The following is a 61,845-nucleotide window of genomic DNA, read 5'->3' on the forward strand; positions in this document are numbered from 1 at the left end:
ACGTGTCTCACTCCTACTCCACGTGTCTCACTCCTACTCCTACACCACGTGTCTCACCCCTACTCCTACACCACGTGTCTCACTCCTACTCCACGTGTCTCACTCCTACTCCTACTCCACGTGTCTCACTCCTACACCACGTGTCTCACTCCTACTCCACGTGTCTCACTCCTACTCCTACACCACGTGTCTCACTCCTACACCACGTGTCTCACTCCTACTCCTACACCACGTGTCTCACTCCTACACCACGTGTCTCACTCCTACTCCTACTCCACGTGTCTCACTCCTACTCCACGTGTCTCACTCCTACACCACGTGTCTCACGCCTACTCCACGTGTCTCACTCTTACTCCTACTCCACGTGTCTCACTCCTACTCCATGTGTCTCACTCCTACTCCATGTGTCTCACTCCTACACCACTTGTCTCACTCCTACTCCACGTGTCTCACTCTTACTCCTACTCCACGTGTCTCACTCCTACTCCACGTGTCTCACTCCTACTCCTACACCACGTGTCTCACTCCTACACCACGTGTCTCACTCCTACTCCACGTGTCTCACTCCTACTCCTACACCACGTGTCTCACTCCTACACCACGTGTCTCACTCCTACTCCTACACCACGTGTCTAACTCCTACTCCACGTGTCTCACTCCTACTCCACGTGTCTCACTCCTACACCACTTGTCTCACTCCTACTCCACGTGTCTCACTCTTACTCCTACTCCACGTGTCTCACTCCTACTCCACGTGTCTCACTCCTACTCCTACACCACGTGTCTCACTCCTACACCACGTGTCTCACTCCTACTCCACGTGTCTCACTCCTACTCCTACACCACGTGTCTCACTCCTACACCACGTGTCTCACTCCTACTCCTACACCACGTGTCTCACTCCTACTCCACGTGTCTCACTCCTACTCCACGTGTCTCACTCCTACTCCTACACCACGTGTCTCACTCCTACACCACGTTTCTCACTCCTACTCCTACACCACGTGTCTAACTCCTACTCCACGTGTCTCACTCCTACTCCACGTGTCTCACTCCTACACCACTTGTCTCACTCCTACTCCACGTGTTTCACTCTTACTCCTACTCCACGTGTCTCACTCCTACTCCACGTGTCTCACTCCTACTCCTACACCACGTGTCTCACTCCTACACCACGTGTCTCACTCCTACTCCACGTGTCTCACTCCTACTCCTACACCACGTGTCTCACTCCTACACCACGTGTCTCACTCCTACTCCTACACCACGTGTCTCACTCCTACACCACGTGTCTCACTCCTACTCCTACACCACGTGTCTAACTCCTACTCCACGTGTCTCACTCCTACTCCACGTGTCTCACTCCTACTCCTACACCACGTGTCTCACTCCTACACCACGTGTCTCACTCCTACTCCACGTGTCTCACTCCTACTCCTACACCACGTGTCTCACTCCTACACCACGTGTCTCACTCCTACTCCTACACCACGTGTCTAACTCCTACTCCACGTGTCTCACTCCTACTCCACGTGTCTCACTCCTACACCACTTGTCTCACTCCTACTCCACGTGTCTCACTCTTACTCCTACTCCACGTGTCTCACTCCTACTCCACGTGTCTCACTCCTACTCCTACACCACGTGTCTCACTCCTACACCACGTGTCTCACTCCTACTCCACGTGTCTCACTCCTACTCCTACACCACGTGTCTCACTCCTACACCACGTGTCTCACTCCTACTCCTACACCACGTGTCTCACTCCTACTCCACGTGTCTCACTCCTACTCCACGTGTCTCACTCCTACTCCTACACCACGTGTCTCACTCCTACACCACGTTTCTCACTCCTACTCCTACACCACGTGTCTAACTCCTACTCCACGTGTCTCACTCCTACTCCACGTGTCTCACTCCTACACCACTTGTCTCACTCCTACTCCACGTGTTTCACTCTTACTCCTACTCCACGTGTCTCACTCCTACTCCACGTGTCTCACTCCTACTCCTACACCACGTGTCTCACTCCTACACCACGTGTCTCACTCCTACTCCACGTGTCTCACTCCTACTCCTACACCACGTGTCTCACTCCTACACCACGTGTCTCACTCCTACTCCTACACCACGTGTCTCACTCCTACTCCACGTGTCTCACTCCTACTCCACGTGTCTCACTCCTACTCCTACACCACGTGTCTCACTCCTACACCACGTGTCTCACTCCTACTCCTACACCACGTGTCTAACTCCTACTCCACGTGTCTCACTCCTACTCCACGTGTCTCACTCCTACACCACGTGTCTCACTCCTATACCACGTGTCTCACTCCTACTCCCTGTGTCTCTCTCCTGCTCCCTGTGTCTCTCTCCTGCTCCCTGTGTCTCCCCGCTCGTCTACCGAGTGTCTTTCTCTAGACAACAAATATAGTGCCCTCTGGTGAACACGTTCACACTGCAACTAACAAAGACATCTATTTATGAGAAAATAAGATGTTTAATGACAAAACACTAATTTTAAGATCTACCCTTATAAGACAACCAAATGAGCATTATGATAGACAGATCGGATAAAGCAGTGGACAGACAGACATGCAGACAGGACTAACAGATGGACAGATACTTGTTGTATATGTGGGTGTGTGAAAATTGATGAAAAATAATTAAAATAAAATGAAATTCGAAATTTGCATAATTAATCCGAAATTATGCTAATTCATGTAATTATGCATGTAACTATGCTAATTAGAGAGGTAATCGTATAAATTTATACGAGTGGGTGTGGTTGTGTTAATGATAGCCTTTATGATAATCAAGCCCGGCCTCGTTGACGAGGAGGGGTTATCAATCAGGATAACGCAATCAATCGTGTGCAGTTACGCTAGTGTCAATTCGGCCTCGTTGTCTAACTTCGTATTATTGATCAGCATAATACAATGATTCTCGCTTTAACACTCCCCGAGTGTTCATATTTTAGGTCCCAAGTTCATATCATTCGCTTTAAAGTTTAATGAGAGTGGATTGGTGTGTTTATAGTTTAGGTTCCCGAGTTCATATCTCGTCGCAGGATACAGATCTTATGCAAAAATTTCAGGAAAGAATCACACGACCACTTCTGTATTAATCAATTTATTTCTAATTAAACCTTAACTATATTATGTATGTGAACTCTCAATCTCGGAACTTCAACACGGTATCCACACGGTATCAAGACAGTATCATCAACGACTGTACGATTTCACTTTGATAACACATGGACCCCGCATAAAGCGATGGTTGTTAGTGAGAGAGAGAGTCAGCACATGCCAACGCTATGCTACACAAAAGCTTATACATTATAATATGAACGATCATTATGCTTGAAATGGTCAGCACATTATCACGGGCGATTGATTAACATCCAACGGTATTCATATAAAAAGACAATCAAACAGTTATTATTTCCAAAGGCATAAATGTAACAACAGATCCACCGGACAGAATATAAGATTACCGAAATGGCTTAGTGTGAGGGTATGCGGCGGAACGTGTTATCTCACGGGAGATTAATTAATTAATTCGTGAATAAGATTGTATGATCAGAAAATCGGTTTAGCACGATTCCTCCCCGGGAGCGTAGCTCCGTGGCGAAGGTGCCAAGGGTTAATTCGTATTGATGGATCGGTTGGTAACTTATGCGATTAGAAGTACAGTCCAAAACAAAATATTAAAGAGGAAAATTATGAATATACTTATAAATGTCAGACTGTTATCACACGATCGATGCTTCCACAGCCAGATGGTTCACGGACTTGAGTGTTCGCCTCTGGTTAAGGACCCGTGTATGTTTGAGTGATATGAATTGTTTTGAATAGTCAGTGTTTGGAATTAATTCTTTGCGTTGCCATACGCTGAAGTTGGCATCGCTTGTAGGAGAAGTAGCCTCGCTCCCTTTAGAGCGGTGAGGTGTGTGGGAGTGCATCATACGAATCGCCGCCCTCCTCCACGCAGCAGCCAGCCTCTGTCCACGGGGGAGAGTTGCTTGATCGCTCTCAGTTCTGCTCAGTGGACACCTCTCTCCACTGCTGGATGAGCTGCGCGATCACGCTCGTGCTGGTTCGCTGACAGCAGTTTCTCTCCGCTGTTGGATGAGCTGCATCGGCACGCTCCCTCTCTCTGGGTGGAGAACTCGAACGTGCTCGTTGCTGGTTTGCTGAAAGCAGGTTTTTCTCCACTGCTGGATGCTCTTGCTCTGGTTTGCAGAAGCTCTTGCTTGGTGCGTCGGTCGCTCTGCAGCTGGACTCAATGTAGAATAATCTTTCAGCAATACTCTGTCTTTCAGCTCTTGGAAATCACATTAGGTGACGCCTCACTACCCTGCGAGTCTTGCCAACGTCAGTGGGTAGCGACGGGGCCACTTTGGCTTCTGCTCGCCGCCCCCTGCTCTGCAGCTCGCCGGCTGGCGACCTGTTGCTCTCGTTCCCGATTGGAACGGCTCCTGAGCCGACCCACTGGTCGAACTCCCCGCGTTCCGACCTCCTCCGAGTCGAACTCCCCGAGTTCCGACCCCCTGGTCGAACTCCCCGAGTTCCGACCCCTCCGAGTCAAACTGTCTCCCGAGAGTCGACCCACTGGTCGAACTCTGGTGAGCCGACCCCCCCCCCCGGTCGAACTCTGGTGAGCCGACCCACTCCTGTCGAACTGTCTCCCGAGAGTCGACCCCCCGGTCGAACTCTGGTGAGCCGACCCCCCCCCCCCAGTCGAACTCTTCCGAGTTGACCCCCCCCGGGTCGAACTGAGGTTTCAATGCTCAGGACCCTCTTTTTATGCCCAAAAATCCCTTCACTCGGATCCTGCCCACAAGGCGGGGTTTCTTTCGATTTTTGCTGTGTCAGGATTTGTCCGTATGTATCTGTGTCGGTGTGTGTGTCCGTACGTGTGTCAGTGTGTGTCCTTGTGCATCACCCACGGTATATTCCGTTGTCATACTCCTACCATAAAACCCACAAGTAAAACAATCAAATGTTATAAATTGTCTCGAAGGCGCCTCTCTGTCTGGGTGCACAACCTGGAGGGAGGGGCGATATTCCCTCCGACTTTCACCGACACACAAAGAAATGGTTAAAAAGTTTTAAGTTAACATTTCATTTCATCAGAGTTCCATAGTTATGATTCTGTATTAATCCAAGGTCTGAGTCAGCTTCTCGTTGTGGTGTTTGACTCGTGTTTCCCCAAGCGTATACACACTCCTACCCCGCGCTGCAGGGATACAAAGACGGCCGGGATTTCCCTTTCTCTCCGACCCTGGGTTTAACATCGCCCTTTGCTTACGTTGCAGTTTTGCTGTTCGCTTGCATTTCTTTTCCTCTCTACTCTTACTTTAACCCGGCTTATTATTTGCGTATGGGTGGATTAGAGCATTCATGTTGACTTAGGAAAACCTGATTGTTAGGCTTCGGGTCAAGTCGTATAGAAATTATTCAAATATGTAAATACATTTCATATTAAATTAATAGACGGGTGATGGTTACATTGACGTAGCTTGTGGCAGGGTTCAATTGAAGTTGGTGTGAAGATCAATAACTTTAGCCTACCCTGTCGTTGAATTCCGATTTTAAGTTACTTTAATAGTAATGTAGAACCAATCAGCTTTTTGACTGAACTATATCTAGGCTAACGCAAACTCCCAGTGACCCTGGCTTGGTGTGTTTACGTCAGCCCCTGGCAATTCGCTGTGCTCTGCTCTCTATCTGCTCCCTCTGACCCTGGGAGGGCTCTGAATGTCAAAATCGTGTTAGTGGGTCAAGGTAAATATGACCTCCACATGCCATGCTGAGGCCTGGTTTGGTGTTTTTATTCATTATTAAAATTAAAAGAAACAATAGAAATATGTATCTATATGTATTGAAAAATTACTTGTTAATATTAAGATGGAAAGGGGGGCATATACAACATACTCGTTCAGACAGATCGACACATAGACGTATGCTTTAAATGACAGATACATGGACAGATTGACACACAGACAGACAGACTGAAAAACAGACAGACAGGCCTATGAAGACCTCAGTCAACCAGATGGACAACACGAACAAATGCATGAACGGACACGTACACTGACAGACGGACAGAGCCACGTACAGATGCATTTATGGATGGATGGACAAACGGATTGACAGAGTGAAGGTGATTTCACCACAGCGCATGTGCCAGGCTAGGTGCACTTCGAGGCGATCACATTAAGTGTGGAAGGTTCTCTGGCAGAACATGAGACAGATCCAGGTGGTATAAGATGACTGACTGAAATGACTGCCAGATGCACCAACTATGCTCCCCACTGTGTCACCTTGCTACGTTTTAGTCGCCGGGCGCTCCGCTCGTTGTTGTGAGCGTCGCTCCTCTGCCCTTCGCCGTGGCTGGAGGGCGACTTCCTCCAACTGCCCAGTAGCATCATGCACGAGCCTCCACCACAGAGGCCGATCTTGACACAGCTGGTAGCAGTCATCGGCAAGTCGACTCAGCTCCACGTCCTCCCGTACCACGTCACTCCTCTTGCCGTTAAACAGAAGCTGCTTAGGTATGTGGTGGCTGGGCATGCGGGCTACATGACCCAACCGATGGGAGCCTCGCCTGCTGGAGCAGCTCACTAACAGGACTGTGTCCAGGTCTGTCAAGGATCTGTGAGCTCCTCACACAATCCAGTCTGGTTAAACCCAGGATGGATCGTAGGCAGGGTCAGGCTGAATGTCTTAAACCGTCACAGATGTCCAATTAGAGGGGTCCACATTTCGCAAGCATAGAGAAGGAAGGGCATTACTGCGGCTGAGAAGAGGCGGAGCTTCGCGTGGAGCGTCAGGTGGGGTAGCTACCACACATGCTACCCAACTGATTCGAAGGGAGACCTCCGCTGTCAAATCGGAGCTGGTAATAAGGACACTGCGCAGGTACAAAGACACAGATTCCCCGTATCGCCTTTAACAGACTGTAGAGGCAAGTGCTGTTAGCGAGTAACACCTATTAAGGCCGGAACGGTACACAAGGGGGTGTGGGTGTCCAGCACCACGCCCGACTGCCTTTGTCTCCCCAGTGGCGATGTTTACACACCACACCAGGTACCGGTTCAGATAATCATCACCGGTGTTCATGGCTGTGAGCGGGAATCGAACTCGGGTCGCCGGGTCTGTAAGCTCAGCACACTAACCATTACACTCCCTCTCCCTATTACACACACACGCACGGACACACGCACGCACAAACACACGCACACACGCGCTACCACTCAGCGGAGCGCACGCGCCCCCACGGCATTCCTGCCGCTCCCCCTCGCGCAGCCCCTGCAGGCCAACAAGGCCGCGAGCTCGGCGCGGAAGGCCGCGCTCGCCAGGCAGTACAGGAAGCAGTTGACAGCCGAGTTGGCCAGGTGCATCATGATGGCAACGTCGGCCGCCACATTGAGCGGCCGTGTGAAGTCGTTGCGGTCCCGCGCCCACTCGGGCCCCATCGTGCGGAGGAGGCAGTAGGTGACGAAGCGTGGCAGCGAGAGACCCACGAAGGCCAGCGACACGGCCAGGAGGATGGCCACGGAGCGGCGCGTCTTGGCCCGCAGGGGGCCCTGGGGCCCCGAGAACGCCTGGGAGCGCAGACGCCACACCACTGTGCCATTCAGGATCAGCACCAAGGCAAAGGGCACGGCGCCCGAGGCCAGCGTGTGGGCCCACACGATGGCCTCCGCATAGGGGCTCACGTTGTGGTGGCAGCGCTGAGACTGCCTCGCTTCTGGCGGCGGCGGTGGTGGCCATGATGATAAGGATGATGACGTCGACCGTGTCGGGAGAGAAGATTCCAACATGTTCTTCCTGCCTCTTGCTACGACCTCTGGCGTTCCGTCGTTCCAGACTTGTGTGATGTTGCCCCAGACCTCTGTGATGTTCTGGACCTCCGCGATGCCCTTTTGGACCTTTGTGACATTGTTTCCAACCTCCACGATATTCCTCGTCCCCGAGGCGTTGCGGACCTTCGCGACGCCATTCCAGACCTCCCCGACGTTGAGGTTTCCCCGGATTTCCGGTGCATCGTTCCAGGCCTCCGTGGCGCCACCTTTTCTCACCTCTGTGACGTTCTGGACCTCGGTGACGTCACTCCAGACCTCCGTCACATTGTGAACCTCCGCAACGTCTCGGAAGGCGGCGACAAAAGTCAAGTCGTTCCCCGCCTCCGCGACATTGTCGTCGCGCACCGCCGTGACATCACGCACCGCCGTGACATCACGCACCGCCGTGACGTCGCGCACCGCCGTGACGTCACGCACCGCTGTGACATCACGCACCGCCGTGACGTTCTGGACCTCGGTGACGTTGAGCCAGAACCCCGGCACGGCGAAGGCGTAGGAAGCGGCGAACACGGCCAGCGTCACGTAGAGCGCCGCCCGCGAGCGGCTCCGAGTCGTGGCTCCACCGCAGATGCCACCGGCGCCGCCACCGCCCCTACTCGCCGCCGCCGTGGGCCTGGGACCCGACCCCGCAGGCCGGGCCACGGAGAGGAAGCGCTCGATGGTGAAGGCCACGATAATCCAGATGGAGGAGAACATGGCACCGAACTCGAGCACCGTGACGAGGCCGCACCACGGGTAGGCGCCCCAGAAGGGCTCGGGCTGCAGCCACAGCAGCGTGAGGTCCACCACACCCAACCAGGCGAGAGTCAGGCTGTCGGCCACCGACAGGGCCACGAGGTACGTGCGCGTCACCTTGGACAGGCCGCAGGAGCGCCGGGCGAGGGTAAGCGTGGTGAGCAGGTTGGCTGGGGAGAAGAAGGGCGGGTGGGGGGGGGGAGGTGCGGGTTGAGTGGGAGTGAGATGGTCCGCGTTCTCTCCACATACACGAGGATCATGCCCTCCCCTTAGCCCCGCCTCCCTCACATCTTTTTCCCCCACAGCACCTCCCCTAGGTACCCAGAACCCCGCCTTCCCATTGGCCATTTCCCGCGGGAACAGAGCCCACCAATTAACCCCGTTTTTTTATTTTGTTTGCGACGATTTTTACGTTTTGCACGGCGCCAGGTTTGAGAAAATGGCCGGTCACGGAATAGGTTCTGAAACCTGATTTATGACTGAGTTTCTCCCAGTTTAACACATAGGCTTTCGCGACCAATATTATTCATAATAAAGGTTTTTGGGTTAGATCGCGTTTATTAAATAATACACATTACATTTTGATTTAAAGAATTACTAATCTACAACTCATTACTAATCATAACCAATGACTGATTACTAATCGACTATATAATTACAATACCCCCCCCCCTCCGCCTCTAATCACTGCACCTGATATGAGTTAAGTGATGATGTCACCCTGCTGCTCTATATAAAACCGGGAGCAAGCGAGGGCTTTACCATTCTGGTGAATTGCCCGATGATGCTGGATGTATTTACCAGCGAAACGTCGTACTCAAACTGTAAATGTGGATTAACTCTTCAACACACCGGTGGGCTGAAGTAGTGAATTATTTGTCTTTTGTCAACGTGACACTTTTTTTGCTGATTGGCCGTGTCGGGTGGTGGAGGGTTACGACACATTTATAAATAAACGCGATCTAACCCAAAAACCTTTATTATGAGTTTCTCCCGTTGGATTAGATCGTCATCGTATGGGCGTCATGCCGATTTGTAACTATAACCCTCCACTACCCGGCTACAAGACCAGTCAAATCACGTTGTCACGTCGTGGGCAAATATATATTACAGTAAACCCTTGTAAATGTTACATGCATGGGGCTCTGGCCTTATCCAATATTCCGAATTATGTACAATTGTACTCCCCAGTTCCTCCCCTCCCAAATGTTTTTTTAATTTGTTTTCCAAAAATAGTTTTCCAAAAAAGTAACACTTACCATAAGTAACCAGCACTACAAGTGAAGGAGGATGTGGTAGGTTCCATGTGGTAGGTGACAGAGGTTGTGGAGTGGGGCTTACTGCACTTAGTATGCACTTAACCTCCAAGGTTAAGGCACGCTTCCTAATCTTCTCCCGGCCTTTCTTGATGTCGTTAAAGGTGCTCGATGTTATGTCAAACTCTTCACACACCATACGCATTGGCACACCTGCATCAATTCTACCAAATCTTTGGCTTTGTCTCGCAGACTAAGGGATTTATACTTCACTCCCTTTCTATTACTTCTTGATGTAGGTGTAGACTGCAATTCTGAGAGGGTTGGCTTGGACAGAGTGCACAAACAAGGTAAGGTCCAAGCAACAGGTCTGCACTGACGCTCACCACGTGCCCCGCCACCAGACCGAGTCATTGTTTTGGTTGTGGCGTGCGGCATCACTCCGCGTTTATGTCGAAATTGGACCATTCGGTATGGAAATTCGGCTCACGGCGAATGACTAATTCTCTATATATCCCGAAAGCGGAGCCATGCCAAATTATCCCCAATTACGAATGATCAAATACTGAAATAACGAGGTTTTACTGTATATATATGGCTATCACTCATTCCCCATTCATTCATCATTCAATCCATCATCATTTACTGTCATTGATTTTGCTTTCACCCAATTCACGCACCACAGATTTTCCCCCATTGCTTCCTCTAATCTATTTAATTCGCCTCATCTCCACCATTACGTTCATATGTTGTAACATTGTTAATTCTTTGTAAAGCACCTTAGATAAGGAGCTACATAAATTCCTTTTAGAAAAGATCTAAACTAAGAACTAAACTGCAGTAGATTTTCCATTATCCGTGCTTGATGGGAAGGACAGCTGCGGATAATTAAAAATCACGAAAAAAAATATCCATTTTCCACGGATCTCTATGCCAAAGATCACTAAAATAGGCATGAATTATAAGTTAAGCCCAACTGACGATTGTATTGTTACTCTTTAGATTTATAACCAATCGTAAAGATCGACCGATCGATGCGCGTGCTCAGCGATAACACTTTCCTGCTCCCGTGCAGCAGACTCGGGCCACTAAGTGGACAGCAGCAGAGCCTCACCAATTAACATCAATCATCAATCAAACTCTGCCCACTGTTGTAAAGATATGCAACTACTGTACTGTAGAAGCGATCACATGGATTTCGTATTAACCGGAGGAACATATTTGTTTGGTTTAAGCACGTGACTTGTAATAAAGATTTCCAACATTAACAATGTACAACAGTTTTTAGATTATTAATTTGGGCTTAAGGGAAAATCCGGTTATTGCTTCATGCCAAAAATCTCAGGTGCCAGGATAATCCACAAATCGGATAAACCGCATGCGGATAATCAAGAGTCTACTGTATTTTCTATACTAAACCATTTTTATTTTATTTCACCAGGTAAGGCCCACTGAGCTATGTAGCTCTTTTTTCAGAAGCGACCTGGCCACAAATGATAGCTCAACGAAGTGGCTTCTCATCATCACGTGGAAATTTATAGCCGCCAAATACTCTAAACGCACGATTCAAAATATTGGTTTGGTTCAAAAGCAAAACCGGAGTCGTGTTTTCCTATAACAAGGCAGTAGTAGTTGCTTTCTTGAAGAACACCACGTTTAGAAAAATCGCTTTATAGTAATTAATCTATAATATAGGGAAACTAAAGCACAGTCCACGATAACACGTGAGATGCGTACGCAGGCTGAACGAAATCTGAGGCAGGTGGATGTCATCTAGAAGCATCCAGCAGTATCCCAATGCCTTGTGTGATGCTACGCCGTCCGACCCCTTATTCCTACTCGCGCGACGTAGTTCCGTTCCCTCTATCACATCATATCCAATTCGCATCCGCGTTATAAAAAAAAATGTGCTCCCTAATAAATTAATCGCTTTATATCTAATTCGTGTTCTAAAAACTACACGCAGCGTTACAAGAGAACGGACTGTAGTTATAAATTGGCATAATACCTACACGACAATGTAACCCAATAGGAAACGAATTATGAATTTAGATGTTAGTCGTGAAAACCTACAGATAAATACAAATTCTTAAACCTCTCCTAATGAGGAATAAAAATCACACCCACGATGGGCGTCTCTACGTATCCTTATAAGTCTATGTATCCTTGTGGGTCTATAGGGGTTTACTATATGGTCTAATAGTGTGAGTTGCATGACCACGATCGCACCACTGCGACTGTGCCTTTAATTTCCCATTAATGAAGGACACCTGTGCATCGGCCTGTCAATGTCGTGATGCGGCTGATGGTTCCACCAGTGAATTTCAAAGCCAGGAGGAGGTGTGGAGGTGCGACAATGTTTGGGTCTCGAATGAGGTGTTTATTATTCTGGACGTCCGCCGCGTTGTTCCACTCTGTACAGCTAAGCAGTAGCGTTATTCCTGATATTTGAGGATGGTAATAACAGCAGCAGCAGCGTTCCTGCGGATCTGGCTGAGATTCTAGGATGGTGACAGCAGCAACAGCGTTACTGCAGATCTAGTTGAGACTCTAGGATAGTGATAGCAGCAGCAGCGTTCCTCCGGATCTGGCTGAGATTCTAGGACGGTGAAGAAGCAGCACAATCCTCACCGGGAATGCCGATTGCGCACACGCACGGGTAGTAGATTCTCTGCACCACGGCAAACGGGTGGCCCAGCGTAGCCTCAGTCATAGTGGAGACGCTGATGGGGATAATGAGGAGCAGGAGGAGCTGGAGGAGGTGGTGGTGGGCGACCTGCAGACAGAACGAGACGGTGACGAGGCCCGTCGTAACGAACTGGCTACATCATCAGACTGACATCGCCAATTATAATTCAAGTGTCAAGTGCATTCATTCCCCAACCCTAATCATGTTCACGGGGTCGTTGGGTTTAAGGTCTTATGGCCCATTCTAATGTGTATAGGCTGCCCGATACATTGCGTTTTTTTGTGATACAACTGTGTGAATGAGGCTGTATGAAATTGCATTGTGATAAAAGTACAGCGACGAAGCAAACCGAGGTCAGGGCCAGTATTTACCCACGTCGTATCAATAGTTCAATGTTAATGTGCAACTTTAGTGAGGGACTACTGTGTGTTGTTGTCTTGGTGTGGTCTGGGACTGTTGTTGTTGCTGTTGTTTTGCTGCCTTGCCCAAGCTTGCATTTAGTGTTGAAAAACATGCATTAATGTATGTACTTATGCAATTTGTACTGATATACTTTATATATACTGGTTCATGAAGCTTGTCTTCTTAACCTGATTATCTTTTTACAATTTTTATCTACGATCAGACACTAACAACTAATCCAAACATTGGTGTTTTTCCACCCAAAAAATTGTTGACGACTTGATTCAACTTCTCATATTTAAAGACGTACCCATCGGAAAACGGTCAATTTAAAATTTGTTCTATTATTAGAAAGAACTGAAATCTATTAATTCTAGATTTGAAGCTTTCGTGACTGCAAGGATTCATACTCTTTGTTTTTTTAGGTAAAGTGACGTAGGTAAAAAAATCTATAAAATAAATGAAAACAACTAAATTAAATCACGACGTTTTGGGCGCAACACAAGCTTCCGTCATCAGGTGGGGACAAACACAGCGAAGACAGTTGCTGAGATATGTCTCAGCAACACAGCGATGGCAACACAGCGAAGGTAGTTGCTGAGATATGTCAAAGAGATCGCTCTAACACGATGACGGACGCTTGTGTTGCACCCGAAACGTCGTGATTTAATTTAGTTGTTTGCATTTATTTGAGTGATTTTTTTTTACCTACGTGACTTTACCGAAAAAACCAAAGAGCGTAAAATATATTAACTTAATACTCTATGAGGGGAAGCTTCTATCTTTTACCGTTTTACAATTGTTCAGATTTGAACATCATAAAAGGCGTATTTTTTCGTTGAAAACCGATTTAACGCGAAATACCTCAAGAACAATGGTTCTCGCTTTAATTGCATTTGCCGTCGAACGCTCTATCAAACGGAAAAAAAACGCAATCTTACATTTTGAACGGTTTCTGAATGATACGCACACACCTGTTTATGGGGCACGAAAAATCGAGAGTTGGGGGGCCTTAAAATGAAAAATTTCGGATTTTCGGATTGTCCCGGATGTTTGTGTCCCAAAAGCTACATTTGAACCTCATGGCGGGACCCCGGGGTTCCCAATAAGCGGAAGTCAAAATCGTAAAGAACTTATTTATTATTCTTAGTTTTTTCGGTAAAGTCACGTTGAAGGGAAACAACAAAATAATTAAATATATATAAAACAATAAAAAATTCTCACGACGTTTCGACCATAACTCAAACGGTCCGATTGACGACCGTTTGAGTTATGGTCGAGTTATGGTCGAAACGTCGTGAGAATTTTTTATTGTTTTATATATATTTAATTATTTTGTTGTTTCCCTTCAACGTGACTTTACCGAAAAAACTAAGAATATGAATTACTGCAGTCACGAAAGCTTTAAATCAAAACGTAATTATTTTTAGCGACTCCGTCCCACCACGCACGTAAACGCCGCGACCCTCCTGGCGCGGATCGTTCTGTTGTCGTGTCCAAGCGCAGCAGTGAGAATGAATGCGCACAAGAGCTGAACAAGCGAATGCGCTGCATGCTCGGGTATGGGCAGGGTCATAACAAGTCTTATCTTATAAGGACTTAAGTCCTTATTTGTCATAACGGTATGCATAATACAGTGAAACTGCTCTCTTATCTTCATTATTATTTGTGACCTACCAATGTCTGTAGCCAGGATCAATCGATGACAATCCTATTACCTGCAGATATTTAACAGACGAGATGCGTTGCACCGTTAATTCCTCCTGTTTGATAATACTTCTCTTGTCCGTATGCATCTGTGCAGATAGGTGTTTTTTTGCGGTTAAGCCATAGTCCAATATGAACAGCGCATTGAAAACGCGTCCTATTTTATGTGCTGTTTGCAAAGTGTGTTCACAAATCCACACTGAGAAACACGATGATTGACAGAGGGGTGTAAATTATTGTGTAAATTATTTTTTCGATAGTGTATTTAAATAGAGGTACTGCAGGTAAGTAGTTTTACGTTTTAAAGGCATAGTTTAACAAGACAACACTTACATCATTAGACCTCCTTTGCCAGTACCAAAATGTAATAATAGCGTTTTCCCATTTTTTCTGGCAACAAAAACTGTAACCTTTTTACAAGGATTCATGTCTGCATTAACCACAATACCTGCAGTCAAAATGCAAACAAAAAACATACTATGATAATATATGCATTGTCCTTGAAACTGATTGGTCCACACCAAGGGACGGCTTTCTTTTGAGCCTCGACCCAGTTGGTGCTCGACCAGATGACGCCAAGGACAGTGCATATATTATCATAGTATGTTTTTTGTTTGCATTTTGACTGCAGGTATTGTGGTTAATGCAGACATGAATCCTTGTAAAAAGGTTTCAGTTTTGTTGCCAGAAAAAAGGGGAAAACCCCTATTATTATTAAGACAACACTTGCCACCATCCTTCAAACCCATTGGTGAAAAAGAGCAAAGATTTTGTTTACATTATAATGTAATGTTTACATTATATATTATGTATTATAATGTTTACATTATATTATATGTAATGTTTATAATGTTTATGCGAGAGCCGGGGGCTTATGGGACCCCGGGGTCCCGCCATAAGGTTCATTTGTTTAAAATGTCAGCTTCCTACCGTGTCTGAAAATACCCTACATAATTTTGAGACATACATATATACATACAGAAGAAAGTCTTTATTTTATTAGATCTTAGTGACTTGCTTACTTTGGATCTACTTTGCACTCCTATCGTTATTTTGCAGTTTGTTGTTGTAACTTTCTGACCCTGTGCCCTTACTGGACATATGTAAAAACGAGCTTCAGATCTCATCGGAATTCTCCTCCAGTTTAAATAAATATTCTAATTAATCCAGATCAGTATCCATCGAGACCATTCCTCGTTAGAACCAGTCTTCATTGGGAGCAGTTAACTAACCTACTAAAAGCCTAACGATTAAAACCAACAAGATTATCACTAGTTCGACTTCCCTAATCGAACCAACTAAACGTCCCTCCCTAAAACTCTCCGCTGCAAGACCTCCCAGATTCTATGGTCTTCCCAAGATCCATAAAGAAGGTACCTCACTACGACCCATCGTGTCCACGATCAACTCCCCTACCTACAAGCTAGCCCGTTTTCTGTCGGATACTCTGCTCCTCTTCACTGGCAAGACCACCTCAGCAGTACTTAACTCAACCCAATTGGTTTCTATGGTCAAAGACATTGTACTATCTCCTGACGATATCCTTGTCAGCTTTGACGTTGTTTCTCTGTTCACCAAGATCCCAGTACCTGATACCATAACAATAATTGAAGATTTGGTCCAACATGGACTGAACCCTGCTGTACCTGCGCTGGTTAGGCACTGCCTCACCAACACTTACTTTACCTGGAATGGCACCTTCTACTAACAAAATGAGGGTACCCCTATGGGTTCCCCCTTGTCACCAGTGATAGCCAATGTGATAGCCAATGTTTTCATGGAGAAATTTGAATCAGACGCCATCCAGACACCCACCCTTCGTCCTTCCCTGTGGAAGAGATATGTGGATGACACTTTCGTTATTTGGCCACATGGCCTCCCAGCTTTGAACCATTTCCTAGACCACATCAATTCCAGACGTCCATCCATCAAATTCACCATAGAAGTGGAGAAAGATGGCAAGCTGCCATTCTTGGATGTTCTGTTTGAGAGAACTGATGGCTCTTTGGGACATTCTGTTTACAAGAAGTCTACCCACACAGATTCGTACTTGAAGCCTGATTCCCACCACCACCCGGCTCAAAAGAACTCTCTCATCAAAACATTATACCATAGAGCTCATTGCATTTCTGACCAACACCACCTGACCAGTGAATTAAAACATGTACATCTAGCCCTCAAGATGAACGGTTACTCTGACCGTATCATCCGCCAAACTCTTTCTCCTACCATACAGAAACAACCACTTGACACTCCGATCAACATCATCACACTGCCATACATAGCAGGCGTCACCAAAAAGATTTCCACAATTCTAAACAAACACAAGATCCAGGTTCGGTTCAATACAGTACACAAAATCCGTGATCTGATCCCATCCGTAAAGGATGTCATTCCTGACTTACAGTACCCCGGTGTTTACAAATTGAGTTGTATCTGCGGTGACTGCTATATCGGGGAGACGAAACGACATATTTCTGACCGAATTCGCGAGCACAAATTAGATTTGAAACACGGCAGAACGAATTCTTCGGCCGTGGCTGATCATTGTCTCAACACAGCGGGTTCTCATGACATTGTTTTCTCCGATACCAAAGTGCCCTGCAAACCTCCCGGTTATTACCAAAGATTTGTCCATGAAGCCATCCGGATATACAAACATAGACACAACTTCAACCGAGAGGATGGTTTTAAATTAAGCAACCACTGGAAAGATGTCATAAACCAAGTCAAAACTTCAGCTACCTTATAAGCACACAACCTTTTTTTAAACCATTTTTTCATTGCCCCCGTGCAGTGAACCACCGCTTCCCCCGAACCCTCAACACAACAAAAGACGGAATAACTTAGCCCCGTCGTGGCTCCCTGCTTGGCTCCTCCCCCCCACCTTAACCTTAGCCCCGCACGCCGTCGTGGCTCCCTGCTTGGCTCCTCCCCCCCACCTTAACCTTAGCCCCGCACGCCGTCGTGGCTCCTTGCTTGGCTCCTCCCCCCCCCCCCCCACCTTAACCTTAGCCCCGCACGCCGTCGTGGCTCCTTGCTTGGCTCCTCCCCCCCACCTTAACCTTAGCCCCGCACCCCATCAATGTCCCCTGCTTGGCTCCTCCCCCCCCACCTTAACCTGTATATAAGCTCGAGGGTCTCAGAGCTCCCCACTTGATGCAGCGATCTTGCTGTGACTGTTCCACCTGAAGACGGAAGCTTGTGTTGCCTCAGAAACGTCGTGATTTGATTTAGTTGTTTTCTTTTATTTTGATTTTGTTTTACCTACGTGACTTTATCGAAAAAACCAAAGAGTGCATAATAAGCCGTTAACTTTATAACCAGTTTTAATTGTAAGCAGTTAATTTCATCTATCAATCTTAATTAGAACCAGTTAACTGTATGAACAGTCTTAATTATAACCAATCAATTATGTGACCAGTCTTAAGTATGACCAGTTTATGTGATATATCAGTCTTAATTAGGACCAGTTAACTTCATAACCAGTCTTAAAAATATATTTTGAAAAACTGCTTTTATTTTACGAGGAAAGGTCCACTGAGCTTTACAGCTTTTTTTCAAAAGCGACCTGGCCACAAATGATAGCCCAACTAAGTGGCTTCTCATCATCACGTGGACAATTTCTATCAGCAGCCAAATGCTCTAAGCGCGTGTTTAGAACCGCAGGACCCGGAGAAAAATCCATGCGACCACAAGGAGAACGTGCAAACTCCAAATGTACAAGTGTAAGGATCGGGGTAGAATCCACGACCTCCTGCATACCAAGTGAGGTAGTTAATATCAATCCACCGCGGCGTCTTAATGAGGACCAATTAACTATATAACCAGCCTTAATGAGGACCAGTTAATTCCATAACTAGTATTAATGAGGACCGGTTAACTTCATAACTGGTCTTAATTCATACCAGTAAACTCTACAACCATTCTTAGTTAGGATCATCATCCTCGTCATTGTACAAATCACAACTCTGGACGAGTGATTTGTTAAAGAGATTGGGAGAGATGGAGGAAGACGTTGAGAAACAGGGTGAGGAGGAGGTGAGGTACAGACTAAGGATGAGGGTGAGTGAGGATGAGGGTGAGTGAGGAACAAAGTGAGTAGGAGGGTGAGGAGTGAGGATGAGGGTGAGTGACAGAGGCAGCCGCGTAAGAGAGTAGGTGGTGAGTGAGGAGGGTGAGTAAGTGACATCGGAGAAACAGAATGGAGGAGGAGCAGGGTGAGGAAGAGGAAAAACGTTATTGAGGAACAGGGTGAGTGGGTGACAGTGTGAAGAGGAGGGGTCTAGGAGGAGTACAGTGGATGAATAATAAAAATGTTATAATAAACTCCGTTTTATACAGAGGTAAAAATATACATATAAAATAAAACACCGACACACCAGTAAAACCCCAATCACAATACAATAAAAACCGAAGATAAACCAATATGGAAACGTAAGCAACTCACATTGGCGCTCAGGGAAGCTCCTGCTATAAAAACTGGTTTCAATATATATCACATTATCCATAAAATAGAACCAGTCAGAGACAAACGTCCGTGTTTAGGCGTAATTTAAAAGAACCGACCGAGTTAGAGTTCTCTGATGTGGAGGGAGAGACGACTGCCGATAGTAGCGAGGAAGTCACCTGTCTGAAGTGTGGTCTTTGTGTTGACTCGTTCTGGGCTCCTCCTAAATAAGGCAAAACCTGGATGGCAGGGCGGCCCTCACACACACACACACTGGCCTAATGAGAACAGGCTCGAAAAGTTAACCGGTCCTAAGGTAACAGTCGATTCTAAAGTTAATTGGTTCTAAATGTTGACCGTTTCTTAAGTTAGCTACGGCAAATTAGGGCGAGTTCCAAAGAGGGCCGAGCCCCATCGAGACTGGTCTCAATAAATAGCGGCCCTAACACTGGTACCGTGGTGAGTAGCGGCCAGGATGGACCATGAAGGGACTTGCCTTTCATAAAAGTAAACACAAATCACTAAATGAGCAGTAGCGCTGGTCAACAACCCATCAAAGTGAGTACTGGGCACTAGCCGGTCTGGATGAGTAATGGTCAATACCCAAATGGAACTGGTACCACTCTAAACGAGTACTGGTCTTTGACTGGTCCAAGCCAGCACTGAACAGGGATGAGTACTGGTCACTGACCAGTTCTGAATGAGTACTGGTCAGTGACCAGCTCTGAATGAGTACTGCTCAGTGACCAGTTCTGAATGAGTACTGCTCAGTGACCAGTTCTGAATGAGTACTGTCAGTGACCAGTTCTGAATGAGTACTGGTCAGTGACCAGTTCTGAATGAGTACTGGTCAGTGACCAGTTCTAAATGAGTACCGGTCAGTGACCAGTTCTGAATGAGTACTGGTCAATGACCAGGATGACCGGTGCTAATTAAAAACCAATTCTAACAATGACCCGGTCCTGCTCGAGACTGATGTGAATGCCGGAACAAAGGAGGCCGGTCCAAGAGCGTACCAGTCGCAGGGACTCTCGGAAGCCAACAGGCGCAGCGGCGGTGGTGGCAACAGTGGTGGCTTCAGCGGTGCGTCCGCGCATGAGTGAAGTGGCCGCGTGGGTGGCCTTGGGGCTAAGGTCCAGCCAGACCCCCCCCCACACACCACAATTGCTTCGCCAACCTCAGAGCATCCTCTGTGTCAACAGGAGCGCACCTCCACCTGCCCCGCTATTAACCACCTCCCACCGCTAAATTGCACGGCGCCGTGAAACTACCTTGGCTTTTGTTTTCGTGGCGGTGGTGGAAGGGGAGGGCCCAGGGGCTGGAGGGTGGTGCGAGATCGAGGAGCGTGCGACGGTTTTGTTCGTCGTGGGCAGCAGCGGCGAACGTCTGAACCGGGCCCCTGGGTCTCCCCTAAGTTGACTCGGACTCAAATAAGTACCTGGTGTGGTGGGTAAATGTCGGGACTTAGGAAAGAAAGGCAGCCAGGCGAGGTAACACCACCCCCTTTTGCGCCGTGCCGGCCTTCGTAGATGCTCGCTAACAGCGGAACTTGCCCCTAGGTTATACGGGTGATCTTTGCCTTCATTGAGTGTGCATTCAAGAAGTCATGGAAATGAGTGAACTTGCCAAAGAAGAGACTGGATCACAGTGTGAGGAGCTCACAGATGCTTCAATGATCTGGACACAGTCCCATCATCAGTGAACTCCTCCAGCAGGCGAGGCCATTATGTCTGGGTCACGTATTCCGCATGCCCAGCCACCACATGACCAGCAGCTTCTGTTTGGCCAGATAGAGGAGGTTAAAAAGGTGCGCATAGGCTAGACAACGAGTACCAGCAGTATCCAAATTGGCCTCTGTGGATGGCTATAATGATGGTGAAGATGATCATTATTATGGCTATAATGATGATGGTTATCATTAATGATGGTTGTCATGATGATGGTGGTGATGACTATTACAATGGCTATAATGATGATAATTAATTATGGTTATCATGATGGTGATGGTTATTATAATGGCTGTGACAATGGTGATCATTAATGATTGCTATAATGATGGCGATGACGATGATCATTATTGTGATGGCTATGACGGTGCTGGTTATTGTGGTTGGTGACGCGTGGGAGACCGCTGGGCCACGCTCGGGCTTCATAAATGGGTCCGTAAACCACTCCGTTATGACCCGGTCCAGCTGTCCCTCCGTGCGCATGAAGCAAACAAGACTTGCGGCGCCGGGGAGGAGATTCAGCACTCTGAGCGCTCCCCGCCGTTCGTCGTGGCCTCGGTGGGCTATGGGTGCGACCGGGGATCAATCGACAGGAGTTTATGTACTTGTGCAATTTTTACAGTCTGTTCTCGTGTAACGCCGCGTGTTCTCATAACGCGTGATTGGATATATAAAGCGATCAATGTATTATAGGGAAAACATTTTTATAAGACGGATGGAAATTGGATAGTACGCGATCGAGCGAGCGAAACTACGTAGCAGCGCGAGCAGGAATAAGTGAATAGATGTTCGTATGGCTGCCTCGACGTAGCGTTACCACGCAAGGCATTGGGATGCTGCTGGATGCTTCTAGATGCTACCCAGGTGCCTTAATCTTTGTTCAGCCTGCGTTACGCATCACACGTGTTATCGCGGACTGTGCTTTACCTTATATATTATTTATTACAAGGCGATTATTTCATAAAGCGGTGTTCTTCAGGAACGTACCTACTACCGCCACGTTATCAGAGAACACAGACTGTACTTCTATTCTTTATTTATATTTATTTTTAGCGACTTTCTTACTTTTTTTATCTTGCTCTCGTGTTTTGTATCGATTGTTGTCGTTGTAACTCGCTGACCCCAAGCTCCAACTGGTCATCTGTGAAACGAGGGCTTCACAGCCCATCAGCTTCCTCCTCCAGTGTAAATAAACATTCTGATTCTGAATGTGTTCTTATGCTACAGCCGGTACAAGTCTATAAAAGAAATAACGTTCATAAAATCGTATCCCCAGAGCAACTACAATGAACGTTTTGTATTGTTGGTGTTATCATCGAGAGGCTGGGGAGGTGGTGGAATGCGTACGCATAAGTACATTAAATTCCTGGTTCCAATTAAGATGTATACATGAAAGTAAATGGTCCCAATTAAGCTTTGTTATGAAGTTAACTGGTTCTAATTAAGCTTGGTTATTAATTTTGATTTAAAGCTTTCGTGACTGCAGGGATTCATATTGGTTATAAAGTTAACTGGTTCTAATTAAGCCCGGTTATAAAGTTCACTGGTTCTAATTAAGCCTGGTTATGAAGTTAACTGGTTCTAATTAAACTTGGTTATAAAGTTAACTGGTCCTAATTAAGTCTGGTTATAAAGTTAACTGGTCCTGATTAAGTCTGGTTATAAAGTTAACTGTTTCTAATTAAACTTGGTTGTAAAGTTAACTGGTCTTAATTCAGACTGATTTTAACGAGGAATGGTTTCGATGGGTACTAGTCGGGATTAATCCGAATATTTGTTTAGAGATGGAGGAATCCGCAAGCTTCAATTACAAACAATACAAAGCACACAATAGGAGTGCAAAGTAGAGAAAAGGTAAGCAAGTCACTAATATATATTTAAAGCATATTAGTACAAATTTCATAAGTACACTTTACCATTTTTCAACACCAAATGCAATCTTGGGTAAGGCAGCAAAACAACAGCAACAGTCCCACACCACACCAAGACAACAACAACACACATTAGTCTTCTCACTGAAGTTGCACATTAACATTGAACTCTCGATACCTGAATCAAACATATCAATGGACACCGGTGTACGGCAGCAAGAGCAATTTATGTGAACGCCGTCGCAGGAGGGGCACTCGTTTGGCGCAAGGGTCCTTCGCTGACTATGCGTGACGAATGAATGAACGATCAAAAGGCACGGATCTAATTTGCAAATGAGATTGTAACACTTATGTTGCCTCGGAGGCGTCCATCCTTCACTGCAAGTGACATTCCTTTTGCTGTCCGTCTTCGGGATGCGCACAGCGAGCATACCACCGCCCCTTTCCTCACCCTCCACAGCTCCTGCGTCTTACAAACTGAATACCGAGGCTTAAGGCCAATGAATAACTTCACAGTTTATGAAAGGGGCCTTTGTGTCGATGCCTCGCTGTGCGTGGTGAACGCTGTAAAGAGGGATTCGGTTGTAAACTGAATTGTTACCGAATTATACTCTTTGTTTTTTTCGGTAAAGTCACGGAGGTATAAAATAAATTAAATCACGTGACGTTTCGGGCGCAACACAAGCGTCCGTCATCAGGTGGGACAACCACAGCAAAAAAACAATTGCTGAAGTGGGCAAAAGGGCTGCCGTGACAAGAGGCTATATAGGTGCAGACTAAGGTGTGTTGTTATTATGTCCGGGCTTGATTCTCATTCTCTCAAGTTGCACGCAATTAAGAGGTCTTGTGTAGAATCTCCCCACTCACTCCAACGCACTGCAGCCAGTTCCACCATGTGATATTAACGATGCTGCTGGGGCCTACGTCAAAAAGATGACGGACTGGGCCCCCTCCACCTAGCTATTGGGAGGGTTGTTAAATCGGCCTCCCGTGTGGCCTGCAAGAGGCCACTCGTCCCGCTGGGTTCTCGCCACCTTCACGATTCTGATGATTACGATGTTGACGATGGCTGGCACGGAGTTGTATAAGGCCGTTCTACCCACCCGACCACCCACGTCAAGTCAAATCAGTTTTATTTTTACTCACATACACAGTGCCGTGCTTCTGGCACAACTCTGTCAACGTTCTACGATTATTCTGATGATGATGATGGCTGATGTGGAGCTGTAGAAGGCCGTTCTACCCACCCATGTCAAGTCAATTTGATTTTTTCTTACAGTGTCGCATTTCTGGCAGAAATCTGTCACCGTTCCACAATGTCTCAAGAGTATAAAAGTCACCGGGACAGCTCGTTTACCGACGAGTCCAGCTCGATCTCAGGTCGCCATAACCCTGGACTGACGTCGTTTGGAGCCAGGATCTCAGCAGGGCTGCCTTGGTGTCTTGAAGCCTCCACCCACGTCTGGAGTTCGTACTTGTTGACAACTCTCTCTCTCGAGAGAGAGAGAGAGAAAGAAAGAGAGCAGGGTAATTGGAGTCTCAGTCGCAAGAGTTGGTGACCTGCGTCATCACAGTGACACAAAGACGAGAGCAATAATGAAAGCAAATAGGAATCGGAGCAAAAAACAAACTTTTTATTACTATTTTAATTTTACCAGGCAAAGCCCACTGAGCTCTCAGCTCTTGTATAGAAGCGACCTGGCCGCAAATCATAGCTCAATGAAGTGGCTTATCATGTGGACATTTAGAGCAGCCAAATACTCTAAACGCGTGATGTTGATTCTAAATGTGGAGAAAAAAAACCCAAGGACGCGGAGAAAAATCCACACGACCACATCCAGTGCTGCATTGGCTTCTGGTTGTCTAACGAATACATTACAAGGTCGCACTTATTACACACAGAGTGCGTGCCAGTAATGAACAAAAATACTTTACTAAAGCATCATGAAAACCACTCGCAGCAGCAGCAGCAGCTTTGGGCTAGCCATCGAACAAAGACGGTCACCACATCGCGCGCTTTCAAATGCGCTTCTACAACCGTCCGGAACGCTCTTCCTTCCGATATTAGGAAGCCACTGGAGCTATGCACTTTTACTTTTAGATTGAACACTGATTTCTTTAAGACTTATTTTTTCTGTTTAATGTGTTGTCTTTCTCCTACACCTACGATTAGCGTGGTTGGCTACGTACGGTGCGAAAGAAGTTCAACGTGCAAACTTCAAATATATAGGCGTCAGGGTCAGGATCAGGATCAAACCCAGGCGAGAGAGATAACATCTCACCAAAAAGAAATGGGAGCAAAAACAACTCCATTACAGAATACGTTTTTTTATCGTAAATAACACATCGTTCCATGAACAAATGTTGGTTCAGACAAATGACTTTTCAAAACCGTTCGGAGTGCTGAGCTACAGAGGCGTCAATGCAGATTGAATGAGCTCAGTGTGGTGTGGTCAGTGACGGCAGTCATCAGCGTCACTGTGAACAACTTACAGTCTGTTCTCTTGTAACGCCGCGCGTTTTTATAACGCGAATTGGATACAATGCGATGAATGTGTTCGGGAACACATTTGTTTTTATGACGCGGATGCGAATCGAAAAGAACACAAATGAGTGAATGGAACTGCGTTGCGCGATAGGAATAAGCGGTTGTACAACTGCCTCGGCGTAGCATCATCACGCAAGGCATTGGGATGCTGCTGGATGCTTCTAGATGCTACCCACGCGCCTCAGACTTTGTTCAGCGTGCGTACTCATCTCACGTGTTATGCTTTACCCTTATATTACATATTATTTAATATAACGCGATTTTCCCATAACACGTGTTCTTCAGGAACGCAACGACTACCGCGACATTATAGGAGCATAGACTACTTTATTTACCCATCTTTTCAGCCACACAGCCTCGTGGGGGGCAGTGGATCATTTCAGCAGCACCGATTCAATCCAAGCAACAACAACTCTGAACAGGTCTAGGCGTTTAAAAGATAGTGGACAAATGCACAGCTGGGAATTCATTCACTCACTAAGAAGCCACAATAATCCTGAGTGAGAGACAGGAAGAGCAACACGGGCATTGGGAGATCCACGTGCGCGTTACAGACAGACATCGCACACCGTGGGCGCGGGGGCGGGACGAGGCGTGGTCGAGACCAGGCCCGGACTGGACCATAGGGGCAGCAGTCCATGGGGTAAATTCCCGATATGCCGGTCCATTCAGAGGGCCGGTGGGTTGATTTGTGTGGGAAAATCGCAAATGTGATCAGAGTAAAAAAAATATAACATTTTTTTATTTATTACCTCTGTGTATTGCTTCATAGCTTATTTCCGCTCTGAGTTGGCATGAAGTCCCCATATTCGGCAGCCCCAAATGGGCCCATGAGATCGCACGGCAAAAATGAAATCTAGCTACTGGTAACTGCACAGGTTTGTCATCGCACAACAAACCATTTAAAAAAAATAAATGTGGCCATAGCCCGGATTTGTGCCGTTGCGTTTTCTATAGTCCCAGTCTCGTCACTGACCGAGACTCCAGAACGGAGGGGGCACGTCGACTGAGGAGACGAAGCCACGAATTCTGGCCCCTTGCGCAGAGGTCGTGGATTCTTTCGAGTGGATGGCCGTGCGCGGGAGGGTGTTGACGTGGAGAGGAGGCCTCTATCTAGCAGTGGATTGATCATGGCTATCCGTGATGATGGCTCACCGAGATGACTAAGGGAGTCAAATAAAAATTCACTCCGATGAATCATTCACCTCACCCACCTCACCAATTCACCTCACCTACTCACTATTGATGAGATTGAAAGTTTAACAAACAAATTATTACTTAAATTTTGATTTAAAGCTTTCGTGACTGCAGTAATTCATATTCTTAGCTCTTTCGGTATTGTTTTATATACATTGTATTATTTTATTGTTTCCCTTCAACGTGACTTTACCGAAAGAGCTAAAAATATTACTTAAATTATTTGTGAATTATAGTACTGTATATATGTTACTTGCCTCTAAACTGTGATTCTTAAATGTTATTGCTATTTTAATGTTAAGTGCGACGCTTCGTGTGTCCTGCTCTCCAAGTCATAGACGAAACCCTCTAACCGCATTTACTCACCTCAATTACCTCACCTATCCCACCGCAGCCACTCACCTCACTCAGCCCGACCTCACTCCCAACATTTACGTGACGCAGCCTTTTAGTGAAGATTGGTATAATTGCTTCGTTGCTGTGCAATGGGATTGCTGCTTGTTACTGTGGCGAGCCAGGTAACTCTAGCACCTGAGACTCCTCACCTCGTTGAAACTAAATCAAGCGGACCTGGATAAGGGGCCGTCCATAAAATGACGTCACGCACCTGGGGGAGGGAGGGGGGGGTCAGATATTTGTGACGATGTGTGACGATGGGGGGGTGTGGGGGTTGATAAATGTGACGTCACATCAAAATGCGCAACTTTAAATGAATATAGAAAACACGTTCTACTTAATTAAATAGACTTTTTAATAAATGTTTTCTCCTATAACATCAGAGTGCAGCGCCACATTAAATACGCACTACAATGACAATAGTTTAAAGCGATTTGAAGCATTTTTTATTTTTGAGGGGGGGGTGGGGCAGAGCTTTGTGACGTCATATTTGAGGGGGAGTCTGTCTTCTGTGACGCCGTGTGACGACGGGGGGGTGGGGTAAAAAATCGTCCAAAATTGCGTGACGTCATTTATGGACGCCCCCTAACCACTAAACCCAGTGGTTCTAAACCTTTTTTTCTAGCTACTGTGTAAATCCCCTTGTTGAATTTTGTTTGAAACGAGTTACCCCCACCCCCATTGCCTGACCCAACACGGTTCTGAGAAATAAATGTATTAATTCATGAACGTCAGTCAATATTTTAACCAATTGTCCACTTGGTTGTGAGATATCCTGAACTCGCGAGTAACTAAAAGCGAATAAATCGCGTGGAGTAATTTGTTCGCGCTCGCTGGTTCCTCTTGGAAACCAATTTTTTTACGATACACGAATTTAGAAAGGAATTTTTTTTAAGTCGATCTAGATTACCGTATCTATTTGTAGATTCATACATTTATGAATCGTCACCAATGACTTCCACGTACGATTTCACATTTATAAATCACCTCGCCATACACCCCCTGGGACATTGCCACGTGACCCCCACGTACCCTCTGGGACATTGCCACGTGACCCCCACGTACCCCCTGGGACATTGCCACGTGACCCCCACGTACCCCCTGGAACATTGCCACGTGACCCCCACGTACCCCCTGGAACATTGCCACGTGACCCCACGTACCACCTGGGACGTTGCCACGTGACCCCCACGTACCCCTGAGACGTTGCCACGTGACCCCCACGTACCCCCTGGGACGTTGCCACGTGACCCCCACGTACCCCCTGGGACACTGCCACGTGACCCCCACGTACCCCCTGGGACATTGTCACGTGACCCCCACGTACCCTCTGGGACATTGCCACGTGACTCCCACGTACCCCTGGGACATTGCCACGTGACCCCCACATACCCCCTGGGACATTGCCACGTGACCCCCACGTACCCTCTGGGACATTGCCACGTGACCCCGACGTACCACCTGGGACATTGCCACGTGACCCCCACGTACCCCCTGGAACATTGCCACGTGACCCCCACGTACCCCCTGGGACGTTGCCACGTGCCCCCCACGTACCCCCTGGGACATTGCCACGTGACCCCCACGTACCCCCTGGAACATTGCCACGTGACCCTCACGTACCCCCTGGGACGTTGCCACGTGCCCCCCGACGTACCCCCTGGGACATTACCACGTGACCCCCACGTACCCCGTGGAACATTGTCACGTGACCCCCACGTACCCCCTGGAACACTGCCACGTGACCCCCACGTACCCCCTGGGACATTGTCACGTGACCCCCACGTACCCCTTGGGACATTGCCACGTGACTCCCACGTACCCCCTGGGACATTGCCACGTGACCCCCACGTACCCCGTGGAACATTGTCACGTGACCCCCACGTACCCCCTGGAACACTGCCACGTGACCCCCACGTACCCCCTGGGACATTGCCACGTGACCCCCACGTACCCCCTGGGACATTGCCACGTGACTCCCACGTACCCCTGGGACATTGCCACGTGACCCCCACATACCCCCTGGGACATTGCCACGTGACCCCCACGTACCCCCTGGGACATTGCCACGTGACTCCCACGTACCCCTGGGACATTGCCACGTGACCCCCACATACCCCCTGGGACATTGCCACGTGACCCCCACGTACCCTCTGGGACATTGCCACGTGACCCCACGTACCTCCTGGGACATTGCCACGTGACCCCCACGTACCCCCTGGAACATTGCCACGTGACCCCCACGTACCCCCTGGGACGTTGCCACGTGACCCCCACGTACCCCTGAGACATTGCCACGTGACCCCCACCTACCCCCTGGGACGTTGCCACGTGACCCCCACGTACCTCCTGGGACATTGCCACGTGACCCCCACGTACCCCCTGGGACATTGCCACGTGACCCCCACGTACCCCGTGGAACATTGTCACGTGACCCCCACGTACCCCCTGGAACACTGCCACGTGACCCCCACGTACCCCCTGGGACATTGTCACGTGACCCTCACGTACCCCCTGGGACATTGTCACGTGACCCCCACGTACCCCCTGGGACATTGCTACGTGATTTCCACATACCCCCTGGGACATTGCAGGTGACCCCCGGAGGTGGTCCGCGTCGTTAACCCCCCAGTTGAGAATCGCTCCACGAACCACATCAAACTCACCCCTACCTAAAATGGTTATCCGGTGTTCCCTTCGGGCGTCCTCTGCACTGCCACTCACCTAAGATGGCGCATCAAGCCCCACGCGCCCGCTGATTGGCTTTCTTTTCAACATTAACATAATTTATCATTTATTCCGTTGCGTATTCATTTTATCTTTTTGCATTGCGCGTCTCTCCGCCTTGACGGAGGTCTCACAGCCAATCGCGTCGGTCCTTACCTAAGATGGCCACCCGCCCCCATTCTTTCCCGACGTGACCCCCCCCCTTATCCCTACCTAAGATGGCACGGTGGGGGGGGGGGTCTAAAGAAGCTACGTCACGGCTCACTGCGGGGGATTCCCCCACAGCCAATCGCGTTGCACGTTGCGCGTAAAGTGCAGAGACCGCGATGAAGGCGGCGGCATCGCGTGCGTGAGTTCGCGGGACGCAACGGCCGAGCATGTCGCCATACGTCTACGAGCGCCTCCTCGCCTCGCCCTGCCTGGCCGCGGGAAGAAGGCTAAAGCTGCGCGCCCTGGCCAAGCAGGACCGCGATCAGACGCCGGTGAGGATGACCACCACCCCGACCCCCGTATCACTGAAACCCATCCCCTCACCCTCACCTCCCCGCGGGCCTAGGCGCCCCGATCCCGGTAGGGAATCCAGGCGAGGGCGACGCCTCGGCTCTTGGTTAGGCCTTGGCTGCCGGGGAAGGTGAACGAGGTCACGGGTTCGGAGCTCGAATTATTTCCGAGTGAATTAAAATTTGATCTCGCCACGATCTCGCAAGCTAAGCGGGGTTGAGCCTGGCTAAGTGCTCGGGTAAATGCGGCCGACAGGGACGGCAGCCGCTGAGACGGAGCGGTGAGGTCGGTTTTGGTGCTGGTGGGTGGAGTGAAATGGATCGTGATAACAGCGCTGGACCGTGAAGACTGGTGGCGGGGTGGGCAGACCTTCATCCAGCAGTGGATAAATCGTGGTTGAGGCTTGGGAAAACTGCCCGCGAATACCAGGTGTTATAGGCTCGGGCACTTGCGCTGTGAAGTGTGGGCGATGGATTATTTAACGCATCTGTATGGATCGTTGCATATGTGTGTGTGTGTTGTATCCTCCCTAATTGAACATCTTCGCCGGTTAGAAACATTTAGGCTGGCCTGCCTACGATCCATCCTGGGTTTAACCAGGCTGAATTGTGTGAGGAGCTCACAAATCCTTGAAAGATCCGGGCAAGGTCCAATCGGTGAGCTCCTCCGGCGGGCAAGGCTGCGATGGCTGGGTCATGTAGCCCGCATGCCCAGCCACCGCATGCCGAAACAGCTTTTGTTCGGCCGGATCGAGGGGGCTAAACGGGCGCGGCACGGGCTCGAGAAGAGATGGAGTGATGTGGTACAGGAGGACGTGGAGCTGAGTGGACTTGCCGATGACCGGTACCAGCGGTGTCAATATCGGCCTCTGTGGAGGAGGCTCCTGAAGGACGCTACTGGGCAGTTGGAGGTAGTCGCCCTCCAACAACAACGGAGGGCGGAGGAGCGACGCTCACAACAGCGAGCGGAGCGCCGGGTGGCTAAAGCACAGCAGGTTGGCACATTAGGGGGCACAGGTGGTGCATCAGCCAGTCAACTCAGTCAGTCGACCCGTGGCACCTGGGTCTGCCCCGTGACCTCCTGCCGGCGGGCGTTCGACACTCCACGTGGCGTCAAGGTGCACATAGCCTGGCACAAGCGTCGTGGTGACGTCACCGCCACTTAGTGGCGAATGGCGGTTGTTGTGTTGTTGTTGTATCCTTCTGTTCGGAGTTGCGGCACGGTATTTAGCACACTGCTGCAGGAGCTCAACCGGCCCGAGTTTGATTCCCGTTCACGGTTAACATCCGCTGTGGAGAATATTTCACGTGGTCCTGGGTCTCCCATCGGCTGGCTCAACCTGCAACGATTATCTGTTACTGGAGATACAAAGGCGGCCACGTGTGGCGCTGTATCCGCGCCATCCCCTCGTGCGCCTATTCGGCCTTATTAATAGGTGCTCGCTAACAGCACGACCCCCCCCCCAACGTCCTACATGGCTTCGGCGTGGACCTTGGACAAATATCGCAGTGTTAGCAGCAGCAGGCGCAGCACCCTCATGAGCAAAAAAGCATCGAGGCTAAGCGAGGCTTTGCTGGGTAAATAAAGTGAATTGTTAACGTTATTTACTATCATTATTCTTATATTCACGGGCATAAAACAAAATCGATACGTTAGCAATGCCCTGAAATGCAAAAAAGTAGATATAGTAGGTGACGTTTCGGGCAACGGCCTTTCTTCACAGCGCAGAGACAATGTATTTTGTACGGAACAGATGCGAATTTTTGTATTTTCCCAGTAAAGGCTCACTGAGCTATATAGATATTTTTTAGACGCGACCTGGCTATATCACAAATTATAGCTCGGCGAGAAGTGGCTTCATCATCATCGCGTGGAAATTTCTCGCAGCCACATAACTTCAAAGATGAAGGTGACTCAGGCTGGTTTATGAACTGCAGTGGGGATATTTGGCATTGAATTTCATGAGTGATGCTTGCTGGTCTGGCCTCTTGTGAAAGGAAACCAGATAACCTTTGAACCCAGGATGGATGTTAGGTAGGCATCCAAGTGTATTATGTTCAACCAGATGACAACTCAAGACACCAGGATAGACCTGCTAAGCTGAATGTAACAAGAGGGTCCACGTTTTCACAAGCAGACAGGGCACGCATGCATGCACGTCACTTGGGTGATGATCACACTGTGTAATGAGCTCCCGTTTTTCCCTCCACATATTTAGAATAAACATCACACGTTTAGAGTTTGGCTGCTACACATTTCCAAGTGATGATAAGCCGCTTCGTCGAGGTATCATTTTGTGGCCTGGTCGCTTCTGAAAAAGAGGTCAATAGTTCAGTTGGGCCTTACCTGGTAAAATACAAATAAATTGTTCAGAGTAGACACTGTCCGGATCGTTCAAGGTTGTGTGAGCTCCTCACACGATCCAGCTTGGTTAAACCCGGAATGAATCGTGGTAGCTCAGCCGGCCTGAATGTTCAAGGCCAGCGCAAATTGTTCATCTGAATGCGGGTCAGGTTTTTCGGGCTGAGAGAAGAGCGTGCACGCATATAGAGGATATGCACACGTGAATAGTACGTGGAAGAGTGAGGTTATTTGAATGAACGCATAGACACTGGCACGCACAGCACGTGGCGTTGGGAATGTGAATGCTCATTTAAATGCAAAGTTACAGGGCGGATAAAACACGGGAGAGGTTGCACTGTGGGGGGGGGGGGGCATCTGAGAGTCACGCCCAGAGTCCAGTTCATCCTTAAGACCACGTGGGCAGATGTACTTAGGGCTTTTTTTGGGCCCTAACAATGTAAAAATTTTAAACAAACTCAAGGAAGGAGCTGCATGCAGAGGCATGATGACTGTTAAGTTTCAGTTTCATTTATTAGGTATAGCCCTGTGCAATCCTCCAACTCCTGTTATCCACTCTCTGTGTGCCCTGTGCTATGTTTGTGCTTTGAATGAGGGCCATTCCTCCGAAACGTCGCCTAATGTATGCTTAAATATTGACTTAAAGCTTTCGTGACTGCAGGAATTCATATTCTTGGGTCTTTCGGTAAGTCACGTAGATAGATCGTGGTTCCTCCTTTGCCAGTACCAAAATATGAGAATAGGTTTTCCCCTTTTTTTGGCAACAAAACAGGTGTTAAGATGTTGAAACACCAAACTGTGCATTAACCACAATACTTGTTGTCAGAATGCAAACAAAAAACATACAATGCATATATTATCAGAGTACGTTTCAAATACAATGCATATATTATCAGAGTACGTTTTTTGTTTGCATTCTGACCGAAAGTATTGTGGTTAATGCAGACATGATTCCTTGTAAAAGATTTCAGTTTGGTGTTTTAACATCTTAGCACCTGTTTTGTTGCCAGAAAAAAAGGGGAAAACCTATTCTCACGTAGATAGGTTCAAAGAAAATAATCAAAAATAACAGAAACGCAAGCGTTGCGATCGAAACGTCGTAGTTTTCTGTTATTTTTTATTATTTTCTTTGAACCTATCTACGTAACTTTATCGAAAGACCCAAGAATATAACCCCCCCCCCCCCTTTTAAGAGCGCAGTGTTATTTTATTTAATGACTGTTAAGGGGCCATCCATTTAGTAGGTACGCAAAAATATATCACAACTTGACCCCTCCCTGTACGCACCCAGCCTTTTTACACCCCCCCCCCCCCACCTGGGTACGTACGCTTGACGCACCCCCCCCCCCCCCCGAATCCTGTAGAACGGCCGATATTTAATCCACACAGATTATCAAGGATTAATAATATTAACGTGTTGAAGGCCAATATAGACAAATTATGATCGAGGCATCACACCCCCCCCCCTCGTTTCCTATACGTACGTACATTGTCAGTAGACCCCCCCCCCCATACGCAAGCGTACGCATTTGGGTTAACCTCCCTCCTCCGCGCGTACATACTAAATGGATGGGCCCTAACTGTTAGCTACGGAGTCTCCACACCGCGCAGGGATGGCACGCGGGCCAGGGCAGTCCTCCGTCTCGTCCTGCACTGCACAGTGACTACTGCAGTGCTGTGGGATTGTACGTGCAGTCCAGAATTGGATTGTTTTTGGTGGTTTCATTTGTGCTTATTGTACTTGTTTTATATTGCTTTGTATATATTATATTAAAAAAGCAAATAGCCATTAAAGATTAACCATATATATTTGTTTGTGTGTGATAGGGTGGTGCTAGAAGTAGTGTAGCGGTTAGCGTTCTGTGCTATGAACCCGGGGCCCTTCTTATACTGTCAGCGTTGTCTCGCTTTGCCCCGGCCACGCCCCCCTTCTGGAACCATCTCGCGGGCTCTCGACGTGTCCCTTCCGTAACCTTTCCCCGACATCCCTCTCGGGTCTATCGCGTGGCCTGCTGTCTGTCAGGGCTGCTATAAGCTGCAGATCCTCTTCCCTGCCAGCAGCCAGCGCTATGCTGCTAAGTGACGGATTCCATGTCACTACACGTGCATGTGTGTGCGTGGGATAGTGTAGTGGTTAGTGCCCTGCGATACGACTCCATGACCTGAGTTCAATTCCCACTAATGGCCAACGCCAGTGACGATTATCTGAACCAGTCCTGGGCCTCCACTAGGTCGACTCATCCTCAAATGAGTACCCGGTGCGAAGGGTAAACATCGTCACTCGGGAGACAACGGTGGCCGGCCAAGGGTGTAGTGCTGCTACGTGTACGTACGTTGAACTTCTTTCGCACCGTACGTGCTAATCAGAGTTGCGTAACCTATCATCGTGTTCCCGCAGGCGTTTGTCTCGGTGCGATGGTTTGGCGCTGGGCCGTGGGGGGGACGTCAACCGGGCCCACCCCCACGTCGTCTTGCTGCCCCCATTGCCCTGCCCAGCTTCCCCCACGGCTGCCCTCGGGGCCTCCGCTGCCTTCCCGAGAGACCCGAGCGTGAGAGCGCACCGCACAGACACGGGCAGTCCGATGCAGCCCCACACAGCCTCACGCAGTCTCCAAGTTGCGTCGACCCCATGGAACAACCAAGTTGAACTGATTTATATAATAATAAACTATAAACTATGTTTTAGTTTACCAGGTAAGGCCCCACTGAGCTGTATAGCGCTCTTTCAGAAGCGACCCTGGCCATCACGAATGATAGCTCAACGAAGTGTGGAAATTTATAGCCGCCAAATGTTCTTAAAAGCGCAGTGACATTGATTCTAAATCCGAAGGGTAAAACCAGAGGACCTGGTGAAAACTCCACGTGACCACGGGGGGGGAGAGAGAGAGATACAAACTCCAAATATACAGACGTCATGGTCGGGATGGAACCCACAATCTCCTGTATGCCGGGCGAGGACGTTAACATCTAGTCGCCATGGTGCACCGTACAGTGTTCGCTCACTCTCTTAGAAAGAGGATAACGACTCGAGAGGAGTGGGTAGGAAACGCAGGCGAGCAGGGAAGGCGGCAGCCATGCGGGGAGCGTGGTGCCACCAACAGTTGTCCAAGCTCTGTAGTCCTCTATATATTAAGGTGTCATAGGCCAATTAATGATGAGTGGTTACATGTGTGGGAGGAAACTGGAAGCCCACACATGCGAGGGCAAAACACTATCCCATACCAAACCTGAAAAAACATTATGTGAAGCACATCCAGTCAGGCCAACAACACAGTTAGACACTCCCTGGCGGACCACGAATTTCATAAGAGTGTTAAATTTCGTTTTCAACCTTTGGATTGCACATACCAGCATAGATAGAATGAAAAATACGAGGTACACGGTCAGTAGAAATACATATACAAGTCCACCAAGAGGTACGGAGGGAGGAAAGACGGACAGGGAGGCAGAGAGAGGGGGGGGGGGGGGCGGAGTGTTGAACAGAAGCTTAAATAGGAAATATTTTATGCAGTCACGAAAGCTTTAATACTTTAAGAAAACAATTGGTAACACTACGCCGTGAAGGATTGAAAGCCTGCAGTGCCCGCAAGGTCCCCCTGCTCAAGAAAGCACATATACATACCCATCTGAAGTTTGCCAATGTACATCTGAATGATTCAGAGGAGAACTGGGTTAAAGTGTTGTGGTCAGATGAGACCAAAATGGAGCTCTTTGGCATCAACTCAACTCGCCGTGTTTGGAGGAGGAGGAATGCTGCCTATGACCCCAAGAACACCATCCCCACCGTCAAACATGGAGGTGGAAACATTATGCTTTGGGGGTGTTTTTCTGCTAAGGGGACAGGACAACTTCACCGCATCAAAGGGACGATGGACGGGGCCATGTACCGTCAAATCTTGGGTGAGAACGTCCTCTCAGCCAGGGCATTGAAAATGGGTCGTGGATGGGTATTCCAGCATGACAATGACCCAAAACACACGGCCAAGGCAACAAAGGAGTGGCTCAAGAAGAAGCACATTAAGGTCCTGGAGTGGCCTAGCCAGTCCCCAGACCTTTATCCCATAGAAAATCTGTGGAGGGAGCTGAAGGTTCGAGTTGCCAAACGTCAGCCTCGAAACCTTAATGACTTGGAGAAGATCTGCAAAGAGGAGTGGGACAAAATCCCTCCTGAGATATGTGCAAACCTGGTGGCCAACTACAAGAAACGTCTGACCTCTGTGATTGCCAAGAAGGGTTTTGCCACCAAGTACTAAGTCATGTTTTGCAGAGGGGTCAAATACTTATTTCCCTCATTAAAATGCAAATCAATTTATAACATTTTTGACATGCTTTTTTCTGGATTTTGTTGTTGTTATTCTGTCTCTCACTGTTCAAATAAACCTACCATTAAAATTATAGACTGATCATTTCTTTGTCAGTGGGCAAACGTACAAAATCAGCAGGGGATCAAATACTTTTTCCCTCACTGTACTCGCTTAACGACCGGTTTTGTTAAGAGGGGTCGACTGTAATTTAAATTTTACCAGCTAAGGCCCACCGAGCTATATTGCTCTTTTTTAGAAGCGACCTGGCCATAAACGATTGCCCAACGAAGTGGCTTATGACGGGGACCTTTATAGCAGCCATATACTCTGAACACATGTTTCTAAATGTGGAGGGGAAAAAACGGAGGACCTGGAGAAAAATCCACGCTGCCACGAGGAGAGCGACAAGCAAACTCCAAGTATACAGAAGGCGTCAGGGTCGGGGTCGAACCCACAACCTCCTGCATGCCAGGCGAGGTAGTTAACATCTCGCCAACGAGGCCACCCCTCTAGCAATCATCACCCCCCCCCCACCCACCAAAACCTGGCAGGACCCTCCTAATAAAGAGTCGTAAGACTCATGAGGCTTTTAATCTGTAAACAGGCGTCGTAGTAATTACAATACAGGAATTGTAAATACAATGCATGCATTCCTGGAAACCCCGTTGTAAATGCACGTTAATCGGGCCCTATTTTCCCATGGACAAAAGAAACAGTAGAAACGTCACTTGCCGATGTGGTTTTTTTCTTCTATTTATTGGCGTATCTTAACGGGTTTAATAGCCAGACGTCCACAAAAAAACTCGAGGAACAAAAATCTCCACGGCAATTCACGTCGGAAACCAGCGCGGCTGTTCAAATGCGTTCGGAGTCATGTCGTGTCGGGAAACGCGACGCAAATTGAATTTCTGCGTCGGAAATCGATCCATGGTGGCATTGTTACAAAGGTCGTGGTTGTGGAACCAATTTGAATCAAGACCGGAGACCACCCATATGTATGTTGAACTTCTTTCGCACTGTATGTAGCCAACCGTGCTAATAGGAGGTGGTCAGAATGGCCCACAATGGTTTATTACGCACAGTACACACACAGTTGCAAGCGACCTTTCACCAGAGTTAATTGTTTATAATGGAGGTGTCTGGGGGATAGTAATTAGGCAATGTATCAGTGCATCTTGATTGATTATTCTTGGTACTGGTGTTGCCCCTCCTGTGAGCTGCAGATGGAGGCAGCTGTGCCAGAACAAAGGGAGTGTTTGAGATCTTTACAGCGGCGTTTGTGTGTCTGCTGCAGTGAGGCCCCTGCTGTGCTGGTCTCTGGAAATGAGCCGATCACCTGACTTCATCACCCGGCCCGTACCGGTGAGATCCAGCCGGCCCCAAACAACGGGCACACTACACACATACAAAGACAACAAGACCACCCTAAGCATGCAGATACGCCATACACACCACACACAGATCCTCAAGGCCATACACCACATACATCTACACCACGGGTACACTGCACATACACCACACGCACACCACACACACATGTACACCACGGGGACATAGCACACACACCACACACACACCACACGCACACCACACACACATGTACACCACGGGGACATAGCACACACACCACACACACACCACACACACCACACACACCACACACACACCACACAAACATCTACACCACGGGGACACAGCACACACACACCACACACACACCACACACACACCACACACACACCACACACACACCACACATACATCTACACCACGGGTACACTGCACATACACCACACGCACACCACACATACATGTACACCACGGGGACACTGCACACACCACACACACCACACACACACACCACACACATACATGTACACCATGGGGACACAGCACACACACCACACACACACCCCACACATACATCTACACCACGGGGACACAGCACACACACACCACACACACACTGCACATACACCACACACACACCACACATACATGTACACCATGGGGACACAGCACACACACACCACACACACACTGCACATACATGTACACCACGGGGACACTGCACACACACCACACATACATGTACACCACAGGGACACTGCACACACACCACACACACACACACCACACATGTACACCACGGGGACATAGCACACACACCACACCACACACCACACACACCACGGGGACATAGCACACACACCACACACACACCACACACACACCACACAAACATCTACACCACGGGGACACGGCACACACACTACACACACACCACACACACACCACACACACACCACACACACACCACACACACACCACACACACACCACACACACACTACACACACACTACACACACACACCACACACACACCACACACACACCACACATACATCTACACCACGTGGACACGGCACACATCACACAACTAGGAACACTACACATACACGAAGCGTACACACCACAGAGACACACCACTTATGCACACAACTCAAACACACTGAACGTATACGTCACACACTTGGGAATGATAACGCATACACATAACTCACGCACACCACTCGCACACCCCACAGATATACAGCCCTCACGCACACGACACACGCACACCACACAAACCATACACGCACACCACACAAACCACTCGTGCACACAAAAATACACACACACCACACACTAAGCATACACACTACTCACCATGCACCACATACGCACACTATGCTTACACCACAGAAAAACCACTCGCATACACAGTGCACACAAACCAAGCAGACACACGACACAAATGCTAAAAAACCACACGACAGACACCCCACACAGCCACCCTACGGGCACAGCCACATCTGTATGTGTGTGCGTGAAGGTGTGTACGTATGTAACTGCGTGTGTATGTCGCCGCTGTGTGTGCATGTGGGGAGTGGTGGAGTTAGTAGGTAGTGCACCGCGCTACGAACCCCGCGAACGAAGTTCAGACTGGTCCTGGGCCTCCCCAACGTCGACTTTGCCTCAAATGGGTACCTGGTGCGGTGTGTAAACGTCGCCACTTGGGAGACAAAGGCGGCCGGGCGTGGTGGTGGCCACCCACCCCCTCGTGCGCCGTAAAGGCCTTCATAGGTGCTCGCTAACAGCACTTGCCCCAACAGTCTGTTAAGGCTGTACGGGGGATTTTTTTGCCTTGTGTGTGCGCGCTGTCTGCGCTGTGTGTATGGACGGTATTTATGTAACTGTGTGTGTGTGTAACTGTATGTGCTTTGTGTGTTGCTGTGTGTGTAATCATATGTGTGTGTGTGTGCGCAACTGTGTGTGTGCAATAACGGAGGGCAGAGCAGCGACGCTCACAACAACGAGCGGAGCGCCGGGCGGCTAACACGAAGTTGGCACAGTAGGGGGTACAGGTTGTGCATCTGCCAGTCATCTCAGTCAGTCGACCCATGGCACCTGCTGGGTCTGTCCCGTGACCGCCTCCTGCCACATAGCCTGGCACAAGCGCCGTGGTGACATCACCGCCATCTAATGGCGAATGGCGGTTGTCGCTGTGTGTGTGTGTGCGTAACGCTGTGTGTGTGTGCGTGTGTAACGCTGTGTGTGTGTGTGCGTGTGTAACGCTGTGTGTGTGTGTGCGTGTGTAACGCTGTGTGTGTGCGTAACGCTGTGTGTGCGTGTGTAACGCTGTGTGTGTGTGTGCGTGTGTAACGCTGTGTGTGCGTGTGTAACGCTGTGTGTGCGTGTGTAACGCTGTGTGTGCGTGTGTAACGCTGTGTGTGTGTGTGCGTGTGTAACGCTGTGTGTGTGTGTGCGTGTGTAACGCTGTGTGTGTGTGTACGCACAGAAGGAGGCGATGGCCTTGATGTCGCCCGGCATGTCCGCTCCCCTCGAGTGGCTGCTGGGCCCCTTCACGTCCGTGGACGGGAGCCAGCGGGATGACATCGTGGTGCGCCACAGCCCCGGCTGCGCGGGGCCACCGGGCCACCCGATGACCCGCGCCCTCGACGGTCCGCGGCGTGACGGCGCGCTCAAGGCGGTGGGCGGCTTCCGGCACGGACCGCCCGGCCCGGCGTCAAAAGTGTCGCCGTGCCCGCCCGTGGTAACGGCGCCGGAAGAGCCGCGGCGAGGACCGGTGGCCCGGACGGAATTTGCGGCGGGGGGTAACCCCGCCGAGGTGGCGCCGCCCCCTACGTCCCCGCGGCATCGCCGATCGGCGCTCTCCGCTCGCGACGACCCCCGGCGCTCGCCGGCGCCCGCGGCCACGGGGGCGGCCGCCCCTCTCCACCTCGGGCTGACGCCAAGCGGCTCGGAACTCGACTCGCCTCGCCCGGCTTTGCTCGCCGCCGCCGGCAACGGACACGACCCCTCGCCGTACGGCGTCGTAGAGCCGGGTTTCCCCGACTTCACCGACTTTGCTGACCGCGCCGGGAGCTGCGCTGGCGACCACGGCCGCCACCGGCTAAGCTTTGCCGCCGCCACGGCGCCGCGGGGGTCGTCGGCACGGAGCGGCCGTGCCGGGGGAGACCGCGGCGGGGACATGCAGGAGCACCTCATCAACGTGCACAGCGCCCTGCAGCACGAGGTGGGGGAAGGGGAGGGGGAAAAGGAGCCTTGGGCTACGTTGTCCTCTCCAGATTGTAGTGTTGGGGCGAGGGTGAAGGGGGGAGGGTAAGCAGTGGGGCGGGGAGTCGTGTTGCTGGAACTGTTGCAACGCGCTCGGGCAGGGCTCTACAGTTGCCCGCGGTTGTGGGTTGCCCGTGGGTTAACCGTGGGTGTCCGTGGGTGCCCTTGGTTGATGATGGGTTGCCCGTGGGGTACCCGTGTGGTACCCGTGGTTTTCCGTGGTTAATGGTGGATTGCCCTGGTGTCACCTGCAGCTGCCTCACTTCTTCATGAAGAGGCACAACTACAAACTCTACTCGCCAAACGTCGTCTTCATTGTCGAGTTCCTCCGTCTCAAGACGAGGTGGGGGTGACACCAGATCTCTCCCCTCTGTCGTGTGCGCGCTGTGCGTACGTTAAACCCCCGTCTCTATCTGCGAGGGGTTCACATTCTTGAAAACGTTCGCAAATGCAGAATTCAAAAATGCAGGAGCACTGCACCTGTGTGTGTGTGTTTGCGGTGGGGAGCGATAGTGTAGCGGTTAGCGCGCTGCGCTATGAACCTGGCGACCCGGGTTCGATTCCCGCGCACGGCCAACACCAGTGACGATTATCTGAACCGGTCCCGGGCCTCCCCTAGGTCGACTCAGCCTCAAATGAGTACCTGGTGCGGTGTGTAAACATCGCCACTAGGGAGACAAAGGCGGTCGGGCGTGGTGCTGGCCACCTACCCCCTCGTGTACCGTTCTGGCCTTCATAGGTGCTCGCTAACAGCACTTGCCCCTACAGTCTTACAGGCTATATGGGGGATCTTTGTCTTTGTGTGTGTACTGTGTGCATTGACAGTGCCTTGCGTGCGCTGTGTGTGTGTGTTGACTGCCGTGTGTGTGTGTGTGTATTGACGGTGCCGTGTGTGTTTTGATGGGGCTGTGCGTGCGCCGTGCGCTCCTTGCGCAGAGGCGTGGTGCTGTACCAGCTCTCCCTCTCGCTGCTGAACCTCCTCTCCTCCCTCTACTTCGTGGACGCCCACATGGAGGTGCTCAGTCTCACGCGCCACGACGACAGCGCCAGCGTGCAGGCGCGCTGGCGCCTGCGGGGGCTGCCGTTCCACGTCTTCCTGCTGCGGTTCTACCGCCGCGACAGATCCACGCTCTACAGGTGCTCGACGCTCGTTACGGGGCGCGCGAGATGTTAACTACCTCACCCTGACGATGCCTGTTGTATGTTCGGAGTCCGTGTGTTCTCTCCGTCTCGCCCCGTGGTCGCGTGGGCTTCTCTCCGGGTCCTCCGGTTGTTGCCACCACATTGAGAATCATCGTGCGTTTCTGTATGTGTATATGTTGAACTTACTTCGACCAACCTTGGTAATCGGATGTTTGGAGTATTTGGCTCCTGCTAGAAATTTCCACATGATGAGCCACTTCATTCAGCGATTGTTTGTGGCCCAGGTCACTTCTGAAAAAGAGCTACATAGCTCAGTGGGCATTACTTGGTAAAATGAAAAATAGTTTATAGTCAAAGCTAACGAGCTGGCGCAAGGGGTGGTGGTGGTGGTGAGGTTGGTGACGTGAGGTCGACACGTCGCGTCGCCAACGTAACATCGACGTGACGTCGGCGGTTGTTTTTGTTGCTTGGGGCGAGGACCCCAACGGTGGCGCGTTCGCTGCTCGTTGCGGAGGTTTCACGGTTCGACTCCGGCAGGCCGCCCCGGTTCATGCCTCGGTTGCGCCGTTTACCACGAGATGCCCGCGCGCTGTCCGCTGCACCCCGCAGCAGACGTCCGCGGATCCCGAAAGGATAACAAAAATTTACGAGCTTTATATACCCTCCGGCAAGAATATGGTAGGTGTTTAAGATATTCAGACGCCAAATAAACACCCATTGCCAAGGCATCGAGCCTGCATGAGAACCACACATTATCATGCTTCTGGTAAAACATGCAAACAAATGTGCTTTGATAATAATGTACGCATTATCCTTGGAACCGATTGACCTACGCCATAGACATCCTCCTTAATGGCCTTGTTTCACCAGCGGTGTTAGGTCAGAGAATGCCAAAAGGCCAAAGAGCACAAACACGACGCAAATATCAAAGCATCCATGGCTCGGGTAGAGCAGTTCAATATACGGGACTGTGCGTTTTAACATTTTAACACCTGTATTCTTGCCGGAACAGGTAAAGCCTATTATTATTTTTCATTATCTTGTTACCGGTGGCAACAAAGGAGTCCCTATAGGTTACAGATCCTAAAATAACGCTTGGCCATCGTGCCAAATTGTAAAAAAAATTACTCCGCAAATCACTCGGTTGGGATCGCGCGCAGCAGCAGCAGCAGCAGCAGCGGGCAACAATCATCGCCCCCTAACCACGGAACCGCCGCAGCCTGCGTCTCACTGCCGTGGTGGCGCCTTCCTACGTCACTGTCGGCCCTTCGCTAGGGGAACAATTGCGCCCCTTTTACCACGCTCGCGGCGCACTCCCATTTTATTGTATTTTTATCCGTTGCTGTGTGACGCGCGCAGGTACTATGATGCACACTCCACCTTCTACGTGGGGCCTGACGGACTCATACACTGCCACAAGGTGGCCAAGGTGAGGACGAGTTTGCAGTAGCCAGCCTCCCTCGCTCTCACTCGCTCTTCCTATTGCCTCCATCCTCCCCTGCCTACGCCTCCCATCTTCTCCCCGTGTCCTCCCTCCCCCTGTGTATGTGCAGTAGTGTATGTGTGGGCAGCGGTAGTGTAGCGGTCAATGCGCTGCGCTACGAAGCCGACGACCAGGGTTCGGTTCCCGCTCACGGCCACAACACCAGTGACGATTATCTGAACTGGTCCTGGGCCTCCCCTAGGTCGACTCCGCCTCAAATGAGTACCTGGTGTGATGCGTAAACGTCGCCACTAGGGAGACAAAGGCGGTCTGGCGTGGTACTGGCCACCCACCCCCTCGTGAACCGTTCCGGCCATAAGTGCTCGCTAGCAGCACTTGCCCCAACAGTGTTCAAGGATGGAGGGGGATCTTTGTCTTTTGTGTAGCATTGTGTGTGTGTGGGGGGGGGCAGTATTGTAGTGGTTAGCATTCGGCCTCGGCACAGTGTAAGGTTAAAGGTAAAAACAACGAGCCTACCTTTACCCTACCTTTACCCTTAACCCATACAAATTACCCGATTACAGGGTAATTACTGGGCTACTACACATGAAAAAGGTTTATAACAGGTAAATGTTAGGTAGAGCACTTTATTCATCTATATATATTAAAGGGAAATGTGTGAATATGTGTGTCTGTTCGAAATGTTTAGCATATCATCATCATTAGACCTCCTTTGCCAGTACCAAAATGTAATAATAGGGTTTTTCCCCTTTTTTCTGGCAACAAAACTGAAACCTTTTAACAAGAATTCATGTCTGCATTAACCACAATACCTGCAGTCAAAATGCAAACAAAAAAACATACTATGATAATATATGCATTGTCCTTGAAACTGATTGGTCCACACCAAGGGACGGCTTTCTTTTGAGCCTCGACCCAATTGGTGCTCGACCAGATGACGCCAAAAGGCGTACGTAAAAAGGGTAAATTACCTTACCTTGCCGAGGCCTAGTCAACGCTACGCTGCGCTACGAACCCAGGGACCCGAGTTCGATCCCGCTCACGGCCAACACCAGTCACGATTATCTGAACCGGTCCCTGGGCTTCCCCTAGGTCGACTCGGATCTTAAATGAGAACCTGGTGTGGTGTGTAGTAAACATTGCCACTTACCGCTTAGTGTGCTGTGCTGGCTGCCAAGGTGCTACTTGCCCCAACAGTCCGTGAAGGCTGTGGGTCTGTGGGGGTCTTTGCATGTGTACGTGTGTGTGTGTATATATTAGGGTAAGCACTGCAGAAGTATGAAAGAAACAAACAGCAGACGAGGGCTCTAGACGTCATCTGGCAAAATACGGCTTGTGCTGGGTGGTACACGTGCAGGGTGGGGGAGGATAGTGTCAGCAACTTGGAGGTTAAATTTTGATTTAAAGCTTTCGTGACTGCGGTGATTCATATTCTTGGTTCTTTCGGTAAAGTCACGTTGAAGGGAAACAATAAAATATATATAAAACATTAAAATTCTCACGACGTTTCGACTGCAACACAAGCAGTCATCATGATGACATCAAGCAGTCATCATGATGACAGACAGTCTCGCCCCCTTCACCTGATGAAGGCCGCTTGTGTTGTGGCCGAAACGTCGTGAGAATATTATTGTGTTATTTTATTTTATCAATTTATTATTTTATTATCATTCTACGTGACTTTACCGAAAGAACCAAAGAAGATGAATCATTGCAGTCACGAAAGCTTTAAATCGAAATCGTGAGAATTGTATTGTTTTATATTTTATTATTTTATTGTTTCCCTTCAACGTGACTTTACCGAAAGAACTAAGAATGTGAACTTGGAGGTTGACGAAGAGAACGTGGCGGGTGAGTGGCAGTGATGCGATTTGGGCAGGATGGATGAGAGTCGATTGGTGAGGCCTGGTATCATAGTCTTCACGAGTCCCGCGACCCAGGGGAAGAGCAGACCTAAGAGCAGATAGTGGGAGACTGATAAGCCAAATCTGTGGGTCTCGTGTGAGTCGATGAGTCTTTATACGATAAGTCGATGGCCTTGTAAAAAAATCTCGGTCTCTGAGCGTCTCTTCCTCAGTCTGGAGAGGCGGTGGAGGAGGTGTGGTGGAGGTATCATCGCTGGCTTTGCCCACGATGACCCGTCCGTGTGTGTTCCTGCACCCCAGCTGATGCCGGTGAACCCCACGGAGCACAAGCTGACTGGGCTCACCCTGGGGGTGCTGGGGGCGCTGGGGCTGCAGGAAGAGCGGCCGGCACTCAGCTTCCTGACCCTGTTTCTGGCGCCGCTCACTCGCGGCCCCTCCTGCCCCTCCGTCTGCTGTTCCTCCTCCTCTCCATCGCCATCCTGCGCCAGCGCCGGACGCTCATGAGCGCAGCGGTCACCGGCTTCCTCTCGCGGGCACACACACGTGCGCACTCGCTCATACACACGCACACACACACTCGCTCATACACACGCACACACACGCACACACACACTCGCTCATACACACGCACACACACACGTGCGCACTCGCTCATACACGCACACGCGCACACACACGTGCGCTCTTGCTCATACACGCACACACACACACACGTGCGCTCTTGCTCATACACGCGCACACACACACACACACGTGCGCTCCCGCTCATACACGCACACACACACACACACACTCGCTCATACACGCGCACACACACACACACACGTGCGCACTCGCTCATACACGCGCACACGCGCACACACACACGTGCGCACTCGCTCATACACGCGCACACGCGCACACACACACACGTGCGCTCTCGCTCATACACACACACACACACACGTGCGCACTCGCTCATACACGCGCACACACACACATACGCGCACGTGACAAAAAGGCCCCCCCGGTATAGCCTGAACAGACTGTTGGGGCAAGTGCTGTTAGAGAGCAGCACCTATGAACACCACACCAGGCCGCCTTTGTTTTGCAATGTATTTACACACCGCACCGGATACTCATTTGAAGCTGAGCCAACCTAGGGGAGGCCCAGCACCGGTTCAAGATAATCATCACTGGTATTGGCTGTGAGCTGGAGTCGAAATCAGGTTGCCGGGTTCGTAGTGTAGCGCGCTATCAGCTACACTACCGCTCCCCATAATGATATACTGGGCACACAAGTGCACATACATTCGTATGCAGCATCACGTCATATGCGTCAAAATATTTTTCCCAATCGTACGGTGGGCCCGCTTGGGTTCCTGCAGCCACCAGAGGCGCTACCATTCACCACAATATTAAACATGAATCGGTTCTTGAATGGTATTGGTTGTCAACATCGGAACCGGTTGTCAACATCGGAACTGGTGAAAGTAAGGTGGGTGGTGTTAGCCAGACTCTTTTGAGCACTGTGCAGACCGCCTTCATAGGTACTCACTAACAACACCTACTCCAGGACTATGGAGGTTAAAACTGAGGATCTTAATTGGTTACGTCATACGCGGAGATGAGGCGCAGCCGCGAGTGACTTGTGACCAGAACGTTATTTCTGGCTGAATATTTGCCGGGTCACTGGTAGACTGCAGTAGGTGGCACGTCACTGGTAGCCGCAGCCATAGTGCCAGGCTAGGTGCACCTTTTATTTAACTGTTAATGTTGCGGACTGATTTAGGCCGAGGTGCCTGTCGCCCCCCCCCTCCGCCCTACCCTCTTGCTTGGATGCCACAACCCAGGGAGCTCACTCTAGCCAAGCAGGATGTCTAGGCGAGGATTTGCGGCCTGCTTAAGCTGTGGAAAATTAACAAGTTGTACGTGTCGTGGAAGTTTGAATGTAAAATTGCGAAGTTAGTTCCCTTGAAAGATAAAAAAAGCGTTGCCAGTGTCGTGACCCTAAATTAAAAAAGGGGCAAAGTGATTTTCTGCTTAAATGAGCTTTGAGGCTTTGGTGCTCATCTCCCATTATTTACAGTCCTGAGCCAGCAGTGGAAAATTCCACATTCCCATGGCGAGCGCAAATCCATTCACAGGGAGGGGAGAGAAAAAAACGATGACTTGTCCGCAAAGTTGTAGATAATTTTATCCACCCCAGAGTGAGGGATTGGCCGAGTCAACAACCAGGATTCGAAACTCGACCTTCCCACTCGCCCGCCTGCCCACCGCTCCGATGTCCTGCAGAGACACGGGCTGCACCTGACAGGAGGCGACAAAAGCCACGTGACCTGGTAACGGCCAATCGCAGCGCAGCTCTTGCATTGTCACTTTATAATCTAAATCGGCTCAAGCCTCCCGCAAACCACGCGGCTTCTATGGATGGTCAACACCATGCTGAATTGTCGCCCTCTCCCCGTCACCCGCCGTGTCAATGGACGCTGCTGCTCTGTTCCGTGCGGCATCGGCAGCGTCGAGGCCTTCGTGTAGCCTCGTCCGATCCATCCTCACCTCTCCTGACCCAATGCTCCAGTTTCTCCCTTGCTTTTCCATTTCCGCCTTTGTTCTCGATTCTTTCCTTTCGCCACACGTTACCCAGCCGACTCCACTCCCCTTCACCTGGTGCTTGCGGCCCGCAACAATGTACCGGGTCAGGCGGGGGGGGGGGGTGTGCGGGTGTGCGCACGTATATGTAGATGCATAAATTAATATCGGTGATTAAGTTCACAAGGCGCGCGGGCTAAGGCACACAGGTGGAGGTAATCGATTTTCATCGTGATCCCCCCCACCCCCTTCCCTCCAACCGCTCTAGGTCACCATAGCATTCACTGCAGTGCTCTTCTTGAATCGAATCACGACAAGGAATCGTGACAGCTGACGGGGGCGAGTGGTCAGACCCGGGGTGGGGGGGTCTCGGACGCCAGGCGTGGAGATGCGTTCGGGGTCGCTGGTATGGTAGTTGGGAGTGCAGGCGTCACTTGACCGTGGGTGGTGGCCCACCCCCCCCAGAGACAGGACATGTATGTATGTATGGCTGTTGAACTTCTTTCGCACCAACGTGCGTAGCCACCAACCGTGCTCAGCGGAGGTGCGGGGGGGGAAAGGCACAAAATACCGGGCGTTGTTGGGAGTTTGCCGGATGTGTAAAATATTTTTGGAGTCGGCCGACCCAGGACCGGACGCGACTGAGATGAAGCCCCCCCCCCCCCCCCGCCCGCCCGCCCGCCTCCTGTTCGCTCGGAGGTAGACCAAGCGGCCGCAGGGAAGCTTGCGAGCCGTGCGGTTCACTGATGAGAGGAAGACCAGCCCGGCGACACTCAACTGACTTATTTTACGGGCGTGTTGCGTGGCGGTGTTATTTTGTTTTTGCGACTTGCACCGTGTTGTGTCCTTTTTTTGTTGTTGTTGCGATGGACGTTAAAGCCATTGGCAATGTTGTCGGGAGCGACGCGCGGGGTCCCCTCGTGCTAATGGACTGTGGGGGGTTCGTTTAACGGTCGTGGTCCGAGACGCTGAGAGATCCCGGGTTCACAATGGCCATGTCGGTGATTCTATATCAGATTATTGAACTGGCACCACTGATAGCCAGGGTTCTAACCCTTGGGGACTGTGGTTGTCTGTCTTGAGATTCACAATTTCCATGTCGGTGATTCTGTATCAGATTATTGAACTGGCACCACTGATATCCAGGGTTCAAACCCGGGGTTCCTATTTGTCTATTTTGAGATTCGCAATGGCCATGTCGGTGATTGTGTCAGAGAGAGAGAGAGACATACTGACCCAGCACCAGTGATCCAAGAATCAAACGTTAGGTCGATCTCTCTCATCGGGTCCTTCATGGCCACGTCGGAGACACGGAGCCAACAATCGCCGAGAACGTCGGTGTTGATGACCTGACTGGCTGTCCCTCGCCAGGGTGCCACTGGACCATCATCTACCCTCCGACAACATTGAGTTGTGGCTCCTTGGCAGCCATCGGAAGTTGTGCCGGGCCCAGCACGCACGCACGCACGAGCGCGTGTCGAGGTTCAGTGTTGTCTGTGGCTACGTGGGGTACCGTTTGTAAATAATAAATGCACACGGGTAGGTGGGGGCTGTGGCGCACAGTGCGGTGGAGCGCCCTCCGTGTGAACGTCGCTCATGAACGTTCGTGGTGTAAACTGTTCATCCAGCCGAGTGTTTCTGACAGTACAGGTGTTAAGATGTTCGAAGCTAAACTAAAACAATTTTTATTTTATTTTACCAGGTTAAATTTTGATTTAAAGCTTTCGTGACTGCAGTAATTCATATTCTTAGCTCTTTCGGTAAAGTCACGTTGAAGGGAAACAATAAAATAATAAAATATATATAAAACAATAACAATTATCACGACGTTTCGACCATAACACAAACGGTCGTCATCAGGTGTGTCGGACTTTACCGAAAGAGCTAAGAATATGAATTTACCAGGTTTATGCCCCACTGAGCTATGTGGGTCTATTTGAGAAGCGATCTGGCTATCACAAATGATAGCTCAACGATTTGGCTTATCATCACGTGGAAATAAATATATAGCAGCCATCGACTCTCAACGCGTGGTGATGTTGATTCTAAATGTGGAGGGAAAAACCGGAGGACCCGGAGAAAAATCCACACGACCACGGGCAGAACGAGAGACACGCAAACTCCAAATATACAGCAGGGGTCGGGATCGAACCCACGAACCTCCTGTATACCAGGCGATGTAGTTAACATCTAGCCACCGTGGCGCCCGTTCATCTTATATCGGCAAAAAGGGTTCCAAACGTGCAACCCGAGCTGTTAATGCTGTGATATTTGTGGTGCCTTTTGGTGGTGTTCTCTGGTCAAACACTGGTGGTGAGACAAGACCATAGAGGAGGCTGCCTGGTGTAGGACAATGTGTAGAGGACAATGCATACATTATTGTCATCGGAGCATGTTTGCATATTTTACCGCAAACATGATGTGTGGTTAATGCAAACTTGATGCCTTGAAATTGGCGTCTATTTGGTCAGTTTAACACGTAGGCTTTCGTGACCAATATCCATAAGAGGTTAAAAAAACGTATGGATGTCTGTTTGGTGTTTGAACATCTTAACAGCTGTGTTATTGCTGGAAGGATAAAGCTTATTAATGTTTCATCTAGCTTGATAGCGGTGGCAACAAGGGCCCCATACATCCGAGTGGTTGTAATTGGAGTCGTCGGTGACAGTGAGTCATGATTGAGTGACGATGATGACTACGGCCACTGCGTTTCCAACACCATCAACAATACCATCATCACTCATTGTCGCTCCCAACACCATCAATCATCGTCACTACCACCACCATCACGACCATCACTACCACCATCATCTGACCATCACCGCCAGTGCCGTCACCGCATTACCACCATTGCTACAATTGTCACCATCACTACCACCATCATAACTATCGTGATCATCATCACCACCATCATCACTGCCACCACCACAACTACCCCAGCCATTACTACCATCATGATGACTACAGTCATCATGACCACCGCAGATATCCCAACTATCATCACTACAACCTCCACCACCACCACCATCTGTGCCGCTAGGCTGACTGCCCACCACAGACCGGATCGCGCCTGACACGCAACGAGGTGGACAGCCGCAGCGAAGACGCGGCCCGGGGTCTCTTGTAGTCGCGCCGAGGAAGGCCAGACGTGACACGTGGATCCGTGTGCGCATATAAACGGGTTTACCGAGGTCACCCAGAGGCCTGCTTGTGACCTCGAAGCGAGTCGTCGCAGAGGGAGGGTGGCTCCGTGAATCCTGCGCACGGAGGTATTCGTCTACGGGACGGGGGCTACGGCCAAAACATCAACAATATTCCCTACATCAGGGGTGGGGAACATCCGGCCCACAAGCCGTATAAGCCCCGCGAAATCATTTGGTGTGGCCCTGCCTCGGCAACCGCAGGCGGGACTCGAAATTCAATAAATCTAGGGAGCAAACCTGGAAAAGCAGTTGCGAGTAGCAGCAACATCGTCAATACCGGCTAACATCACCACACGCCTCACCCAAAGAGAAGCAGTTCCAGCCATCGCATTAGGGGCGAGTTAATTAAATATTTGACCAAATATAACAGGTTAATGTTTAAGTTGATCATTTTGTATGGCCCGCGAATGATGTTATATAATTATCCAAATGGCCCTTGTCAGAAAAAAGGTTCCCCACCCCTGCCCTGCGTGAACGCCGAGAGAGGTTCTGGAGCTCTTCGTGACCGAGGGTGATGCTAAACTGCACCCAACCCCCCCCCCCCGGTTTAGGAATGTGTTAAGGGGTGCCTGCAATTCCTTCGTACCCCCAAGTGGGAAGCTGTTACGTTCACGCGGTGTCGGCCGTTGCGCGTTTGGCCGCGAGCCTTGGGAGGGTCAGACGCGGACGAGATGTCGTACATCTGAATCCGGGGTGAGGAACCTGCGTCGGCCGTGGGGCCAGACCCGCTGCTTCGTTTCACGCAGCCCTACCGCCACGAGGTCGACACCACCGCTTCGCGAAACTGTGGGGCCGCACGCCGCGTTTGTTTGTCCGTGCCGGATGAACGGGGGGGAGCCACCCGGCGCTTGCCGGATGAACGGGGGAGCCACTCGGCGCGTGCCGGATGAACGGGGGAGCCACCCGGCGCGTGCCGGATGAACGGGGGGAGCCACCCGGCGCGTGCCGGATGAACGGGGGGAGCCACCCGGCGCGTGTCGGATGAACGCTCCTCGAGGCAGCGGAGATGCGCGGCTGTGGGGAAGGCCGTGGTCCGTGTCTTGCCGTCGCTTTTACAATCGAGAGAGATTTGTTTACACACCGGTCGTTTTTGTTTGTTGTGCACTGTATGTGCAAATATGCACACACACACGCATACGTAGCACACGTAAGGCAAAGATCGGCTATGTAGCCTTAACTATAGGGGACAGGAGCGCTGTTAACGTGTATCACCTATGAAGGCCGGCACGGTACACGAGGGGGTGGGTGGCCAACACCCACTCTCATGCTGTACATACACGCACCGTTAGAGCAATTGCTATTTGCGAACACCTTTTATTGCCGTCACTGCGCACAAGGGTAGTGGTGGGACTGGAAACCACGGCCATCCGCCTTCGTTTCCCCAATGCTGATGTTTACATACCATGTCAGGTACTCATTCAAGGCGAAGTCGTCTTAGGGGAGGCACGTGACAGGTCTATATATATCACTCATCACTGATGTCAGTCACAGCTGGGATCGAACACAGGTCGCCCGTATTCACAAGCCGCTTCGTCAAGCCTGGTTGACTCGTTATGGCTGTTTGGCTGGTGAAGGTTCGAGCTAGTGGTTGGATAGCTAGTGAGGGCTAGGGATAGTGGTTGGTGAAGGTTGGGGCTTGTGGCTGGTTGGCTAGTGAGGGCTAGGGCTAGTGGTTGGTGAAGGTTGGAGCTAGTGGCTGGTTGGCTAGTGAGGGTAAGGGATAGTGGCTGGTTGGCTAGTGAGCGCTAGGGCTAGTGAGGGTTAGGGGTAGTGGCTGTATGGCTGGCTCGTGAGCGCTAGGGCTAGTGAGGGTTAGGGATAGTGGCTGTATGGCTGGCTCGATAGGGCTAGGGCTAGTGAGGGTTAGGGATAGTGGCTGGTTGGCTAGTGAGGGCTAGGGCTAGTGAGGGTTATGGATAGTGGCTGGTTGGCTAGTGAGGGCTAGTAAGAGCTAGGGCTAGTGGCTGTTTGGCGAGTCAGGGTTAGGGCTAGTGGTTGGTTGGCTGATGAGGGTTAGTGGCTGTTTGGTTAGCGTTAGTGGTAATGTTCGTGTTTGGTTGGCTGGTTGGTTATCCTTGGACAAAATTAACCCAAATACATCACCAGAACGAGGACCTGGGGCTGGGTGGCAAAACAAACTCCAGCTGGCATCAGGGGTAGTGGTGGAGTCGCGGCGCGTCGAGCCCTCTACCACGCACCACCTCCGTTGAGATTTGCCATCTGGCGCTGCACAGACAATACAATGGACTCGACACGTTCAGTGTCAAAAACAACAAAAGCGCAGTGACCTCAAAATGTAAACAATATAGAGGACGTTTTTGGCAATGGCCCCTTTTTCATGGCGTGTCAAATGTGCGATTAAGAAGGGTCATTAACCTTTGAAGGCCACGGACTGCGATCGACACGAAATGTGTTGAGGTTTTTTTTTGTGTGTTGAACCATTATCGCCGGTCAAGTGTTGGTTTAGGGCACCTAATGTTCCTAGACTTCACACCACGATAACCACCACCATCATCAACAACCATCACAATTACCACCAACACCATCAACATCCATTCCCACCAACATCCGCATCAACAACCATTACCATCAACACCACCATCAACACCCATTACCAACATTATCACCGCTGCTACTGTTGTGGTACTCGTTATTTAATTGCTGGATATAAATGGCTCGTGAATTGACAGCTTCTCCGGCGTTTGTGTGAATGGGTGTGGCTGTGTGGTGTGATCTGAGCAGATGCCCCGGAAAGGCAAGCAGCCAGCAACAAACAGCACGATTATCGAAGTGTCTGATGAGTGTAACAATTATAATCGTAATAATAGGGTTTTCCCCATTTTTTTCTGGCAACAAAACTGAAACCTTTTTACAAGGATTCATGTCTGCATTAACCACAATACCTGCAGTCAAAATGCAAACAAAAAACATACTATAATAATATGTGCATTGTCCTTGAAACTGATTGGTCCACACCAAGGGACGGCTTTCTTTTGAGCCTCGACCCAATTGGTGCTCGACCAGATGACGCCAAAAGGCGTACAGCTCAAAGACAATGCACTATCAAAGTAATGAGGGCTCGGGGTGAGCATCTACATCATTAGACCTCCTTTGCCAGTACCAAAATGTAATAATAGGGTTTTTCCCCTTTTTTCTGGCACCAATTGGGTCGAGGCTCAAAAGAAAGCCGTCCCTTGGTGTGGAGCAATCAGTTTCAAGGACAATGCATATATTATCATAGTATGTTTTTTTGTTTGCATTTTGACTGCAGGTATTGTGGTTAATGCAGACATGAATCCTTGTAAAAAGGTTTCAGTTTTGTTGCCAGAAAAAAAGGGGTAAAACCCTATTATTACCTTTTGGTACTGGCAAAGGAGGTCTAATGATGTAGATGAAATTATAATCGTGTGCAATTGTATCGTGGCGCATTTCATCCGTCAGTCCCAGTGCGCCCCCGTGTGTGAACAGCGGGAAGTGAACAATCGGCAGGGTACAGGGCCAGGAACTTAAATGTATCTAACGACTCTGATTGTCTTATTAGCAAAGGCACAACGCGTTGTTCCACAGTCTCGGAGCTGTACAGCCACAACAGCCCAATCACTCACCCACACACCCCTCCCCCCGATCCACTTACCCACAAGGCAGACAGCTCTAATAACTCCCGATTGTCTTATTAGCAACGGCACAACGCGTTCCAAAAAACTTGGGAGCTGCACGGATAAAATCGCGATCACCCCCTGCAGGAACAGAGCCTTGGCCTCAGGAGTCCTTTGAAGAAGGCGATCGGACGATCTCTGGGACCTCGTTGGGAGAGTCAACACGAATCACAGCCGTGGAAGAGTTTGTGTCCAGTTCTGGACAAGCGGATTCAGGTGACTCCGCATTGCCTGGCAGTAGTCGCCCCAGTGTTCCATCGTGTAATCGAGGGACTGTCCCCTAAGCAGTATAAATGGGCACACCACAGTATACCCATATGCCCTATCTGGGGAGCCATCTTTCCAAAATAGTTTACAGAGATCATATTGACCATCGGATGAAACGTGCCGGTGCTGTCTTCGATCGTCTCCAAAATCCGATTTTTGATGATCGTGACAGCAAGACCCAGACCAAACCTCTTGTCCACCAGGCTGTTTGAAGCTGGACAACTTATCAGAAACACCTGGAAGGCATTGGAGCGTTCATGTCAGCAATGCCTTCAGAGAATAATGTAGTAATAAACTAGCTTTACTACCCGGCTTCGCCCGAGACTTGGATTCTTGTCTTGGATTTAAACACGGCCTACGCGGAGGGTGGGGGATGCGTGACGTCAGCAGGCGCACTGCGTGACGCTGCCGCATGCAGGTGACATCACACTTGCCGTGCAAAATATATCCATTATTGCGCACCCCCTCCCATCAAAAAAATACAAAAGCCTATGTTTATACTTTTTGCATTGTGAATAAGTCTGGACGCTACCCACATGCCAAATTTCAAGTTTGTTGCATGTCGGGAAGTATGCTAAACATTTCGAACAGACACACATTCACAAATTTCCCTTTTTTATATATATAGATAGGATGGGATGACAGAAGTACCAACATCAGCATCCTGGCTCAAGATGGATATCAATCCACTTAGAGTACTGCCACCCCCGGCAAGGTATTGGTGCTTTCAATGTCTACGGGAGATGTCATAACATTTGTTAGGTCCACTGAACCTCACTTCCAGTGCTGTACTGGCATGTGCAACCACCACCCTGCAACACAGTAGAACCCCTCTTAACGACCACCCCTCTGAACGACTAATCGCTTAACGACGGGCCTCCATAGAGCCCAATGTGTAGTGTATAGTAGTGTATAGTGTAGTGCAGGGGTGTCCAAACTACGGCCCGCGGGCCAACTGCGGCCCGCCATCCATTTTTAATTGGCCCGTATCAGTCTAAAATATAATGGACTATGGCCCACTGTATTGCACTTATTAGTTTAAAAACTAGGTGGCGCTATTGTCTTGAACAAGGCAGCGTCTCCACAAAGCAAGCAATCAAATAAAAAAAATTGCTCAGGGTCACCAGAAATGCCGGAACCGAAGAGACGCAATATTGCAAGCAAGTGCAGAAAATTTCAGACTCGGTGGAAAAATGAATATATTTTTTTCATAGAAACCAAAGGGGAAGTGTGTTTGTTTGATTTGTAATGAGAGTGTTGCCGTGATGAAAGAGTACAATGTACGACGGCATTATGAAACGAAACATCAGACCTTCACGTCCTACACTGGCGCCGAGCGGAGAGAGAAGGTAAAGCAAATGGCAAGCTAGCCTGCTAACGCAGCAGCAGGGTTTTTTTTCCGTGCTAACAAAGCTCAAGAAAATGCAACAATAGCCAGTTATGAAGTAGCTCAACTCATTGCCCTACACGGGAAACATTTCCCAGACGGTGACTTAATCAAAACAGTGCCTCACTAAAGTCGTGGGAATAATGTGCCCGGAGAAAATGCAGGATTTCAACGATGTTAGTATGTCCAGAAATACGGTTGTGCGGCGAATTGAAGAATTGAAGTGTCAGATCAAGCTTGTGCTTTCGATTTTTACTCGATTGCATGTGATGAGAGCACAGATGGCCACGGAACCTGCACAGCTGTTAATTTTTTTGTGGGGAGTTGATGATAATTTTTGCATTACGGAGAAACTGCTCGATCTTCGGAGTCTAAAGGGGACAACAACTGGGAAGGACATGTTTTGAAACTGTGTCAGATGCAATTGACCAGGCTGGACTTAAATGGGACAAGCTGTGTGGAATTACAACGGATGGGGCTCCAGCAATGACAGGCGAGCGCAAAGGAATGGCTTCTATGGTGAGTGCCAAGGTGCAGGAGAGCGGAGGTGAGGCTGTCAAAATGCACTGTATCATCCACCAAGAAGCCCTCTGTGCCAAGATAATCCAGCTTGGCGATGTGATGAACACAGTTGTGAAAACTGTCAAGATAATTCGGGCACGAGGGCTTTACCACAGAGAATTTCAAGCATTCCTCTCTGATGTCGACGCTGAATACGGGGACCTACTCTACCATTCTGAAGTGCGCTGGCTCAGTCGCGGCTCCGTGCTTCAGCGGTTTTATTCCCCGAGATCAAATATCGACAAGTTTTTGAAAGAAAAGGGCGGACCTCTCCATGAGATCAGTGACCCTTTATGGTTGGCAGGCCTGGCTTTTTTAGTTGATCTCACTGATCATCTCTCAACACCCTGAACAAGAGACTACAAGGCAAAGAGCAGCTGGTACCACAGCTGTATGCGCACATGAAAGCATTCCGTGCGAAGCTCCGTCTCTTCGAGTCACAAACTGCGCAACTTCAATGTAGCGCACTTCCCCACGCAGACCGAAATCAAATGCGCATTTCCAAATGCCAAGCTCTCTGCAAAAATGGGAGAATATGTCTGTGATCACATTTCTCATGACAGAATTCAGTCAGCGCTTCCAATATTTTTCTGTCATTGAGAAGGAAATCACACTGTTTGCGGCTCCGCTTTCAATGGATACAAAAGTAGTGGAGGAGAGTCTGCAATTAGAACTGATCGAAATTCAGTGTGATGATTCTCTGAAGAATCAGCATCAGCTTCTCTCCCTACCTGGCTTCTACCGGAGCTTGGAAAAGGCCAAGTTTCCTCTGATGAGACGCCACGCAAAACGAATGATGAGTCTGTTCGGCTCAACATACATCTGTGAGCAGACATTATCTCTGTTAACGCTGAACAAAAGCAGGCTGAGAACCAGAACGACCGACAGCCATCTCCGTGACGTCCTTCGCATCTCAACCACCAAACTTACTCCTGACCTGCCAGCTATCCTTCAGACCAAAGCGCAGCATCACTGCTCCCACTGAGCGCAACATTATTCCCATTACAGGTGAGTTAAAAATATACACACAATTATCATTTGTTAATAAGCCCAATTACTTAATAAATTCAGTCAATTAAAGTTGTTGACAATTTTTGTAACAAACGTTAGTTGATGTGTTAACAAGCCCAATGATTTATTTGTGTAATAAGCTTGAAATATCCACATCCCCTATTTCTCTTCTTGTCTCTCCCTTCATACAGGACAATGAAGGGGGATCAGCACCCTAAGAACCAATCTGAGGCTGTTACTGAGAGAATGACCTGCCAACCTTTTTGTAAAAAATAAAATGAAAATCTACTAATGGAGAGCTATGATGGAGGCTTTTTTTCTTCAAACATGTTCAATTATTATCAAACGTAATTTACCTGCATTTGATTGATTTTGCCAATATTAGTGCATGAGCAGTGAGGCAGTATACCTCACGTCTAGTGAGTGGCCCAGTCCTTCGTTTATTTTTCTGTATGTGGCCCTTGGGAAAAAAAGTTTGGACACCCCTGGTGTAGTGTATAGTAGTGTAGTGTATAGTGTAGTGTATAATAGTGTCGTGTATATTGTATATAATGTAGTGTATAGTGTTGTGTATGGTAGTGTAGTGTATAGCAGTGTAGTGTATAGTATTGTAGTGTATAGGAGTGTAGTGTATAGTGTAGTGTAAAGTAGTGTAGTGTATAGTAGTGTAGTGTAAAGTAGTGCCGTGTATAGTGTAGTGTATAGTAGTGTAGTGTAAAGTAGTGCAGTGTATAGTAGTGTAGTGTATAGTAGTGCAGTGTATAGTGTAGTGTATAGTAGTGTAGTGTATAGTAGTGCAGTGTATAGTGGAGTGTATAGTAGTGTAGTGTTTAGTAGTGCAGTGTATAGTGGAGTGTATAGTAGTGTGGTGTATAATAGTGTAGTGTATAGTGTTGTGTATGGTAGTGTATAGTAGTGTAGTGTAATGTATAGTAGTGTAGTGTATAGTTTTGTGTATGGTAGTGTATAATAGTGTAGTGTATAGTAGTGTATAGTAGTGTTGTGTATGGTAGTGTAGTGTATAGTAGTGTAGTGTACAGCAGTGTAGTGTATAGTAGTGTAGTGTATAGCAGTGTATAGTGTTGTGTATGGTAGTGTATTGTAGTGGTTAGTCGTGTAGTGTATAGTAGTGCAGTGTATAGTAGTGTAGTGTATAGTAGTGCAGTGTATAGTGGAGTGTATAGTAGTGTGGTGTATAATAGTGTAGTGTATAGTGTTGTGTATGGTAGTGTATAGTAGTGTAGTGTATAGTAGTGTAGTGTATAGTGTTGTGTATGGTAGTGTATAGTAATGTAGTGTATAGTAGTGTAGTGTATAGTAGTGTATAGTGTTGTGTATGGTAGTGTATTGTAGTGTATAGTCGTGTAGTGTATAATAGTGTAGTTCCTCCATTGGGCCCAATGTGTTCGCTTACCGACCATTCCCCTGTTAAAGAGGAGCTGTTGTGGGTACAGTAGGTATTCATGCATTGATTAACCATATTTGTTCGAATGTTTATAATGTTAGTATCTTTGTATATTAATATCCATTTCTTTAAATATTATAAAGTACTTTTTTGGGTGAAAAAGGGGTAACTTCCGATGCTATCGGAACGAATTAAGCCTCTAACGTCTACTTCCTATACTCGCTGAACGACGCAAATCACTTAACGACCGGTTTCATTGATCCACTTACCATCGTTAAGAGGGCTTCAACTGTACATGAAAGGCAATGGCATCGACTGATGTCACCAAGCCCCGCCCATCACCTACCTTCCAGCGGCACACAGGTGACACTTGTTTTTCCAACTGTTCTTGTGCTGGCTGATTCATTCAGCAACAGATCACCAGGTAGTCATTTGAGGCTGAGTCGACCTAGGGGAGGCCCATGAACAGTTCAGATAATCGTCACTAGTGTTGGCCATGAGTGGGAATTGAACTCAGGTCACGGGTTCGTAACGCAGGGCACTAACCACTACACTATCCCACGCACACACATGCACGTGTAATGACATGGAATTAGTCACTTAGCAGCATAGCGCTGGCTGCTGGCAGGGAAGAGGATCTGCAGCTTATAGCAGCCCTGACAGACAGCAGGCCACGCGATAGACCCGAGAGGGATGTCGGGGAAAGGTTACGGAAGGGACACGTCGAGAGCCCGCGAGATGGTTCCAGAAGGGGGGCGTGGCCGGGGCGAAGCGAGACAACGCTGACAATATAAGAAGGGCCCCGGGAGGGGACCTTGGGGCTGTCGTTTGGAGTGAGATCCCCATCATTGCTGCTGAAGATCCGTCACCATCATCGCTGTTGTCTCGCCGCCTTCGTCCCTGTCGTCGCCACTTGATATTGCGCTGCTAGACGGTAGTTGGCTGTCTCAGTTCAGCGCCGTCAGTGTCAGACGGCAAGCGTAGTGTGTAGGCTAGCAACCAGTGTCGAGTTGCGTATTGGCGAGAGAGAGGAGTGTGTAACAGCGTAGTGTGTGTATTGTACAAAGTGTGCTCGGTGTTTAATTAAAGAATTGCCTCCAAGAAATGACGTCTCCAAGTCAGTCACTACACACGCATTGTGAGCCGGAGATCACTCCCCCATCATGGTTACTTACACTCACACCCGAGCTTCGCCAGCACCATCTCACTAGCATGGTATTCAAATGTTCGCCACGATAGACAGATGAATAACATTGAATGGCCTGCATAATTGTTTTCTTTTTTGGCTGAGATCGTGTAGGTATAATGTAAATGTTCAACTACACCCTTCCGCTGACAGAGCCAATAAAATCAAGTTGTCACGTGGGCAAATATGTTAATTTATTTGGTTTCATGTTTTGATGTTGATTACAACCATCGAATCGCCTAAGAGTTGATATTGGTGTGAAACACCCTGATGAGGCTGATTGGAATCGACAGCGAAACATCACGCAAAAAAAAGATTTTGCTGATAAAATTAAATACATTCGCACGTTTGCCCACATGACAAGCTTGTCGTAGGCTCCGACACTGCTTAGGTCAAAACGCAAAAGAGTATTTGTTCACATCCTTGTGACATCGATATGCTGGGCATGGCAGTGGTTGCTAGAGTTTACGTCATCACCAGCACTGCACCAGCCAATAAACAGCCAGGAAGAGAACCCGCATGCAACATGGCCACCGTGACGTCATGTGCTTCAGTCGGTATGTGGCTGAGGCAAGCATTCATGTTTTGAAAGTAATGTATTTGTATTTTACTCGCGGTGTTTTATTATGTGCCTTCCCCTCTTTTGCCCTCCCTCCCCTCTCCCCTGTCCACCTTTTCTCAAGTACAGTAAAACCTTGGATTGCGAGTAACTTGGTCTGCGAGTGATTTGCAAGACGAGCAAAAATTTAAAATAAATATTAATTTGATAAACGAGCGAGGGT

The 61,845-nt window shown here is 49.2% G+C and overlaps 2 protein-coding genes across 9 annotated transcripts; one reads left to right on the forward strand and one right to left on the reverse strand.

Moving 5' to 3' along the window:
- Positions 1-4,767: 4,767 nt before the first annotated feature.
- Positions 4,768-20,839, reverse strand: LOC116955361 (uncharacterized). 5 transcript variants are annotated; one of them, XM_076053083.1, is made up of 4 exons: positions 20,129-20,839; positions 19,292-19,351; positions 12,496-12,640; positions 4,768-8,778 (listed from the first exon to the last, which is right to left on the reverse strand). In XM_076053083.1, exons 1-4 carry the CDS (start codon positions 20,207-20,209, stop codon positions 7,262-7,264), a joined length of 1,803 nt encoding a protein of 600 aa, XP_075909198.1. In that variant the 5' UTR covers positions 20,210-20,839; the 3' UTR covers positions 4,768-7,261. The 5 variants fall into 5 exon arrangements, with proteins under 5 accessions (XP_075909198.1, XP_075909197.1, XP_075909200.1 ...); XM_076053082.1 differs by having other exon boundaries at positions 19,232-19,351; XM_076053085.1 differs by having other exon boundaries at positions 19,292-19,335; positions 20,129-20,212.
- Positions 20,840-29,838: 8,999 nt separating this feature from the next.
- On the forward strand, positions 29,839-54,277 carry C59H6orf136 (chromosome 59 C6orf136 homolog). Of its 4 annotated transcripts, none has more exons than XM_076053086.1 (9): positions 29,839-30,060; positions 34,839-34,989; positions 36,131-36,340; positions 38,039-38,106; positions 40,586-41,323; positions 41,619-41,707; positions 42,301-42,501; positions 43,867-43,936; positions 46,117-54,277. In XM_076053086.1, the coding sequence occupies exons 1-9, from the start codon at positions 29,956-29,958 to the stop codon at positions 46,318-46,320; spliced, it is 1,836 nt and encodes a 611-aa protein (XP_075909201.1). In that variant the 5' UTR covers positions 29,839-29,955; the 3' UTR covers positions 46,321-54,277. The 4 variants fall into 4 exon arrangements, with proteins under 4 accessions (XP_075909201.1, XP_075909202.1, XP_032832285.2 ...); XM_076053087.1 differs by having other exon boundaries at positions 40,589-41,323; XM_032976394.2 differs by lacking the exon at positions 36,131-36,340 and having other exon boundaries at positions 29,842-30,060; positions 40,589-41,323.
- Positions 54,278-61,845: the final 7,568 nt, after the last annotated feature.

This window comes from Petromyzon marinus, chromosome 59 (assembly GCF_048934315.1).
Source record: "Petromyzon marinus isolate PM22_M1 ecotype Great Lakes invasive population chromosome 59, UKy_Petmar_22M1.pri1.0, whole genome shotgun sequence".
Lineage (NCBI taxonomy): Eukaryota > Metazoa > Chordata > Hyperoartia > Petromyzontiformes > Petromyzontidae > Petromyzon > Petromyzon marinus.

Excerpts from the sequence above, each read along its gene's own strand:
- LOC116955361 (XM_076053082.1), bottom strand. The coding sequence starts at position 20,209 with ATGCGCGGACGCACCGCTGAAGCCACCACTGTTGCCACCACCGCCGCT. Across the intron at positions 12,641-19,231 it reads CATCAGAGAACTCTAACTCG|GTCGCCCACCACCACCTCCT; the intron begins GTCGGTTCTTTT and ends TTCTGTCTGCAG. Across the intron at positions 8,779-12,495 it reads GTGCGCAATCGGCATTCCCG|CCAACCTGCTCACCACGCTT; the intron begins GTGAGGATTGTG and ends TCTTCTCCCCAG.
- C59H6orf136 (XM_076053086.1), top strand. The coding sequence starts at position 29,956 with ATGTCGCCATACGTCTACGAGCGCCTCCTCGCCTCGCCCTGCCTGGCC. Across the intron at positions 36,341-38,038 it reads CATGTACCGTCAAATCTTGG|TGAGGCCCCTGCTGTGCTGG; the intron begins GTGAGAACGTCC and ends TGTCTGCTGCAG. Across the intron at positions 43,937-46,116 it reads ACTGCCACAAGGTGGCCAAG|CTGATGCCGGTGAACCCCAC; the intron begins GTGAGGACGAGT and ends CCTGCACCCCAG.